The sequence below is a fragment of the Aphelocoma coerulescens genome, chromosome 2 (genome assembly GCF_041296385.1).
Source record: "Aphelocoma coerulescens isolate FSJ_1873_10779 chromosome 2, UR_Acoe_1.0, whole genome shotgun sequence".
NCBI classification, from domain to species: Eukaryota; Metazoa; Chordata; class Aves; order Passeriformes; family Corvidae; genus Aphelocoma; species Aphelocoma coerulescens.
Window position 1 is genome coordinate 150,459,527 of NC_091015.1, and position 72,089 is coordinate 150,531,615.

General features: G+C 40.3%; 1 protein-coding gene across 2 annotated transcripts; it reads right to left on the reverse strand.

Annotated features, from left to right (window-relative positions):
- Positions 1-19,023: 19,023 nt before the first annotated feature.
- On the reverse strand, positions 19,024-31,099 carry KCNV1 (potassium voltage-gated channel modifier subfamily V member 1). Of its 2 annotated transcripts, XM_069005361.1 has the most exons (5): positions 31,038-31,099; positions 30,686-30,768; positions 29,960-30,472; positions 27,665-28,191; positions 19,024-19,873 (listed from the first exon to the last, which is right to left on the reverse strand). In XM_069005361.1, the coding sequence occupies exons 3-5, from the start codon at positions 30,439-30,441 to the stop codon at positions 19,362-19,364; spliced, it is 1,521 nt and encodes a 506-aa protein (XP_068861462.1). In that variant the 5' UTR covers positions 30,442-30,472; positions 30,686-30,768; positions 31,038-31,099; the 3' UTR covers positions 19,024-19,361. The 2 variants fall into 2 exon arrangements, with proteins under 2 accessions (XP_068861462.1, XP_068861461.1); XM_069005360.1 differs by having other exon boundaries at positions 29,960-30,768.
- Positions 31,100-72,089: the final 40,990 nt, after the last annotated feature.

Consider the following 72,089-nt stretch of genomic DNA (forward strand, 5'->3'; position numbering starts at 1 on the left):
TAACGTAAGTCTTTCAAGAGAAGAGGAGCTAGAAACCCAACAGATTTTTATTTTATGGATAAATTTTGCCTCTAAAATCTGTGACATATGATTAAAACCTGAGAGATATTATGCTAATGCTCCAAAGTCTACTTCAGAGAATTTTATTTGAGTCAACTTTTATTTTTGCTCAATGAATTCCTCAACTGCAGCTTTGTGGTGTGATTTCTGAGGCACATACCTCGTGAAAAAACACATTAATAAGAAATCCTCTAGCCTCTTAGTGATATTATTTTTCCTTTGTACCTCAGAATTGTACACTAATGTCAAAAAACCCCTGAAACAGCAGTTCCTCCACTAACAGGTTGCAGAAATACCTCCTTTCAAAAAATTCATCCCTCTGCCAAGTAAGCAACTAAGCCAAAGGCAATTACTGTTACGCCCCAACAACAATATATTAATGGATGCAGTCTTGGATGCATATATTTCAATTTAATCCTTGAAAGTTTAATCTTTTATAATGAGATTTGGGCATCAGAACCCATGAGGCTGAGAATATACACAGACATAAGTCATTCATCACTCTGGAGATATCAAATTGAATATATATTGGACAAAAGGATGTTATCAACAAATTTACACTGATGAAAGCCTTTGCACAGGAGTTATTTACTTCGGAGACAATGCTATCTCACTCATTTGGATGAGTAATTGTAAGCAGTTTCTTTGTGAAATGCTGTTATGGTTGATGTACTTCACAGACAGAAAAGTGTATTATATTTTAATATTTCTTCTTTGTATGGTACATTCTCAAATAACTTTTCTTCATTTTCCTGTGGCTCTCATTAGCATTTCTATCTATTGTGTTTAATTTAATACTCTAATCTCTGAAGTCCTGTTAAAAACAGTCAACATCACAAGTCTGTATTGACATAAAAAAAAGAGGGTTCTTGTTAGGTTATGCTGCTGGTATTACTAGGACAACTTTGGCTGTCAGAAGGAGACATTTCTTTGGCTAACTGTTGCCTCAGATTATATGGTGAAACGACGTTGTGGCAATATTTAGCAGCTTTTAATAATCCACTGTTTTATGAATGGAGGAAGAAAACAGACAAACACAAAGTGATGAAAGCTATCATCAAAAGGCTTTTCTTTCAGTCAGCTCTTAATTTAGGAATTTTTCAGAGCAACTAGCTGTAATACTATGTTTAAAAGAACACCCTTATGTAATGACTATGAATGAAATGATGTAATGCATAATTTCAATTGCTTCTTAATAAATTAAGTTAAATGTATTTGAAGAAAGTCAAATTTGTTTCAGTGTGTTGAAGATCAAGCCCATTCAGCATTTAGAGAAGTGAAACTTGCTTGAAATTTCCCAGCTCAGAAGAGATGCTCCACAAGTCTGTGTCTGCATTCTTATTTAAGAGTGGTCACTGAACCCCCTTGAAGGCGAATTCTTCAACTATCCAGACTGTTTCAATCCTGTGAAATGTCGATGACCTCTTATGTGTGGGATAGGAGAGCTGGAAGCCCTGAGAAAGCTGCACAGAGAGTCACGGTTCCTCATTGTGCCCCCTTGAATTGTGTAAATCAAAACGCCAGGCTTGTCAGGGTCCTCATCACCTGTGGGGGTTGGTGCATGGGCTAACACATCTCTTCATCAGCTACATCCTGGTAAACTTCCTAAAGCCTTTTTAATTTGTCAAAGGACCATCTCTTTTCCCAGTGAGTTGTAAGCCAGAAAGATTGCTCTCCTGAATCTAAAATGAATCCCACTGAAAGGATTTAACAAGGAAGGAACACATGCACAACTATAGCTTCAGCCAGAAACTGCCTTCCTGTACAATGACTAGGGGACAGCCACTTGGGTGATAGGCAGCATCACTGCAACACTCACACTTTTCAAAACCTTTGATTTATAGAGACAATTTACTCTGCCAAGGGTTTCTGCTCTGCCACTGCTAACCAAATGACAAAATCAATATTGTCAGAAGACCAAATTTTACGTAACAAACTCCCACACCATAAGAATATTAGAGTGACCATTCTAGGCTAGACCTGAGGTCTTGAATCTCAGAATAACCTAGTGGATGTCTCGTGAATAATATATTACATAACAAGGCAGCGTACGTAGTGTTTTCTCTACTTCCCCAGCCTCTGTTTTGCAGTCTATATTACATATATATGTATACATATATATATATAGCAATGTTTAATAGTTTCCTCTTTGAATCATTTGTCGAGACTTCTCAAATCCATCCTGCTAGAAGAAGCTTAAATGGTATTGGCTAGTGACAGACCATGGATGAGTAATGTAGATGAGCTGTGCAGCAGCTGCTGGCCTTAGCTACAACCCCAAGAGGGTCCCCAGTGCAGGGACTTGCAGACAGCTCTGGGAATGTGGTGGGACTGTGCTCTGGACAGTGGCAAGTTTCTGTGAATAGGGGCAACTGTCACAAACATTTCGGTTATTCTGAACTCAGAATACAATATTATTCCAAAATACAACAGTATTGTGGAATTAAACTTGTATGAAACTTTCATCTCCCATGGACTTCAACAAATTTCCTTTTTGCTTATGCAAAGAATGATAGCAGTCCATGACTTCAGTCAGAAGGCAGCCCATACTCACCCTTTATATAAATATCACCTGCTTCCCTCTGTAAAGGATTCTCTCATAGATCTGTTTGGAGAAGATATCTGTGGATTTGGAGAAAATTCCCAACAGCAGGAAAACACAGACTCCAGAAAGTGCTTTTTTTCTGGACCAGGAATATTTAACTCAGTTTTTGTTGGATGTGATAACAAAAGAAACCTGAAACCCAACAAAGAATTTATAGTTCTTTAGAGCCCTTAAATCCTTCATGTATTGAGCATGTGCAATACTACTTAAAGTGTGACAACTTTTAATGTTAAGTTTTAAATTACATTTTCTTATTGCTACTTCACAGTTTCTAATTTATGAAAATAGATCCTCAACACTGCTTAATCACTGCTAGTAATTTAGTGCCATTTCCCACTGCTTTCCACTAGCAAAAAGTGTAATAGCAAGATTTTTCCATAGCCTCTAAGTATACATGTTTCTAATCTTCACTGTTTGCCACTGATTGCAGTTGCCTGCCTGTGATGTGAGGATGAGATCTGCGTTCTTGATTAAAGAAAACAAGGTAAGAGTTCAGCAGTGTAGGCAAGTAAAAGAGAATTTTTCTTTTCCCATAAAACTGTTCTCATTTTAAGAATGTCTTGCTGAGAAACATGTTAATTAGATAAATCCTCTTCTCCATTTTAAACAACATTGAACATCATTTGAAGCCACTGCCAAGAAATTCCAACTCACTTTACATGCATGTTTAAAATAACATTATATAGTAAAGCAGAAAGTGAAATCCATCTACTCATAATGTCTGCAGTATGAGTTAATCAAAGTCATCTCTAATACCCTAATATCAGCAAGAAATGATGTTGTAACAATACCAACGGCTACTCCCTGGCTCATTATTGAGTGTGGTTCAGTTTAATGTCCCTGGAGAGGCAAATGGTTCCCTTCATGCAGCATGCATCAGTGTTCTATAACATCTCTGGTTTCTTTCTACCAATATATTTAGTTCTGAAAGAATTTTTTCTCTTCATAATTACCATTTTCCGGGATCCTATCTGATCACAACATAAGCACATTCATCCCTGAGATACATTTCTGCAGTGTTAAAAAACCCAGAGGAAGGACACTACATTTATATTTTTGAATGTATACTGAGAACATTTTTCTCCACAGTGAAATTTGTTCTTTTCAAATTAGTGTTTAAGAAGTAATTATTTTAGTATAATTACTAAAAACAAGCAAACAAACCCTTGAAAAAACTAAATTGGGGTGTACTTGTGTTGTTAATTAGCCACTTGGCAGCCATCAGAAAACATCATTTTTATTTCTGTAAACAATGACTGGTATTTTAGGAGGCAACTGAGTATCCTAGTGATGAAATGGATGAACAGATACTAAAGCACAAATGTTTTCTGAAGTGTAACAAAATAAAAAGTTTCAGAGAAGCAGAATAATCAGTTGGTTAGTTACAACACATTGCCCTCCAATTTCCATTACATATTATTTCTTTTATTTATTGTATACATATCTCAGGTCTCTTTGCAATTAAATATTTTAGAAATTTCAACAAGAATTTGAGAGAAACATCCCTACTTTTCTTTCCATTTACTTTGTATAGTCCTATTTTCTAAATCAATGTCATATACTTCATCATCTGTGTAGTCAGATTTACTACCTGAATTCAGCTTTATAAGGGAACAAATAACACTCAAATCAATATCTGAATCAGGAACAGAATTCCAGGTACAGACATATGCACATGAGAATATTCAGTGTGTAAGCAACTGCTATGTCATAGACATGTCCTTAACATTACTTAAAAGATTTAATTCACTTTAAGTCAAATGAGAAAATCCATTAAAGGAAGAAGAAATAAATCCTTAATAGTATGACATAAACTATGTGGGATATGTACATTTGCAGTACAATCTACTCACTTTCAGTGGTCTTTTTTGATTTTAATAAAAAGACACTCATTAAATTTGCTTGAAGTTTTATAGTGAAAATTGCCAAAATAGTTATACAGTCATAAAAGTGAAGTTGGGGATTGTACTTTTGTGCTTTCCTTCTTTCAACTTATTTAAAAGGAGAACAAAGATTCCTCACTGGTTTGACCACTCCAAGCTTCAGTATAGTGAGAACATTATGCTTTAATACTTTAATATTCTGGTCATTATGGGCAGCTTAATTTTTGAGTAAAAATCTGTACATGCTTAAGAAATATTGCAAATTTGAAAAAGTCATGAAAAATGAAAATTAACAAAATAAGCCCAAATATAATTATATCACAGTTACCTCTTAATTGTTACTGAGCAGGTCCAGAGAATGAAAGCTCAGTCTTCTACTCTCAGCTTTTCTGTTTTTTACACATACAATGATTGCAAGTTGCATTGCTTATTGAACCATTTATTAATCTCTTAGTATCAATATTGACCTTGTATCAGAACAAATGTTGCCTTAAAGCAAACTAGTTTTATTTTGCTTTTAGTTTATATAGGTATGCTAATCAATATGTTAATTCAATGTGATTGGTCTTCTGTCAAACATTAGCAGGCTGGAATGAAATAGCTAAACTAGTTTTCTTGGAGACTCTTCAGGTTACCTTACAGTGCCGTAAAGAATGATGTCTCTCTAATGTGACATTCAAAAGCAGAACAGAGACCCATGCAGGCTGCAGTTCTTCTTTCCATATCAGAGAAGTCCTTTGAAGGCAATTCTAAAGCATGTGTTGGACAGCTGGTTTGTAACACAAATAAAAACCCTCAATAAAGCAAAGAAAAGCAGGACAGAAAATACAGAAGGCATTTTGAAACTGCAGCCATTGTTTTTGAGTGGTAAGGTGCAGCTAACTGGAAGGAGTGAAACTGGTTTTCATTTCTTTGTCTCTTGACACATCTACAAGATATTTGTCAGATTCTTGGCTCTCACCATGAAGCAGGTAGTCCAGAGACTTAATCAAATGTATTCCATTGTGTGATGATTTATTAAGCTCCTGATGCAAGCAAAACCATGTTCTGTATTGAAAGCAGTTTTCCTGAGAGTGCCATCATTTAGAAGAGGGGATACATAGGGAGGTTTGAGAGAAAACTCCTTACTAGTGGGGCCTCAGAAAGCAGAACAATGCTGGGTAGTGAGGGATAGGTCTGGGACTGTGCAGCTGTAGATAGATAGTGCAGAGTACAGGGGCCTGTACAGTGAATTCAGTATCCCTCTTAAATTTAAAATATCAAGGTTTCACAACTTTTATTTTTGTTTTGCATTGAAACATCAGTAAACTGGCTGAAAAGGAATGAAGGACACTAATCTACTCCATGCTAATAGCCTCATGTTTTCTCTAGGACTTTGATACTCAGGGATGAAATGAAGACCAGCATTCTTGTTGTAAAGCTACAAAGATCCTACCAGCCATGGAGACTGAGGAGCATCACAGAGGGAAGGAGAAGTAATCTACAAGCTTTCTTGCTTTGAGAAGTGTGAATACACTGGAATCCTCATACAGGAAAAAGCCCTTTGAAGGTGGAACATCAGTGAAGAAGTCAGAGGAGGGAAAAGGCTGTGCAAAGCAAGAGAGTCTGTTTTCTAACTTGTCTGGCTTTAAGAGAAGATCCTACATGGAACAGAATAATAAATTTATCAGCTTCTAAGAGGAAGTGCCCCTGGAAAGGAATCATCTCCATGGTATGGCATTTTGTGAAGAGTAGTGACACACGGTATCTTATATGAGTACTTCATACTGAGCATACAAAACAAAATAGCAGTTGTCTGAAATGGTTAAAGTGTTCTGTGGAAAAAAACATTGAAAAATAAATCTGATCCATTGGAGCCTATTATAACACCCATATCCTCACAGAACAGAACAGATTTGCACTCTCACCGCCATCTGGAATGAAATTATGTTAGCAGTCTCTAAAAAATACAAATTAACTATTTCCTGCATTTCTATAGTGCGATGCTTTCTTTTTCTGTTCATGCCTCCTGTTTGGTTAATCATGACAACTTTAAAGTCATTGTGTGAATGTCACATTTGCTTACTGTTCAGATCAGAAAGAGCAGTAATGTCTGTAGAAGAGATACATGAAACATGAAAGATAATTTAAAATGAGTCTCTCTGCCATTAAGTCGATGGCCTTTACTAAGACACAACTGTAGCAGATGCTGCTTAAACTAGCTAGATTATATAGTCTTACAATTAAAATGAACATCAGGTATGCATGATCAGTCTTTTACAGGTGTTTAAAATAACATACTTGACATGCCAATTAGGAAAAAACCAGTTAAAATTTAAGAATATCCTTTTTACTGGAGGAAGAGAGCCCACAGTAGATAATGTATTTGCTCAAATTGGTTATTACAATTACTATTCTGTTTTAAAGCAGACCTGCATTTGATTTGCAAATAAAAAACCTGAGTTTTTCTCTTTCTTGACTATTTGCTATTTACAAGAAATTGTAGGGTAGTTTTGCATAAATAAACTTCAGACTGAAGGCTGTTTTTGAAATGTTCACTTCAATGATTCAGTAATTGTGATTCATGTTTTGTAGCTAATCACTCAAAGCACCTGGCATTATTCCCCTTCTGTAGAGGAAGACATAAAATGGGAAATGTATAACTTGCATTCTGAATTGATGGAAGAAATGGAACTAAAATTTATGAAAACATCAAGTTTTGTAAACTTTTTAAGATTATCTGATGTCTGATATAGTCATAAGAAACCAGTGAGGCTGAAGAAATAAGATCATAAATATTTAACCCCATAAATATTTGTCCCCAAAAAATCCAGAGACGTGTTTTGCTCTGGACGGTCTTAAAATCTGCATTAGTGAATTCTTCTCATTCCTTAAGCCTTGCAGATTTTTATCTGGTGTATCCCATGAATGTTTCCATCTGGAAGACACGAGCTACATGGAACTGGAGTTAGAGAGATCCTGTAAGATATCCAAAATAATTATGTCCAGATTAATTCCACCAAAGTTCATGCATTTAATTCTTGGAATTACTTCTACCGAGGAAGGACTCAGAGAGCTGAAGAAGGATTTTTAATTCAGTGAGCAAAACCAGAAAAAAAATTAATTATCATTCCCAATTCAATAAATCTTCCCAGAAAGGACAATCATTGTCTTCCCAGAAAGGACCCTAGCTCTCCAGCTGCAGCCTGAATAGATTGATTCAAAGCAGTTCTGACTGGCTTCAGAGTGAAGAGCTTTTCTTAAATCTGTGTGTTGAATGATTAGACAATAAACTTGTTGGTGCCAAAAACGGCTGCAGAGGAATGATTCGTCTCTCCATGACTTTGAGTTCTAAGATGTGAGTGTTTAAACCAGAGCTAGTCACTCAAAAGGTCTCTTCAGCCAGTGGAGAATAACAGACAACTCAAATGTAGACATCCTATTTTAGATGAAATCACTACAAGTAGTCATTAAGATGAGCTGTGTCAGTGTAAGGTTTTCTACACTGTGCTTATCTAGAGTTAGGTTAGATGATTCTCATTCCTGGCTATGATATTGTTCACCCATATTGGGAGTTCTGATGTAAGTTTTAAGGCAGCAGATTAGACCCTCACCTTTTTCAGGCATTTTCATCAGTACTATATAACTACCTCAGGCATATCAACGCCCTGCAGGAGTCAATGCCAAAATAACACTTTGTTTTAAGTTATTAAGAACAGATTCAGGATATTATTCCCAAGTAAGATTTAGTCATCCTACTCTACAAAGATCGTCTCTTCAGATTTATATAGTTTTCAGGTTGCAGGTGAATGAATTGTTTATGTAGAGCATTATATACTATGGGTTTTGCAGAATTCCCTAGATGTCTTTCATGAGGAACTCAAAAGACTGATCCCACTCTGTAGATACCATAATTAAATGTTACTTTTGTCTTACTTCAGAAGGAAAAGCACTCGTGTGTGTTAATAAATGTGTTGCCATTGCGCTGGCAGGTATGCATTGCTAATGCAGAAATAACATCTCAAATTCTAACCAGATGACCTGGTGGAGCACTGCAGTTTAACCTCTTTCTCACATCTTATGTTAGTGAAAGACTAATGTACTTACACTCCCGAGCAAAACATCCAAACGACGTTTCAATCAGGGAGTCTGCAATGGCAGGAAAGAAATACAGTCTGGCAAAGCTTTTGTTTCTAATCATGAAACTGAGTACTGGTGTGCTATCCATGACCACCAGCATTGTTTACAGGCTTGGTTGCTGTGGTGATAGCATCATATGAGTACTGTGATGGGGACTGAATCCTTCCGGCAGCAGAAGTGGTTTTCAAGCAGCCTTTAATTGCTGTTTACAAAATACTCCATAGTCTTCTGAGCACACAGCCCAACAAAATAGGAATAGACTTACAGAAAGTCTCCAGCGTTGCCTTTCTGTGTAGAGGAGAGAAATTGATTCCAAATCAGACAAAAGAAGAAGGGGAGGGGAGGGGAGGGGAGGGGAGGGGAGGGGAGGGGAGGGGAGGGGAGGGGAGGGGAGGGGAGGGGAGGGGAGGGGAGGGGAGGGGAGGGGAGGGGAGGGGAGGGGAGGAGTCAGCTCAATCAGATGGCCACTGGCATGTCTGCAACTCACCCACCGCTGCACAAGTGGGAGCTGGACTTGTCTCTCCACTGCCAGGGCCCAGAGCAGGCCTGAGATGCTGTATGAGAGGGCCCTCTACAAATCACAGACCGGCAGCCCCTTTTCCAGAGCCATGGTTTGGTGTGACTTCAAAAACGTCAAGAAGCATGAACACACTTTTTGAGTCAGAAACTGAGGTCCAGCAGCAAGGGTACCTTCTCCAGTATCCTATCATTGTCTCTGTCTCAGATGTGGGTGGTAGCTCTGAAACCTCTCTGCAGCATCTGGAAGGGATATAAACCTTCCTGCTAGGCATCCTGCTAGTCAGCCTAATCTATGGATTGAGGCCACTTGCAGCAGTTCAGTACTGCTGCTCCTCCAAAGACATTTTGAGCACTAGTGGTGGCCACTGCTAGCCTCCTCCTTGGAAAGACAGGATTATGCCTGTCATTTTTACATAGCTTGAATAAGCATAGGAGATGTATTTTGTATGCTATGATCCCCGCCCTTAAATTGGTTTCTGGAGTTGAGGAATGGAACCAATAAATAAAGCTAATTGCCACTCTTTTGTGGTGACCCTGTCCTTTCTGTCTGGATTGCACTGCATTAAACTCACGTCAGAAACAACCAGCTGGTTCAGTAATATAATAATTTGTTTCCTTTTACTCTCATTCCCTTATCATAATGCTGGGACTGTGTGGCAGATACCAGCACTTCTCAGGTATCTAAAGCAAACCTACCACTTAGCTTTTGCCCTGGTGTAAAATTTGCCCCAAGTGTGCAGTAACAAAATATTCCTTCTACAATGTTTTTCAGGAGCCTTTCAGTGCCTGTTCTATGTGAACGGGAGTGGGAATGGAGGGAATGGAGGGGGTAAACCTGGCAGAGATTTAACATGTTTCTGCAGTGCTATGAGCGTTCAGCTGTTTTGTGTTTTAAACAAATGCTTCAGATCTTATTCCAGAAAGGGAAAAAAAAGACTTTTTAAAGTGTGAAGGATTAATAACTATTCAGTTTCCAAAAGGAAATCATGCACCCAGCTATAGTGCGATTTCTCTCACTCAAAACCACATCTTGTCCAGATGTATCAAAATTTTCAGGTGTTTGAGTTTACACACCTAACATGGTAAACCAGAATCTGACATGATTAAATGTCTAAGGCTTGACCAGGGTACAGGATGAAGTGAAATTCAAAACTATTAGTAGCCTGCATGGGAGTTGTTGCATGCTGGATAATTGGAAACATTTAGTACCTGAACCTGGATTTCATATTCTGGACTTGTCTTATCTCTTCTGTATTTTCTAACTTTTTTGTCTCCTTTAGCCTAGTCTTAAACTACTCGTGAGTCTTTTAAGATTTTATTTTTTCTTACAATTACTATTACCATTAGCCAACTATAATGTATTTTCATCTTGCCTGCCTTACTGAGATTCTTAAATGTCTTTGCTAAAATCTTCCCTTTAATGAGCAGATTATATTTTACCTTGCTAATTGGACACCTCTACGTGGGAAAGTTATTAAAGTGTCCAGAAAAAGAAAGCACATTGCACTGTCTAGAATTGAATTTGCAAATAATTATCACTCAACACATTCAAATTCTAGAATATTTGTTCCCTGTACTGGTTCAGTGGAATTGAATACATCCTCCCAGCTACAGGTAGCCTAGTGGGGCGTCTTCCACAGTTTTGAGGGGCTGGCTGGGAAAAATGAGGAATTGGCAAGCTGGAGATGGAGCTCTGATGTGCAGAGCAGCTGCTTCTGCCTGCATGACTTGTGGGGCTGCATTTCACTGGGCTTATTTAATGACCACTTGATTTTATCTCACAGACTGGGCTTTGATTGCAGGATGCCATGTCAAAAGCTGTGGCTTTCTGCTTTCCATAGAACCTCTTCTCCTTCTGAAACAGGCATTTTTGCAACTTGACTGTTAGAAAACACCTGCACTGTGTTTTCTTGCTTATTACTCATATTACTGTACCACAGGCAACATAATTCTAGCATGAATTCTCTGAAGGAACATGTCTCCCTGGCAAATGTAGCTCTGATCTGAGATGTGAAAATGCAGGTGAGAAAAGCACATTTGATCTTCAGAAACTGAAAAGAAAATGTGAATGGAAGACTACCATGAATAAGGGAAATTGTCTCTACCCACCAGCTGGAAACAGGCCTGCAGTTTGTGATGATGGTTGTGATAGGAAATGTAAGCAATGGTTACTGAAATACTGAAATGTCATTGGAAAGTGACATTCTTAATACAGAAAGGTACTGTATAAATTACACCTATCAATTTTGCATTGAATAATTGCTTACTCTAGTTTTGAATTCTAAGTACATTAAATAATTGATAGTGAAATGCACTAGCTCTGAACCAGACTGAAATCCTGGATATAGGTGAGCACAAGAGCTTTTCCTTTCCCTTTTTTTAAATTTTGGCTTGTGTATTGTCACATCTGCTGGACAGCTGATGGGAGCATTTGCAGCATAATGCAGCCTCTGTGTTGTAGTGCTGGCCAGTGGCATTTTGTTAGCTCAGTCTGCCAGTAATTCCATTGTGATGCTTGGCACAAGCAAACTGGATTAATCTCCATATTGAAGGAGGGAGTCTGCATAACAGAGGCCATAATTTGGATGTCGGTTTTGGTTGCTTTTGTGACCAAACCACACATCCAATTTTCACACAACAAAGCCTCTTACAAGAGAGTGTTGGCTGGGAAGTGGGCCAAATTCATCTTCTTGTAATTCCATGACATCAGGAGACTTGCTATGGGGAACATGTCACATTATTCCTACAATCAGTCCCTATGAAGGCCTTTTTGGACAAGCTTTTCTCCTTTACACTCTCAATTTGAATACAGGGTTTGTCTTTGTGCTGCACATTTGGGTGGAAGCGTGTTTAGGAAAAGGCTGTGTTTTTGACTTAGTGCAGTGCTTGCACAGTGGCATCAGGCCTCTTGGGTGGGTTTGCAGTACCAGTTCTATGAACTGTCTAAACTCAGGGTACAGGTATTTTCTCAGAATGTATTCCTTCTTTATTTGTTACTGAAGTCTAGTTTCCAAGTGATATAAATAGCTGTGTTAATGACAAGTCAGTTTTGACCAACTGTAAGCACACAGCTTCTAGTAATTTGGAAAACTGTGGTTGTCTTGGTTCCTACTCAAGGCTATCCTTTTATCTGGGGAAGAAACACCATGCACACTGCTTTTGACTTGGATTTTGTTTCTAGTACAGGAAAACAGAACACAGGTTTGTGGGTAGGTTTGTCTACATTTTGACAGTGAAAGGCTGTGATTGGCAATTCTTCACCTGTTTTTTGGCAGTTCCTGCCAGGAAGAGAAGATGGGAGAATTAAATGAGGACTCACAGCAGAAATAAAAAACAGTGGCATCTGTAAATAGATTAAATCTGATCTTATTCTTTTAACTTGGCGTTTACTCCTTACAAAGAGGTGGAGTTTTTTACATGTTGATCTACAGAAGAACAGTGCAGATATGAAGGCATGTGCTTACACATGGTTCAAGGCAGAGGTGTGTATGATACACAGGGCTGAATGGTAGGATGAGGTATGAATTATTAGTATGTGATCTAATTTGTGGTATGGACATATGATGCCTGCCAGTTAATGAGCTGAGAAGAATTTCTTCCTCTGCAGTAAGCCATACGTACTTCACTTCTTATGAGAAGGTATGAGGACTAAAACACACAAGGTCAGTCACAAAAAGACACTGGTAAATCTCAGCTAAGAATGTCAACTTCTTATTTTAAAATAAAATTAATTTAAATTTAAATTAATTTAATCTTTCCTGTTCTACCTTCATTATTTTTCTTCTCATATATTCAGCATTAATATTGGCTTAATCTGTCTGTTCAGGGTTTCAGTAGTAATAACTTTTATCACTGCAGCATCTAACACACACTGCAAAAGCTATGGAGTGATCCCATGGAGCCTTAACTCTGGCAGTTTCCAAAGGCTGTAACGATGTTGCTAGTTTAGGACAAAAAAACTAAGAGTTTATGAATGTTGCTTCACTGGACAGCAGTTCATAAGCAGACATGTTAATCTTGGAATGCTTTTCTATAATTCGACATCTGAATTGCATAATATATTTCATACCTCAGGCTGAGAGTTACAATTCAGAAACCTGTAACACAGGGCCAGCTATAAAGACTGAATTAATTTTAACTTTATTCACTTTATCTTTTAACTATTTCCAAGCCAGTTGCCTTTTTCTGTTGTGTTGAAAAATGTGTTAAGGACAAGTTAATTTACTGTGCTTGTTTTAATGGCTATTGCAAGAGGCTGTTCTGAACTGCTTTTCAAGTTTTACTGAGAAACTTGTTCCTGCATTAGGTAGTGAAGAGTCATACACATTTCAGACATTTTCCAGGATCTATCTCTGCTGCAGAGAGTTGCAAATAGAACTGCCTTTGTGAGTGAGCCATAGGAAATGAAATGTCTGTCACAGCTTGCAGGACCACACAGTAATACTACGTGACTTACAAGCACTTTTCATTTTATTGAAAGCTGTGCAGAATTTGGGATAATTAGAAAAAATCTTACATCTGCATGGTCTTTCTTTGCTTGACTAGGAAGAGGATTTAATTTGCAGAAGCTATTACATAGTTTTTTTCACATCACAATAGGCATTTCACATAATTTTAGTTAGATGAGCACAACTCTAGACTTCTTATAAGACCCAGCCTAACTTCAGGCTGTTCTAGGTTCTTTTGTGTGTTGTAAATCCATCTTACCAGCTGTTTCTTGAGGGTCTGAGAAAGACTGGGGACAACTGAGGTTTACATGGACTAGTGTTGGGCCTGTTTTTATGACATTAGGTGGGATCCCTTCCTTATCCTCACCCCAGCTAAAGGGGGTCCTGGTGTCTGCAAAGCAGAAACTTAACATAAATAAAACATGTAATAGTGTCCCAAATACCTTTAAATACGCTTTCTCGTAAGTCTAGATTTTTTTTGTGGCACATAGGAATTCTATAATAGGGCAGCATGCAAAACCCACCTGCACAAAATTTCCCTCCTGTTTTTCCGTGGGAAGGCATGTGTCTGCTCAGGCTTTTCAACATGCAAATGAGAGGCACAGGCAAAATGGACTGTACTCCTCCTGGTGACAGTGCCATCCCCTAGCAGAAGTACCAGCCCTATACACTGGGGTCATGTTTTTTCAGAAAATATTCTATTTCATATATAACAAACAACAACAAAGTTAATTATAACTTAATTGTTCAGATTAGTATTTAATTAAAATCCCTTTTATAAAGGAATGACCTCAGTTACTACTGATTATTAGGTCAAGCTCGCTATTTACCAAATTTAAATGCATCCAAACTGCTACAGAGAGTCTGTGGCACCTGTGCTTTTGTCTGGAGATGTATGTGACTTCTAGTATTTGTGTTTATATAAAAGGAAAAAATGTAATAATTACAGGACTCATTAAAACTCTCTCAAAAAAAACCCTGATTGACAAGAGATTGTAATTAAATTAGGCATTTCAGTCTTAGAGACATAATTAACTCCAGCCCTACTCTTTGGTAAATGACCTTTTCAAGCACCCAGAGCCCAGAAGAACCCTGTCTGCAATCAGAGGTGTGACTACAGCCTGCACTACTCTACTCTTTTTGCAGTGAGGCTGTGTGGGGAGAGCACAGACAGCTGTGTACTGGAGACATCAGCAACAGCTGCTCCAGTGCAGTTTGGATGGTGAGCATCTCAACAGAATGTGTCCTGCTAAAGCTGTGTTTATGCATGGATACTTCAATGGAGCTTTGAGAGGACAATACTGTAGTAAATGAGAAAAACATGTCACTGATCATAAAAATAATCATAACAAGATGAAAATACTTTGCTATGTCAGAAAACATAAATTACCTTACAAAAGACCTCTTAGCTTTCTTGTTTTCTTTTTTCTTCTTTTTTTTCTCAACCATATTTGCCATGTGCAATCCCACAAGCTCAGATTTCACCAGCAAAATTTGTCTGAAGGAAAAATTGCTCGATTTACACAGTTAATATAAATCAAGTTTGGTTTATTAACTTACTAACAACACATAATTAAAGTGATCATTGAAGAATGCATTCAAGATCAAAATCACTATAATACAATACTAGCAAACATGAATTTCTAAATACCTAAAACACCCCAAGAACTGATAAATCCCCCCTGCCCCAGCTACCAGCATACCTGCCTCTCCTAGAGACAGGGGTTTCCCAATGTGGTGGTCTCTGCAATCTGGCCCTCCACTATTTTGCTGGTCTAACCCCAGCAGCCTGTCCCTGTTTTCTTGTGCTGGAGTGCCCAGCACTGGACAGCTCACCCAGATCTGTCTCATCAGGCTGAGGAGCAGGACCATCTCCCTTGACCTCCTGGCAATGCTCTGCCTAATGTGACCCAGGAGGCTGCTGCCTTTCTTCAAAGTAAAAATGACAACAATTTTAGTGATGTTTGAAAAATTTTGGTGGGTTTGGTTCACACTGGCCCAAAGGAAAAGCTGTCCCTAAGTATCTATAAACAAACATGAAAGATTTTTCAGACTGTTTGTCTACATTGTAGTTTGTGCCACTACAAGAAGGTTGGAGAGGAACTTTTTACAAGACAATGTAGTGACAGGACTAGGGGGAATGGCTTTAAAATGAAAGAGGTTGGTTTAGATTAAATTTTAGGAAGAAATTCTTCACTATGAGGGTGGTAAGGTTGCCCAATGTTGGAAGGTATGGGTTAAACTGTCAAGGAGGACTGTAAATCAATCAAGTGACCTTGCAGCCTGAGTGAGCAGCAGGCCAGTGATTCTCTAGCATGGACCAAGTTTAAAGGTGCCTGCACCTCTGCTTATGTACCTTTGCCCAGGTGCTGCTTTCAGGATCCCCCTGATAGCAAGGGAACAGCAATACACTGTCTCTTTGCATTCTAACTGTGACTTCATGGTTGTCCCAGCTGCCTTCTTGTGTCTACACACACGCCTAGAGAAGTTGTGGATGTCCCCTCCCTGGAAGAGTCTAGGGCCAGGCTGGATGAGACTTTGGTAGTCTCATCCAAAGTCTGGATGTCCCTGCCACAGCAGGGGGTGATCTTTAAGGTCCCTTCCAACTCAAACTATGCTATAGTTCTATATTTCTATAATTTTCACTATTACTGCCTCTTGTACTAAGGAACCAAGGTTAGTGCAGGGCTTCTTTCTATGTGCTGCAGCTACACCCTTTGATGTCAGTTTGTGAAAATACTTGGTGTTTTGAGCTAAAATACTGAATTTTCAGCCAATGTTACCCATCACGTCTGCCAAGTCTGCTGCGAGATGGCAGAACAGAAGTGAGGACAAAAGGTAGCTTCTTGTTTTCAGTGTGATATTCTAAAGATAGCAAAGTAACTTTCTTAATTTGGTGCCTTAGTGGTGGCTGAGCTATTTCCTGTTACAGTACAGATACTGCAACACAATGCATCAAACAATGAAGCCCGTGGAAAAGAGATATATATGGACCAATTCTTGCTAGATGTTTCAGAGATGTTTATTTCTCCAGCCACATGGCCGGAGCTCTGCCGAGGAACTGCGGCAATCACGGGACCCGAGGGTCCTTGCCCGCGCAGGGGAACACAAAACAACCAATGGGGAATGAGGCTGACCAAGGGCAGGGAAACCCCGTGTCCCCCCCCAGGGCCCCTCTGTCAGGACCACATGGCAGGGGGGAAGGGACCCCTACAATTTCCCAAATCTGTGGGAGCACGTACATGGTGTAGCTTCATTTTTTTAGAGTTGTGATGTCCTGTAGTGTTTCTCAGTATGAATGCTCTGGTCCTTCTGTCTGTAAGAGCTGAAAGCGGAACTGGCCTTCCTCTGTAAAATGATTTGCTAGTTTCAGCCCATAATGTGATAGATAACCATTCTGCATAAACAACATGATTGACAAAAACTGCTTGGGAGACTGAATTTAAAATGAAGAGGTCTGAAAACAGAGGCCAAAGCAACTACTTGATAAAGTCTGAGCCATGTTTCCCCATGGGCATTTCTAGGAAACTATCTCCAGAGATGGTAAAAGGAGTGAATCAACTAATACATCCCAAAACATTTCTCTCATTCTTTTGAGTCTTTCATAAAAAGCACAGGATGCAATAAAGCAGCCTTTCCCTAAAGAGAATCAATCAGCTATCAGCATTTCCTTTCTCAAACACAGATCAGATGCTGTACAAGAGAGCACAAAAGACATTACAAAACGGCCTTCCCACAATGAAAGCCTCTTCCTAATTCTCTATAATTAGAATGACTTTTGAATGAGAAACAGCCTGTACAATTTGTGCAGCCTGAGAGACTTCCTGCTCCAAAGAGCTATGAAATAATAACCTAGAGTGGGCTGCACCAGACTTTCCCCTGCAGAATTAATTTTGTCTCCTGGACATCACTGGGAGTTTTGTGATGGATTCATACAGTATCTGGGGAGAGGGGAACACTGTGATAATGCAGTTGCTCTTGTTTACCAAAGACAGTGAGGATAACCTACAAATTTTCACACCTAGGCAATTTCTGGTGGTGTCCAGCGTTTCTGTCTTCCTTCTGACCCTGGTGACAGCTGCGTGTGCTGCACTGGTCCCAAATCAAAACGCTGACTGATGCCAGCTGACAAATGAGAAGTTTCATGCTAAAATGCTGTGCAGTTCGCATCAAGGTGCCTTGAAAATCTTGGTGGCTGTATTACGTTTACACCATTATTTACAGGGAATGACAGAAAAACACACTCTTGTTTCAAAACAAGTATTATTCAATGTTTATTAAAAGCAGGTTATTTTCCCCATTCATGTATTCTCAAATGCATTTTAAGCCTTCTATGTACATAAATACATAAAGCTAAATAATCCACAGTTAATAGATTTATCTTTTTAGTGTTTACATTGCCCAAAAGAAATGTGAAATGTGAGAGGTTTGTGACTTTTTAAATTTAACCTACTAGCTGAGTTATATGCATTCTATGCATATAACAATGCATAGTCTAGATCGGTGAAATTATTTTAAAGAGAAGCTTTGTTTGCTAAGAATAATATTGGGCCACTGGAGAGGTGGGTGGTGGGAAATTGAACCGAAAATACCTTTGATTATTTTAGGTTTTTACTTTGATGACTACATAAAGTAAGCATTCAGTCTGAGTGCTCATTTTTCCTTTGAAACAAAATATTTTAATGAAGCATTTTTCTAATAAAGAATCTGAATATAATTAACTTTTTAAAAATCTGGTCCACCTGGAACATCTACAATTTTAATGGGAGACAGAGAAATCACTAGCTTCTTATCTTTTACAATTTCTGTTTCTTCTGCTATCCAGTGGTGACTTTACTTGAGCAAAAAAGCTGCTTAACTACACAAATAAGTCATGGGAATCAAAACACATAGAGAAGGGATAGTTCAAACTAAGTTTGTAAATTACTTCTGTATTGCAAAGGCTGTATTAGCTCCTGCAATTTCTGAAGCAACTACAGAGGATGCTCTATATTATGGCACTTATTTTATGACTGTTTTATACTTTGCTACAGATCTTGCATCTCCTTGATACTTCCACCTACGTCCTAATACCCACTATACATATGGTAGCCCTTTGCTTCTCTGCAAATGAGGAAATTCCAAACCCACCCCCACCTCCCTCCCCTCAACCCTCACACTGCCCCAGAATAATAACCTTTTCTTCAGGCAAAAGGGGTTGCAGATGGGGATAAGAAAGGGGATCAAGATTAAACTTGGTACAGGATTGTCATCCTACATTTATTCAATATTTCACTTTCTTAGGCTTCCCTTTTCAGTTTTCCTTAATGACTTTGACTTTTGTTCCCCAAGTGCAAATACAAACCCCAGATGTTTAAAATTCAAAACACTGTGGCAATTTTCACCAAGACTTTATTATTATACATTAGTAGAGATTTAGATAAGACAAATGCTTGCATCATTGTTTTACTTTCATGGATCCATTTTTTCCCATCTCACCCACCACAATCCAGTTCTGAAAGCAGGTTTTAGAGTTCCTTGAGAGATTCCACGTTATGAATTCTACCTTTTGTATACAATAGGTATTTCAGTCTGTCCAAGTAAGTAAAACTCCACCTGGAAAAGCAAATACACTATATGGCAAATAATAAAAAAAGAGATGCTTAATACTAAATTTCTGAAGTAGTCTATGTGCTATACAAGGTTAAATAACTTTAAAGTCAAAACCAAAAGTCATTGGACCCAAAGTCAAAACCAAAACTCATCTGCACCACTGCTCCTTGTACTTGCTCTCTCTCTGCTCTTTAACCGCAACATGTCCATGACACTGCGGGCGTATATGTCTCGCAAATTAACATTGATATTTGAATCGCTGGATGAGTTCTTCATGAGCTTCTTTAAAGCTTCACGCTGCCGAAGAGCGGCTTCTTTTATCTTCAGTGTAAAGTAACAGGCAGAAAACCGGTCATTTATTATAGCTATTGGCAAAGCCAAAACCAGTATTCCTGATAGTATACACATAAAGGCTACTACCTTACCAATGGTAGTGTCTGGTCTAATGTCACCATAACCAACTGTTGTCATGGAAGTTGTTGCCCACCACCAAGCACCAGGTACGCTTGTGAAAGTTGTGCCTGGCACACCTTGCTCAACAAAGTATTCCACAGTAGAAAATATAGAGATTCCTACAGAGAGGAAAAGAAGCAGAAGGCCAACCTCCTCATAGCACTGAGCAATAGTCATCCCAAGAGACCGCAAGCCTGAAAGACAAGAAATGCTGTCAGTAGGTTGATTCATGTAGCTGTCATCACAACTTTGCAAAACATCTCTTACTTAAAGGCTGACTGCTTTATGCTTTCTTTAAATGCTGGTGAACATGTCTTGAGAATCACAGACTCAGTAAGATTGGAAAACACCTCCAAGATCATCGAGTCCAACCTTTAACTGAACACCAGCTTGTCAACTAAACCATAGCACCAAGTGACACATCCAGCTGTTTCATGAACAGTTCCAGGATTGTGACTCCACCACCTCCCTGGGCAGCCCATTTCAATGCTTAACCACCCTTTCCATGAAGAAATTCTTGATGTCCAACCAGAACATCCCCTGGCACAGCCTGAGGCTGTTTGCTCTTTTCCTGTTGCTTGATGCCTGGGAGGAGAGGCTGATCCCACCTGGCTACACCCTCCTTTCAGATATTTGTAGAGAGCAGTAAGGCTCTCCCTGACCCTCCTTTTCTCCAGGCTAAACAACCCCAGCTCCCTCAGCCACTCCTCATATGATTTACCCTCTCAATCCTTCACCAGTTTCATTGCCCTTCTCTGGACAGGCTCCAGCACCTCAATGTCTTTCTTGTCATGAGGGGCCCAGAACTGGACACAGGATTTGAGGTGCGGCCTCCCAGTGCTGAGTACAGGGTGATAAATAGGTTCTCTAGTCCATGTGGCCACACTGTCCAGGCCACAATGGCATTGGCCTTTGTTGATACTTGGGCACAGCTAGCTCAGCAGCACACCCAGATCCTTTTCCACTGGGCAGCTTTCCAGCCACTCTGCCCCCAGCCTGTAGCACTGCATGGGGTTGTTGTGACCCAAGTGCAGAACCCAGCACTTTCCTTTAAAGAACCTCATACTGTTGGTCTTGGCCCATCTATCCATCCTGTCCAGATCCCTTTGCAGAACCCTCCTATCCTCCAGCAGATCAACTCTTCCACCCAACTTGGTGTCATCTACAAACTGACTGAAGGTACAACTCAATTCCCTCATCCAGATCATCAATAAAGATATTAAACAGGACTGGCTCCAATACTGAGCCTTGGGGACCCCACTAGTGACTGGTTACCAACTGGATGTGGCACCATTCACTAACACTCCCTGGGGCCAGTCCTCCAGCCAGTTTTATCCCCAGCAAACAGTGCATCTGTTCAGGCCACAGGCTGCCAGTTTCTCCAGGAGAATGCTGTGGGAGACCATGTCAGAGACTTTACCGAAGTCCAGGTAGACAACATTCATAACCTTTCCCTCATCCACCAGCCTGGCCATGCGGTCATAAAAGATCAGGATGCTCAAGCCTTGGCTGAATTGTCCATTGCTAAACCCACAGTGGCTGGGCCTGATCCCCTGGTTGTCCTGTACAGGCTGTGTGATCACACTGAAAATGATCTGTCCCATAATCTTCCCCAGCACCAAGGTGAAGGCTGTAGCTCCCTGGATTCTCCTTCTGATCCTCCTTGTAGATGGGCATTACATTTTCCAACTTCCAGTTACCTGAGACAACCTGGTTAATGAAGGCTGATAATAAATGATGGTGAGCAGCTTGACAAGCTTTTCTGCCAGCTCCCTAATCACCCCAGGGGGAGTCCCATGTGGCCCCATAGACCTGTGAATGTCTAAGTGGCACAGCAGGTGACTAACTACATCCTCTTGGATGGCAGGGGGGCTATTCTGCTTCCTGTTCCTGTCTACCAGCTCAGGGGGCTGGCTACCATGAGGATACCGTCTCTCTGTTAAACAATGAGGAAAGGAAGGTATTAAGTACCCCAGCCGCCTTCTCATCCTTGATGATAATGTTCCCCTCCACATCCAATAATGGACAGAGATTTTCCTTGGCCCTCCTTTTGTTGGTATTTATAAAGCCACTTTTTATTACCTTTCACAGTGGTGGCCAGATTGAGTTCTAGCTGAGCTTTTGCTTTTCTGATTTTCTCTCTACATGACCTAATGGAATCCTTTCCCTCTTCCCGAATTCCTCTTCTTCTTCCAAAGGTCATAAACTCTCTTTTCTTCTCTGAGTTCTGGCAGAAGCTCCCTGTTCATCCAGGCTGCCCTTCTTCCTCCCTGGCTTGTCTTTAGGCACATAGGGACAGCCTGCTTCTAAGACTTTGAAATTTCTTTCTAAAAGTATCCTGCCATTTTGGATCCCTCTGGTTTTAAGGGCTGCTTCCAAAGGGACTCTCTGAACCAGTGTCCTGAACAGGCTAAATCTTGCCCTCTGGAAATCCAAGTGAGAGGTTTTGTTGACCTCTTTCCTCATTTCACCATGAATTGACAACTCTCTCATTTCATGGTTACCATGCCCATGATGGCCTCTGGCCACCACATCTCCCACCAGCACTTCTGCTGATTTAATGAGGCACCGACCCTGGTAGGCTAAAAAGAGGTGCTGCTCTAAACACTACTGGGAAAAAGTGATTTAAAGAAATAAATCATCATGTCAGACTGAACCTCTGACATCATCTCTTATTTTCTTAATACAGAGCACAGAAATCCTCCTCATTACTTATGATTTGAACTATGTACACATATAACTTAGACAAACTAAACTATCTTGATTAATTAATGAAGAGAAGATCTAGTACTATTCTAAACTACTTAAAAACACAGTAAAAGCACCTGCTTTATACTTGGAGCCTGAATGCACTAAGCCTCTGTTTTCCAGCCACTGTCCTATTTTTCTCTTGGACCAAGGAGCCCTTAGTTACCAAATCTGTGTTGCCATGTGAATACTTAGACCCCAGTACAGTTTACTCAATAACTTTTTCTTTAAGGACTGTTTTCAATCCTTTTATAGTTGTCACAAACTCTCTTCAACCCTTCTTTCCTCCCCAAAACCCTATCATTATCTTGTATCTGTAGATATCAAAACAAATACAGTTTTCCAGTAACAGCTGCACTTGTGCCAAACTCAAGATAGCAGAGCCTTTCAATGCAAGCATGGAATCCTGTTAATTGTACTGCATCAGTCCTTTTGCCCATGAGCTGCACAGGGAGTTCAGGACCACTCTCTGTAACCCCCTATATTCCTGTTAGAGCTGCTGCTTCAAGGCTAGACTGCCCCACAAAGCAAGCAGGAAAGTATTCCAAAAATAGTGCAATGGATAAATGTTGCACGCATAAACAAAGAAGGAAGATAACAGGGTATCAATTCAGCTGAGACACATAGGAGACTGAAATTATCTTTTGAATCACTTTGTATTAGCTTTTAACACTGTTCTTTAAAAATGTGAGATGCTTTCTCTAATAAATGAGAAAAACATAATGCTTATGAGTTACCCTTCATGGGTATACTTCTCACTAAACTTGTGTTTGCAAAACAGCTTACTGAGGCTCTGCCCCTGCTTGCAGACTTCATATGCTCATAAGTGTTATAAGCAATTTGATTTTTCCACAGTCTCAAACTACAAGATGTTAAAATTTCTTGCTTTTGGCTCGTTCTATTTCCCTGCAGGTCTAATGGCTTTTAAAGGTTTATGTACAGCAAACAATGGAAGTACACAGCAGAATTTGAAGGCAATGTTGGGGTTTTCTTCCAATGCTATCTACTACCAACTCCAGCAAAGAACTTACCCATACTGAGGTCTTACTACAACTATGATCTGAAGAATGTTTATTACAATGATATAGATTAAATCTTTAACACAAGGGGAGTAAGATGTATCAGTGCAATCTTTTCTCTGTCAATATGACTGCCTCCATATTTTGGAAACACTACTATCAGCAGCGCAAAAGCTCCGTGAGATAATTGCAGATTAAATTCTCATCTTCCAAGGAAGATACTGTGATCCCTTGCCCCATAAAACTTCCTACTGAATGAGGCAGAAGAGTAAATCCATTCAGGTGAGCTAGGAAGAAGGTACAGTTTATTATTAACCCTGTAGCACTTTTTTTTCAAAGCATAAATGAATACTATACAAGCCAGGGTTTGCACCTTATGATGCATCTTGAGAGTATTATAGCTAAAAAAAAAGCAACTTTCACATAAAACAGATAAAGTAAGGAGGAACAGAACAGTAACTGTTGACTCTTTGTATCACAATGATGATATTCTCATTTTTCCTATGGTCAGTTATTCTAACTGTTCAGGGTCTGATTTTTTCTTTTTATTATTCTTAGTTCTAGTATACTCATCTAAAATTAAGATATAATTCTCCACATCTTTATATGAAGTCAGGAGACATTTTTAAGCAAACTATGAATCAGAGGAATTACTGGACTCCACAGCTCATTCCAAGCGGAGTTAGTTGGTGTAATGACATGTATAAAGTATACTACTGTATTACTTTCTACCTTTTAAAAATGTCTCTGAGCCCTGGCACATGGCCAAACTAGGGCTGCTCCAGCACAGACACCTCAGCAAGTCTTACAGCTTCTCATGAGAATTCCTTGCCAGGAGTTGTGACAGCTTGGTTACTCATGCTTGGAAGGTGCTAAGGTGCTGTAACAGAGTTGGTGTGAGGCTGGCAAGGAGCCCCAGGCCCTGGAAGGAGGAAGGGGAAACACTTCTGCCGTGCAGGTCAAGTTCTATCTCTCTTTTGTCCAAAGTGACTTGGCAATACAAGCTGATATTCAGGAGCTTCGATTTACACAGCATTTAAATAACCCTAAAGTTTTGACACAAAAAGTGCTGAAGTTTCAACTTTTCATGACTCCAGAGGCATGACAGCCTGAAATATGCTATGGTCTTCTCTCAAATAAACGCTCATTGCCATCACAAGTAAGACGCTCACACCCTACTTCTCCTTAAGAAGTCCCTCTGTGCATGCTTCCCAGAGGGGACCAGCAAAGCTTCACAGAAAACATGGCCCCAGGAGGAAGGCAACAGCTGAGGAGCATCTGAGAACATGAAAAATGCAGCTCCAGTTCTCATCTATTCTTGAAGCTACTAAATCCATACTTTAGCTATATCGGAAGAGTAGTCTTTCCCTCTAGCTACATATTTTATGGATCAAGGTACTACTGATTTCTCAGTGGTTCCTCAATGAAGTACAGTACTTTGTGTAAGTAACTACACACATCCATCTAGCCTGAGTGTTTCTAGGCATCACATCCCTCCAGTGAGCTGGCTTCAGCATCCAAAGGGACAGAAATTAATTTTTTAATTTCTTTTTTCCATTCTTGTCCTTGTCCCACAGGAAGGGTTAAGTTGCTACTTCTTGAAAGTGAAGAAAAGAACTGATGTTTTTTCACCTCACTCATTTCTGCCTCTGACAGCAGGGCCAGGCTGCTTCTGTGATCCCAGCTTTGCTACAGCTCTGCACAGTACCGCAGAGATGTTTTCCTTGTGGCTGTGAACACCCCTGCTTGGTGAAAGAGAAGCTGCTGCCTGCAGACACAAATCTTCTGCTCTTGCATTCATCTTGCCACACGAAACAACTGCACAGTGCCTGAAGCTTTGTCTGGTCTGAGAGTGTAGGAATTGGAGAGAAACTTCACTGGAAGGCAGCTGTCAGATCCCAGGCAAGAGAGCAGAGGAGTTTGAAGAGCCACCCCTGAACAGTGAGGTTTATCAGGACTGCCTAGGTATGTGCAAGGAGGATGGTCTCTATGTATGATACATATGGCACTCATCTTGCATTAGGATTTGTGGTAAAGGATGTATCAAGAAGCACATTAACAAACTTCTTCAGCCAGAAGATCAGAACAGGGAGTTTCTACACTTTAATTAAACAAATTTGATTTACCATTCTGGACCTAAGTGGGCACCAACTGACCTACCAAAGAAACAACACAATGATGGTAACACTGCTCCGAGTGGTTTAAATTGATACATATATTGCTTCTTGTACGTTGAAACCGGCATTTTGATTCCAGTAAAAACAAGACAGCACACCTCCAGATCAGGATACTACACTTTTATATAATTAATTCACTTCTACCTAACATGGTATTATTAAATTCCATGTCACTCAATATTGTGACATAAACTGTGGCAAATACTGAATAATTAACTTAAGAATAAATGGAGCTAAGTGTTTAGACCATCCTTGAAGTACGCATACCTGAAGTTAGCAGTTATACAAATATCTGAAACATCTGATTTCAAGCAGATAGAAAGAGCCACAAAACTGAGTGGCAGAATGAACATGTTCATTCTGTAACAGTAAAACGCAATAAACTGGAAACCTTTTAACTAGAAACAATATACTTTTGGATGACCATTATATTAGTCAGCACAAAAGTGCCCTGATGAGATCAATTCTTTTTCTTATTTTTAAAACACAATTAGAGAGGATTGCATTCACATTACAGCTACCATCAAAACTGGGTAAAAGCCTTTCTTGCAAAAAAACTCTACCAAACCCTGCAAAACTAACACATTGCCAGACTGAATCATTCTAAGTTTCCTCTCAACTGCTTTCTAAGGGACTGTTACACATCAGTAGAGGCATAATCTAGGGTAGAGAGTAAGATTAACATACTTCCCAAACCACTCTGATTATGCTTATGATTATGAGTAGCATCAAAGCTACTCCCTGCCACTGGCAGGCAGGTTTGCTACCCTTCAGTGGGAACAAAAGTAAGACACATTCTGCTGCTGTGAGCACACTATAGCTCCTGCTGAATTAGGGCCAGTTCACAGAGAGGGCTCTCCAAAAATATGGACAGGCATCAAACCATTCCTGCTTCATGTCTGGAAATCCTGGAAGGGCACATTGGATGCATTTTAAGAACAATTACTACTGTCTTCAGAACAGGCTAATATTGCAGGACAGAGACTATGACTTACTATGACGATCTAATCTTTCAAAGCTCTGAGTGTTGGCTGAACACTTCTGTCAAATTCAGCACCATATTCTGCACTAATTTAAGTGGGAACATAATCAAATAATTTTGAAAATGCCAAGACAGCTTTTATTCTTTCATATAGCCAGGCATGCACATGCCATGAAGTAGTAATAAAATCAGGGGAAACACAAGCGGAAATTCAAGACTTTTCGATCATTTCCAGCTTCCTCTGATAAATTCCCACTAGAAAATGTTAACTTTTATGCCTTCCTTTCACCAAAGAGAGTGAACAAGATGGTTCACAGAAATGCATTTCACCTTCTACCCTACCCCTGCTTGCTGTTCCTGCATCTGTCGGGAGTGCCTGGACACTCAGGGCCTCACACCAATTGGTAAACGCTGGCTGAACCTGGCACTGATGATCTGTGTTGCACCTAGGTCCCACTGCCTAAGCAGCCCCAAGATGGGTTCCACATACCACGGGAATACTGGTGGGTTCAATGGGGCCAGAGAGAGCCCCTCAACCCATCAGCTGCAAAGATTCAGCTTTAAACAGTTTCCTTGACACATTCTCCACTGTGGTTGTTTTCAGGATCTATGACATGGACAAAATCATCATATATTTCTTTGCATATACTTTTAAACAAGCCAAATTGTGACAGCTGTCATTAGTGGGCCTTGGATAATACAAAAAGTGTGGGCTGATGATCTTTGCTTCTTCCCTAATAAAATCAACTCAAATATGTTTTAAAATTCATTGCACTGTGAATGACTGGAGGATGATTTACGAAATGCAACTTTGAGGTCTGTTTTTGTAAATGTTCAATGCACACAATATAAAAGGCTTTATGAAGAGCGAAAATTTTTCTGAGAAGGCCCTTGTCACTCAATTATAATGTTCAAAAGTAAGATTTTCACAAGGCATTACTTCTAACAGATTGTGTAAAAAAGCTTTGGCAGAAATGCACACAAAATGAAGGACTGTGCCCAGGGACAACTGTTGCAGGCAGTGAAACTAAGAAGTACCATAGCCATGGCCAAATGTACCTGTTGAATGTCTTCCCAGCTTCAGCATCCGCAGGGCTCTGAGCAGTCTCAGCACTTGGACAATGCGCCCCACATTCTCCAGTTCCTGCGAGCTCTCACCACCACACAGGCTCTCCACCAGCAGGGTGATATAGAAAGGCAAAATAGCAAGGAGGTCTATGATGTTTGCCACACTCCTTAGGAAGCGACACCGATCTCGTGCACACAGGAGCCTCAGGACAAACTCCGCCGTGAACCACGCAATGCACAGGTACTCTAGAGCATCCAGCAGTGGTGGGGCCAGCCAGCTGAGCTCTACCGAAATCAAGGCCATGTTGGCAATGGACACAACAACAAAAACCATGGACAATGTGCCAAAAGTCCTGGCTGCCGCAGAGGAGCCAGGCTTTTCCAAAACTTCCCAAAGTTTCTGTCTGACATTGGGACAGAGGCTACCAGAAAAATCCTCTTCTTCATCTTGGGCATCCAGTTCTTCTGCATCCTTCTTGATGTCTAAGGCTTCACTCAGCTCCTTTCTCCTGAAGTACCTGCCCAGGAACACCCCCCAAGAGATTTTTAACACCCATATGCAAATGCTTGTCTTATCATTTACTATGCAAGTCATATGATTACACATTAAAATTTATCTTATGTGAGTTCAGAAAACCCTAATATCAAGCATGTGGCTTTTATTAATTCAGCCCCTGCAGCACGTTTCCACTGACCTGATATACTTCTATTCCTCCATTTCCCATCAGTGACACATTCTATACACAGAGTAATTTTACTGATAGCAATTTATTTATATGGATCATGTTGACCACAGTAGGATCTGCTGCACGACTAACATGAATTCTTGGAAACAATCCTGGCACAACCAGATGCGCTGTTTTTAAACAGTTCTCAATTTGATTAATTATATTGCATTTTTATTACACTGAACCATATTTGCAATAGTAAAACTGAAGGCATAATAAAAGCCATACAGTTCACGGGTGAACTTCTGATCAACACACACTAAGATGACAAGGTATCTTTCTTTGTTTAAATATATGGGCTCTCACACAAAGTGGACAAGCATTTGTACTGAGTAAAACTTAGACTGTAAATATATAGAGTGTTTTGTCAGAGCAAGAGTATATTTACAGTGGAATTTTGTGAAACACAAGCATACTCAAAAGTACACACAGAAAAAAAACTTTCTTTCCCATCTTTCTTTTTGACTGCTGCAAAGCTCAAGCCTTAGAGAAAGGGTTTATGCAATTTTGCCTCCAATACAGTTAGTCCTGCATATGTCAAAGAGCTCTGTAGCTCCGTGTATCACCAAAGTAGTAGGAGCTTTCAGTTACACCTATCAGAGAAGGAAGAAAGAGATGAAAGCTAGGCTCCAACTTTCTCAGCTGAAGAACTGAACCATACTAGGGTAGGATAACTCCTATCCTCCATCCTTTTGGGATGGGATTACTTCTTTGTTTCTTTCTAATACTTTTGACATAACTGCTATAAATAAATACTCTTTAGAAACACTCTTTAGAAAATTAATTTCTTCAATACTAAAAACCCAAACCAGTAACATTAAATATGGTGGAAAAAATTAACTGCAAATAGAATTAACAGAAACATCCTGGGGGTGGTTCAGTCAAAACCCACCTCATTCCTAAAGTGCCTGCTATAATTTGTCTCCAGCGAGCCATGTTCCCGCTGCTCCTGCCCCCTCCCTGTAAGCTGCTACATCCACGTGCGATGCTTCCTTTCATGGCTCCTCCTAGAGCCATGCCACCCACACTCAGCCTGGCAGGTGACCAACCCCCCGTTCTGCCTCTCCAGCTTGGATTTGGAAATCCTTCAAAATTGAAGTGCAGGTGGGCAGGATCCTAACACTCCCAGCATCGTGCCTGACTCCACATCTAATCCCTCTATGATAACCTCAAACTGAATGATTGAAGAGGCATCTCTCCTTTCACAACCTTTTTCATCTCTGACATTGTCCTTCTAAACATTTTGAGCTTCCAGGGACAGCCTGAAGCCACTGTAGGACATCCCAGACCCTGTTCCTGTCTCACTATCTTGCCCTCACCAACAACCTTTCCCACAGCAAATGTTAACCGTGACCTCACTCAACATATCTTCTCCCATTCCTGACACCTATCCACTGCTAGAGCAGCACTTGGGGCTCAACTCACACAACTTTTCCAAATGCCCTGGTACCTCACCTATCCCCACTGCTGCACCTCTCACCTGAGTGTTCCTGAATGCAAGTCATTGCTGAACTCACCTAGCCCACAATCCCGGAAGCCTCATCTTCCCACAACTCACCGGTCTCTGCAGCAGGAATCAATGCTGAGCTCATCCAAACCCCAGTACTGGATCTCTTGCAGGAAAGAGAGTGCACAAAGCTGCTCCATGACATGTAGCCTCCCTGTCTGGTAGTAATTCAGGATGTAGTGAAATGCCTGTGAGCTCCGGTCAAAGAAATACTCATTCTCCACAAGGTTGGCATCATCACAAAGCTCCAGGAGGCCAGAAGCCACATCCCGGGCAGCAGAGACCACTACTGCCAGTTTGCCAAGACGGGTGTCAGGGTAGCAAGACAAAGTTTGCTGGGACATCACAAAGCGGCTGCCTCCGACATTGATAGTAAAGCAGTCCAGAGAGGGGATGACCCTCTGGATCAGGGGTCCCTGATCTTCCTCACTGGAGAAAACACTGGAGTCCAACGAGCCCAGGGATGTGCTACTCCCTGGTTCCTCCAAGGATGCTTGGGAAGAAAGAGACATGCAGCAGGGAGGCGACTTCATCCTGTAGCTGCCAGCAGCAGCCCACACTCTCCTGGATCAAAACCACAACACGGCTGCAGAGAAGCCTGCCCCGCCTGTGGGGCGGCCGGGCCAGGCTGGGAATGCTGACTCCGGCTGCTGCCCCAGGGACCCCGCAGCGTCCCCGCTGCCTCCGGGCGGTGCCTCCAGCTGGGCGGAGGTCAGGCGGGCGTAGCACAGCCCAGCGCCGCCCGCACCCGCGAGGATGCTGAAGCAGCCACGGTACCTGAGGCGGCGTCACCTCGTGCTGTCCGCACCGGCACCATCCGCCCGCGACAGCCCCTCCGCTTCAGCGCTCATTTCCAGCCGCTGGGTCGGGGTAGGGGAAACCAACCGGGACGACACAACACGGAACACCGGCTTCAGCGGCGACTCCGGGAGCGCCCCGACAGCAGCCCGAGGGGCCGCGCCGCTGGCCAGTCCGTCCCCTCCCGCCCTGCGCTCGAACTTCGGCCGGGGCTGCTGCAGCCGGAGCCGAGCCCCGCGCCGCCCGCTCCCCGCCGGGGCAGCCGCCGCGAACCGGGCGCCTGGGCAGGGCTGCCGCCCCCGGCCCGCTCCCCGCCCCCGGCCCGCCTCACCTGCCCGCCGCCCGGCTGCGCCGCCCCCGCCCGGCTGCCTCCGCTCGCTCTCCCGGTTCCACACCTCTGGGCAGCGCCAGCGCCTTTCCATGGCGGGTCATGTGCTGCGGGGGGCAGGCGGGACCGGGGTGCGCGGGCTGGGCCGGGCGGAGCCGCGCCCTCCCTGCCGCGGGGCCGAGCCGCCCCTCGCCCCGCCCCGGAGCCGCAGGTGGGGTGGGGGTGCCGTGCGCCTCCGCCGGGGGTGCCTCTGGGACAAAGCGGCGCCTGCAAACTTCGCCGAGCCAGTTCGCAGGGCGGTTCGGAAGCCGCCCCTCCGCAATGTATGTAACCCCAAACGTGTCGCTAAGCAGATAATGTGTCCTCACTTTGACTGCTCCCGCGGCTCAAGGCTCAAGTCACTCACGTAAAGAAGTCACTGTAAAGGCCAATCTATGGGCGTGAGCGAGCCTGTTTTAACCGATCTTATTTCAAAAATACTCTGGAGTATCTTTGTTACCTGTGCTGACTTTTTAGGTCCTCAGTTCAATAGTGCAAAAATTTAGTTCACCCTCCTCATTATAGTTCCTTTTCTCCTATGAAACAGTTATTTCTGACAAATACTTGCTTTGTAAATTTGCATTTTCTGTTGCCTCTGACTCCTTGCCAGGGTGGGCAGCTGCCGACATTGCAGTGGAGCCTCCCAGGAGGGGAAATTGTGGAGCATGCAAAATGTGGCATTGTGTGTCATGCCACCAGCATCATGTGGTGTCTCACCAGCTTTTCATCCCACATCACTTGTTGCATACAGCTGTGTCCAGTCATGTACATTGCTAACATTTACTTCAGAGAGGTCTCATAGACTTTCGTCTTTTGGGTGCTGGTAATCCATATTTTAAATGAAGCTGAGCTGAACATTTACCATATTGCAGAGTTGCAACACCCACAGCAACCTCTCTACGCAGCACTCGCACAGAAATCTGCTTGAGTGACTGTTGGCAAAAACATACACTGATGAGAGAGAATCCAATGGAGAACAGCAAGGGTGAGATTTGGAAGTCATGGCCCAGCAAGAAAACACAGAGTGGGATAGCTACAGTGGAAGGGAATGAGCACTGTGATAGTCTTCAGACATTTAAAAGGCTGCTCACAAAGATAAAGATGATATCTGTTCTCCTTGGATGAAATGGACATGTGTAGAAGTAATGGAGTTGAACAACAGGAAGGATATTTAGGATAGCCGTTAGGAAGGCTCTGGTGAAGCAGTGGAAGAGGTACATTGGTGTCTGTTGCAGGTCATCAATGAGCTGGCTGGACAAGGATCCATCAGGAATAGCAGAGGTGTGGTGCTGCTTTTCCTGAGGTAGTCTGGAACGGTTAGATGAACTTGTGATATCCCTTCCAGCTCTGTAATGCTGAATTTCAAGTATGTCATAAAGAAAAATACTTATTTGCATAGACATTTCCCTTTTTATTGCTAAAACAATGAAATTTAAATATAATTTAGATGAATAAACACAAAACTATGAATTCATTTTCCTTTGAAACTACCAACAGCTGCTGTTATGCAGCAGGCTTTCAGGAATTGCTCATTTTTAATCCAGGATTGCCACTCAGGAGTGCAGTCCTGATGGATAGCACTTAAGCCAGCACTTAATTAAAAGCAATAATTAAAAAATAATTAAAACCATCAGTAAGACCAATTTAAAAGCATCAATGAGAAGCACCTCAGAACAGCAAGGTGCCTTACTGGCTGTAATAGACCCCTAATTGTTCAGTCTCTCAAGTCAGGAATAATGACTGTATACAGGTATATTTATTTCACTTCAAACTTAAATTTTTGTCTGATTATCAACTGTTCAGACCAGAGTGTTTTCTTCAAAACACTAGAGGAAAGCCATATGTTAAGGATATTCTTTCCCTTAGTTTTGTGCATTCTTCTATGCGCTTCTCATTGCAGGAAAGTGACATCACCAGCAAAATTCCATAGTGTCCACAACTTCCATACTGTGAACTCACATTAGACAGGAGATATGTGTATGATATAGCTTCTTACTTCTGAGTGCTGTTTCTCTGCTAGTTGTAAATTTAGATTTTTATTAAAAAAAGAACTTTTAGAAAGCTGTTCTGAAAATTATTTTCAAATGTAACAATAAAATAAAGCTGGAGTATTTCAAAGAAATGAGAAAAATTTTTTATGAGTAGAAAGGCTCAAAAATAGAGGATTTATTTTTCTACTACTAGAGACAGAAGAAACAGGCAGTATTGGTGCATATTTCATTTTCGGGGGAACTCTTAAAGAATTTGCTATTTGTCATTCCTGCTCACTTGTACATGAGAAACTAAAGTAACAACTTCCATAATTTTATCATTCCCTTGGCAAACCCACTCAAGCAACCATATTCATATACCCCTGGAGTAGTGGCAAAAACTGCTATAAGAGGACAAGGAGTCATTAGGTCTTCATCACTCTGCCAGTGAAATGCTGCAGCTGAAGTGAACCACGGACATTTCCAAGGTGGTTTGGCTCATGGAATTAGTAGTGTTGGATAGAACCATGTCTGCCTGGTTCAGACCTGTGGTTCAGACCAAAGGGGCTATACTGCTTTGTTGTGTCAGAATACCTGAAACAACTGAATACTAATGACATCTGTCTGAACTATTGTCTTTATCGATGCTCCTGCTGATATTCCTCTGATGTGATACCACTGACTGAAAAAACAGATTTCATTATTTCAAGACATAGTAAAAAAAAAAAAAAAAAGTTTGATGGAATGCTGAAATATGAGTTGCAACCCAGTATGTCTGTTGTGGGAGTTGAAAAATTTACTTCAGCAGAAGAGCCAGCTGTTACAAAAACTTCTTTTATAATATGTTTTCCTGATTTTCTACACTTATGTTGAAAGATATGATTTTATGGCAATTGTGTGGTCACTTTTTTCAGCTGGTGTATTGTGATATACATGAAAAAGCCAGGATATGCAGGTCCCAACATTTGTCATTATCTTTTCAAATAGGCTCAATTCTCTTCCTTCAGAAGTAGTGCTTCACAATAAACTGTTAGTTACTGTCATTTCTGACACATTATAGTTCCAAATTTTTAAAATTTTGATCTCATGTATTAGTCTATTTTGGAACTTAAAATCTAAATGGCTCCCCTGGACCTTATGTGGTAGAGCAGAGGAAAAGCATTAGGAAAAAATATGATACGTAGGGCATTTCTAGGCAAACTTCCTCCAGGAACACCTTCATAGTTTTCAGTGGCACAGGAATTTGATAAGCAAGAGGCTGTGTGGAGCCTAACCTGTTTAATAACTTTTCGTGGCGCTGTAAATTCTTGTTTGAATTAATTTCTGTTTCAGTGTTGATAATGCTTTTTTCAAGGTGTTCTACAATTTAACGGTGCACAGGGTGAAAGATACCACTGATTTGCATTTAACCGTCCTCTGTTCTGTGGTGTGATTGCTGAATAATGGTGTCCTGCTTATGTTGCCAGCACCATTCATGATTTTGCTGACATCTGCCATACAATAGTCTCTATGGAAGTGGTTAGTTACAATAATATATCTTTCGTTTTTATGTAGTTCCAAGCTTTGTAATAAATCATAACTAGGGCTAAAATTAATGAATGTTGCCAGTATCATTATTTGTCTCTTGGAAATTTTGTACAAGATGCAAGTTTTGAACCCCGAGTTCGACTGCATTTAGCACAAGAGAAAATCTGTATCATAAACTCTGTTTCCTTCATGGAGATAAAGTCACTCCTGCAAATGACAGTGGTACTGGCTGGATCCTCTGTTGAATATTTCCCTTTGGGCAGTGTGAAGCAGTGCACTTCAGGAGCAGCAGTGGTTCCTTTACAACCTAGTTGAAGCCTGCCTTTCTTTCATATATTCTGAGAGCTGCTGTAATGTCACTCTTGCAATAACAGGTGAGAAAAGATTAAACCTAGAAATTCTCTAGACAACTCTCTGCTGTTTCCTTTGGCAAGTGAAATAAGAGTGTATTGACACAGCTTTATTCCCTCCAGGGATATTCTGCTTTTCTTGTGGAAATGGTCCAGCTGAAACCAGCCAGATCTCACTTCCTTTGAGCTTGATGCACGGAACAGACAGATCAGAAGAAGACACACAGTTTGGTTCACATTGTGTGAAAACAGTTTAAGAGAGTATGGAATCAGGGCTATGTTAAGAAAGCTGTTTTTGGTATCTCTGAACACTACCCACTTTCAGACCCTATTTATTTTCTTGCCTTTTACAATGTGGTAGGAAGTAAAAAAAGCGTAGCTGGGAGGTAGTTCTGTAGAGCAACTTACACATATGAGCAGTTCTTTTTTCAGAGTAAGGGCTAGTTTTACATACACCAACTGCATAGGAAAGCAAGTTGCTGATATTTTCTGCTGAAACTGTTATAGAAATGGGTATTAATTACTCATCAGTAACAAAAACTGAGTTTGGTAAACAGTATAATGCTGGGCTGGATGTTACTTTCACTGTCACTAGATTAGTGAAGGAAATTAATAAGAATTGTCAAATTTTAATTTTAGCTGCATTATTCCAAATCTCCAAAGTCCTCTGAGATGAATAAAAGATACGCAATTAGAACTGACTGTTGACCTACCCAATGCATTTTTGGGAGCTATTACTCCATCCTCTTATCACTGAACAGGCATGTCCCAGCAATGCCAAGGAAGATTACATATAAGTATCAAGAGGAAAAATTCTTCTCTTTAAACAGGGCCATGCTTTTACTCTGAAGAAAACCTCCAATGATTTACTATTCAAAGAAATGCCTTATTCAAAATAAATTTTAAAATAGATCAAGGAGGGTGAAGTCATTCAACACAGGATGAAATTTATATCAATCAGATTTAAATTGATATTATCAGAAACAGAATAAACATTAAATGCATGCAACAATCTGTGTATTGTTCTTGATACTGTCCCTGCCCAGAATTACTTCTTTTATTCAGCAGCTAAACTCACTGCTCCATTAGCCAACTAGCAAAGCTTTTGGTCTTCTCCTTAAATAAACTTGAAATTACTTAACCTTACAGCTGAAATCTTTTAATTTAGAAAATGCCAGTTCCTTTCTGCTAGCAGTTCAGGTAAACTCTGCAGCTCTTAAATCAATTTGTATTCATTCTTTCCTGTGGTCTGTTCCAATGATTACATTTTACTGTTTGTGGTACTTCATTAGTTTCTCCTGTGCTAATTTACTGCACAGACTTTCTTTCCTTCAAGACCACTCACACCTTATTACCTGAGTTATTTTTAAACTGAGTTGCAGTGTTTACCTCAGTGCACTTTAGACTGCTAGCTTTCATCATCAGTGCAAGAACCTGGCTGGGCCATCTTCTGGGAATTTCACACCAACATCAATTCTCATTGCTCTTCTTCATAGACACTTGCTACATTCCCATGTATAGATTGGCATTGTTAATGTTAACAAAACATCCACACATCCGTTTTTAAGTGGAATTCTTTTGAGGATTCTCAAAAGTGAAGGCTTTTGGAGGAATTTCTGATATTAGTTACTTTCTCATTATCACTTTAGCAGAGATGGAAGACAAGGATCTCTTAAAATTTAAACTTCTCTCAGGCAATAAAGTCTCTACCCTTCAAAGAAACTGGCTCCTCAATCTGTGAATGGTCATTGTGTTATGTAACACATCATGATCTTCCGGTAGCACACTGGATAACAACTTCATTTTTCCCACTTACAAATTTTAAGAAAGTGTAACAGCCAATAGCAAGGATATCTTCTTTAAGAGTGATATGGTCAATTCCAGCCTATAAAAATATTACGTATTGTAGCAGGATGCTCTGCCCTAGAATGTGGGCAAGCCACTTGTACAATGCCCTATTTACAAGACTGTCAGTAGTAGATTGAGAGGGGCTGTCATGTGCTGGTTCTGGTGTTGAATTATGCTAAAACCAGTCTGCTCACCAACCCCAAATTAACATCCTGATAGTGACACAGCTGGAGACATGTGGCTGGCAGTCAACTACTTTATGCTCTAAAAGTCCAGTCCACTCTCATATGGTTAGATAACATATTCCTCCTTGGAGTGGGTAGGGGTTGTCTCACAAGGATACTTGAGGCTGAGTGAAAGAGATGTGCCCATGAGCACTGGTATGATGAGTTACATCAGTCTCTACTTAATAATTGTTTCTTTTTGCTAGCTTTAACATAATTGCTTTAATATAATTGCTCTGATACAGTGCACTATCATATCCGATACCATACACAACTAGTAGTTTTAGCTTTTATACTGTACAGCAAGTAATTCTGATTAAGATTTTTGCTGTGTCATATGGCATAATAAAGAACTAATTTTATCAAAATAAATCTAGTTTGCCATCATTAGTCCTGTGGGACAAAGTTACTTAAAGTAATAAAAGTTGATAAAGACTGAGAAGGAGTTTAGAAAGCCAGGGGTCGTTTTCTGCACCTCGTGACTCAGCAGAAGGGCTTCTCTAATAAACTTTGTCTGAAGCTCCCACTCCCACCTGTGACAGTTATGAATTAGTAGCAATTGGTTTTAGGCAAAACTAATCGTTATTCAAGAATTTGTGTAACATAAGCAAGTTATCAACCTCTGGCAACTTTCAAATATTGAGTCATTCATACAACTTTTTTATTGTAATAACTTATATATCTGTACTAATTGAAAAATATTCAACCCATCTGTCTATGTAATTAATAATTTAATTTGCACCACTGAACAGGCAGAATAGCTGAGCATCTGAAAACAAACTGGAAAACCAGAAAAGGCATGTCTTCATACAGAGAGAAACATTGTCCTGGAAATAAGATAATTTCATTCAGTGCAAAAGAGAAATGTGTTCAGGCAACTTCATCTCTGCTGACTTTGGCTGGTGTTCCTTTGCCCCACAATTCTTCAGTTTGCATTTTACGTATTGAATAATTTCCTTCAACTAATAATGCAAACCCCCATACTTGGCATAGAGTGTAAGATGATTGTTTACCATCTTTTCAGTCATCCAAATTAGCTTAAGAGCCTTTAAATTTACAAAATTAGTTTTGGTATATTGGCTAACCTCACAGATATCCTTTAGCTAGATTAATTAATTTTGTAAGAGGAATTGTGGTTCTTAAGTGGTGATTATGTGTAAATTGACTTCCTGTGTGACTGACTGCATAATTGACCAACTTCATCTGCCTATGAGAAGCAGAGATTTCTTTGCCCTGCCAGTCTCTTTTAGTCTCTTCAGTCAAAGAAGAGAAATAGAAGCTTCAAAGAAGAAGTCATCATTTGTTGTACACATATTTGCTTTAGGATGGGATGAATCACACCTCACAAAGGTCCATTTGTCTCCCCTGATGGAAAGGGAAGGCTGGACAACAGTTCAGGTAAAGTATTAACACTGTAGGTGTCTATGGTTTGTCAGATGAATCTGACCCTAGAGTTTTTAACTAATTTTATTATTTTTTTTGTAAAAAAAAATCCTCTACTACTTATATAAGTCTAGCTATTAGTTCTTACCAACACAAGCATTTATTATATATTATTATTTATAATTATCTATTTATTAACAAGTATTAACACACCTGTTTATATAGCTATGAAAATGCTTTGTACTTTTGAAATAACATCATTTGTTCTGCACATCATAAATAATTTTAGAAATACAGTATTTGGTTAGTCCTCACAACATTACAGTGAAATAGGTAAGTACTGTTATGGTTAAATTATGACACTTAATTGCTGCCATGTGCAGTTAAGCTGTACTTCCCCAGAACACTTCATGGTTTCAGGTGACCGAACATTTAGCGGAATCTGGGTCCTACAGTGTTACAGCGGGGATTACTGTAACAAGCATATATCAAACCAGGAGTCCCGTGGAAAGGAAATATATATGGACGGATTCTTGATAGATGTTTCAGAGAGATGTTTATTTCTCCAGCCGCATGGCTGGGGCTCTGCTCAGGAATTCTCACAGTCACGGGACCTGAGGGTCCTTCCCACACCAGGGACACAAACCAACCAATCGGGAATGAGGCTGACCAGGGGCAGGGAAACCCCGTGTCTCCCCCCAGGGCCCCTCCCCCAGGTCTCCATGGCAGGGGGAGGGACCCCAACACTACAGGACTGCATGAAAAAGTGCTGAACTTCTTGGGGCAGATGTTCCTTACTGCTTCTGGGTGCATAGAAGGGAAAGCGTGTTCGTTGACTTCTCAGCTCATGCACTGGAGTTTATTTGTGCTGGACAAGGACTCTGTGTCCTCTGGAGAGCTTTTGGAATGCAATTCTGAGAAAACTTTCCTGGATAGAAACAGTGCTTATTCCTCAATTTCAGCCTGTCACATTTGCATAAATAGTACCTCATTGATTAGTCAGAGTAAATTTCCCAGGCTTTTCAACTACATCAACAATGTGATCTGAACACTCCCTGGAACAATTCTCGTTTCATGAACTGTGACATGCACACCTGACTGTGAATGTAGGAACTAATGATGTTTTGTAACTATCATGGTGTAACCCCAGACAGCAGCCAAGCCCCACAGAGCTGCTTGGTCACTCCGCCACCAGCAGGATCAGGGAGAGAATTGGAGCAGCAAAAGCTGGAAAACTCATGGATTGAAATACAGACAGTTTAATGGGGGAAGCAAAAGGCACTCATACAAGCAAAGCAAAAGAAGGAATTCATTCACTGCTTCCCATGGGCAGGCAGGTGTTCAACTATCTCCAGGAAAGCAGGACTCCATCACAGTAATGATGACTTGAGAAGACAAACACCATCGTCCCAAACATTCCCCCCCTCACTCATTCTTCTCCCAAGTTTATATACTGACCATGATGTCACATGGTCTGGAATATCCCTTTGGTCAGTCTGGATCACCTGTCCTGGCTGTGTCTCCTCCCAACCTCCCATGCACCCACAACTTCCTTGCCAATTTGTCAGTATGAAAAGCAGAAAAGGCCTTGTCTCTGTGTAAGCCCTGCTGAGCAATAACAAAAACATCTCTATATTATCACCCTGTGTTCAACACAAATCCAAAACATAGCCCCACACCAGTGACAGTGAAGAAAGTTAACTCCACCCCAGCCACAGCCAGCACAACAAAATTATTTTTGAAGAGAAGACTGGATTCTAAATAATCCAGTCACTTCTTATTACATCTGCACAGTAATAAGTGATCATGGTAATTTCTGTTCAATAGCTAAAACCCACCTTCTTTATTGTAGGCTTCACTGTGAGGATAAATCATCTGACAGGCAATTCCCACACAGCATTCGTAACTTTTTCTTGATTTTGTTGTGTGCGTTTAAGAGAAGCAATGAAGTATAAGCAAACCTGTGAAAGTAATCACCTAAAACCTGTGTAAAACTAGATATGTTAGTGTTGGTTCCCTTCACTCATGGTATTCCAATTACAGTTGTTTAGTGTAAATATCTTTATTCACTTATTGAAACTCCAACAGGCACAGTGTTTTTATAGATGTCAGTAGGTGTATGTTTATGGGTATGAGCCTGTCAAAAAAAATATGTTTAATGTCTCTGAGTTTTGTAAGCCTTCCATTGTTGTCAGACAGATTTTCCTAGTGGTGATGATGGGTGTGCTGATCGATATAACTCTTTTTTTCAGTCTGCATGAGACTTTGATTAGCTTGGATCAAACGTGTTCACAAATAAGAAAGAATTCATAATCTATCAGACTGCAGGAAGTCTCCTTAGGCAGTGGTAGTAATAAATTCACTGACAGTTCTAAGTATCTAAATACTCAGGTTTTGTGTTCCACAGACAGTTTCTGAAGGAATTTTGCAACACTGAGTAATTCTTCTCTACTTTAGAGAGGAAATCCTCTCTACTTCCCTTGATCTGTGCTTCTGTGTCTTGAACTAAGGTTGGTATTTAAAGTATTAAAAGTGCAACCTTGTTCTCAGCTTGCCTGGGAGCAAATACAGTTCAATTCCCCTCTAGACACTACTGTACATCAAACCATTACTAATAATGTATGTTACAGTAGTAATAACCCTAAACATCAATAAAACCACAAGTAACCTTGAGTAAGCATAAAATATTACAGTCATATTGACAAATGAAAGGGATTAGAATCCAGAAGAATGAGCATATTCTATTGTAATATCCAAATCTCCTCTTCTGTAACCCTGTTTGTGTCATACCAAGACTTTGCCTAAACTGAATGGTAGAAAGTCTGAAAGGCCCATGGCTGTGTTTTCCTCTTCTCTTTCCCATACAACTGTTTTGTTATCATAATTTCTTTCCTTTCCACTCTAGTTTGATTTCCATTGGCTTTAATTATGCTGCTGTGCTTGATAGTTCTCAACTTCTGACTCAGTGGGATAATTCCTGAAAAAAGCACTGTCATCTAAGAATGCTGTAAAAGTTGTCATCAAGAAGAAAATGTGTAACTTTAACATGCAAATAAACTGAGTTATTTCAGGAAGAACCCATGAAGTCAAACACACAGCTGCTTTTCTTTAATTAAACATCTATAATCCTAAAAAAAGAGATTGTGTGTTCCATAAATAATTGGGATGTAATTCTGCAAAATAATCCATTTTGATTCATCTTTGACAGCATAGTTATATTTATGTACCTTTGTTAATGTTTTACTGGATCATTTATAGTATGAATAATTTTTGCTTAATGAGTAAAAATGTTTTAAAAGTAAATGGCAGAAATATTGAGCAAAGGGTACTAAGCTATGAATTCTCTGTGAATTCACAGGTACTATGAATTGTCCTTCTCTGTACATTACCATTGCTTGCCACAAAACAACTTCAGTGATCTTGGCTAAATTTTGTTTACTTTAAATTCTACTTATAAAACTAAAAAGTTGTTCTCATCTAATTAATCAGTTTTAACTAGATATCTATGATTTTTGGAACAAGTATTATCTTTCAGGTTTAATTTTTATTTTCACTTGAATTCCAGTCTGCATGAAAAATTTAAAACCAGTCAGTGGCTGCACTTTATGTCAGTTTTGTGTCCCCTTCCCTATGTCAGCTTTCATCTTCTTGCCTTGCCTTGTCTTGCCTTGCCTTACCTTCCTTTCACAAAATCACAGAATTGCTAAGGTTGTAAGAGACCTCTGGAGATCATCCAGTCCCACCTCCATGCCAAGCCAGGGTCACCTAGAACAGGTTACACAGAACACGTCCAAGTGATTTTGGAATGTCTCCACAGAGGGAGACTCCATGACCTCCCTGGACAGCCTGTTCCAGTGCTCTGCCACCTACAATGTAAAGAAGTTCTTGAAGTTCTTGTTGAGCTGAAACTTTTTGTGTTTTAGTTCATGGCCATTACTCCTCATTCTGTCACTGGGCACCACAGAAGAGTCTGGTGCCACTCTCTTGACACCTGCTTTTGAGATATTTACATGTATTAATGTATTAACGTATTAATTACATGTATTAATGAGATCCCCTCAGTCTTCTCTAGACTAAACAGACACTACCCTTCCTAAATTTTTATCCTGAGATCATCAGGTTTAATAACTATATTGACTCCTTCTTGTTGCTATTTTAATGACTTCCAGAGCAATTCCAAAGACTCAGGGTTCAATTCGTTCATCAGAACTGACTGCTTTGAGCTACTTCAGCAACACGATTGCCAGCCCCTTTATGCTTCTCTCTGCGTGAAGGAAATCTCTGCTTCTTATTTGCTTCACAGCAATTCCCTTTTCATGGCTCCAACTAAGTTCTATGGCTAAGTCCTAGCTGCCAGGCTGGAGTGTCTAGATTGGATGTCATTAACTAAATCTAAGACAACTCATTTTTTCTGGAAAGTGGTTTATAGCAAATTTTGTCTCTGGCTGTGGCTAATGATAATTTATATTGCTTTTAAAAGGTGGGTCTCCCTTCCTATTTTCCAAATCAGCTTTCAGATTGTTAAGATGAATGTTTATGGTCTGGATAGATAGGAGAAGGATCATTCTAAAATTATTCTTCCCTGTTGTTTTCCTGCAGTTTACATATTCAGCTCAACTGAATCTTCCCATAATGTTACTTACCTGTGTGCATCTCATACTACCCAACATATACAGACATACTTCTGCTTGGCCTCCACTTTTTTCTTTGAGGAAGCATGGATATTTTATGTGTTTGGCCTCACATCTGCTAGTTCAAAGCAGATCTGTCAGGTACCCTTAGAAATATCAAATGGCAGTAGACACTTGCACTTAAAAAATGAGTTAAGCCAAAAATATCTTTGCTAAAAGAATTGAAATACTTTATAGTAAAGGAGTAAAATTTAATATATAGGAAGTCAAGCCTCAAAAATATCTCATCTAAAGCTAATTATTTTTACCCTACCCAGAGGATTTCCTTGGAATAAAAGCATCACTTTGACTGAAGCAATTCCTTTCCAGCTGTTTTCAGTCTTTTTTTTTGTTTGTTTGTAACTGTCATGGGTCAGCAAGCATAGTCCCGGAAGTGATGTTCTTGCAAAGAGGTGCTTACAGCTCCTCTATGACCTAGCAGGATCTATCATCTGGCTAGTTTGAATATGGTCAGTTTTTTAAGCCACTTACATTTTTGACTGCCTCTGTGGTCCACATTTAAGAATGGACAAAGCCCGGGGGAGGGCTGTCTCGTTTCTGGCGCTGGGACAGGTAGCTGCGGGGCCCCATACGGGGACCCGGTGGGCCCTGGCCAGGACCTGCTCAGGCCGGGCCAGGCTGAGCCACAGCCATCCTGGATCCATGCAGCCCTGTTCCCCTGCGGCCCCCGCACAGCCCTGCTATGAGCAGATGGAGCGGCCTCCCCTCCAGTGCTGCCGAAGATTCAGCTGAAGCTGCCCACTGCCCGGCAAAGATCATGTGACCAACAGCGATAAGCAAAATTCCAGCTGCACCGCCCAGCTGAGATTGACCCTTTAACCCTTGCTGTGAAGAGCTGAAAACCTGAGGGAGGAGAAAGAGATGCTTAAAGCTGAAAATCTGTTGTAAAGCTATGGTGGTGATAGACTATGATATATCAGAGTACCCATTGTAATTTCATGAAAGCATGGGGGGTGGAGCATTCCAACTGTACTTGTGAGCAAAAACACCTGTGCTGGAATAAGCAAATGCTGAAGCAGCTGTAATTTGATGAGAAGTTTGAACAGGGAGAGATGGAAGTGATAAGGACTCTCGCTCCAAATCGGAAGGAGAAGACCTCAGTTCCGAGAGATGCTCCCAGAGATAGTCCTAGAGATGAAGATATGGAGGACCCTTTGCTCCCAGGGACAGGGGGAGGGCCTCTATTCTTAAAGATGAATATGCTCCCAGAGATGGGTGAAGAGAACTTTTGTTTCTGAACAGCTCAACCTTAAAACTGTACCCCAGTAGCTCAAGATTGGACCCTCGAAAGCAGTGGTGGGAAAAGCTGCAAGTCGTGGAAAGGAACTCCCACATGATGTGAGCAGAGAACCAACCCGGGTGGCTGGCTCGTTGTGATACTTGAAGCCATGAGAGAATTTCTTGTGGAGATGTCTCCATAGTATGAGCAAGAGAGACTCCTCTTCCTAAATGAACTGAACAAGGTTATTATGGAAGTGGTAAACAGACCGAACATCTCAAGGGTTGTCCTTTACATTGTCAGTGGGAGAAGGGAGGAAGGTGGGGGGAGGAGAAGTGTTCTGAAGGTGTGGTATGATTTTATTTTTTTTTTTCCTTCTTTTAGGTCTGTTAATAAACTTCTTTACATTCTTTCAAGTTTAGTGCCTGCTTTGCTTTTCTCCTGATTCTTATCTCACAGAAGGTAAACAGTAATAAGTATTTTGGACCAAACCACTACAGTAAGGTATCAGCTTCACCTAGTGAATGATTAATGAATTCTTAAAATACAATACATCAGAAGACTTAAAAGCAAATGTTCATTTTTTCCTGGCCTATATCTTTTGTTTATCATCCTAAAGATCTCAGTGATTCTTGATTGCACCAAAGAAGTGTGTAAAATATACTGGTGGAAATAAAATCCTGAAGGCTTGCTCTCAAATGTTACAAGATTGGTGGTTTTAGCATTGTGGTGTGATTCAGAATACCAGCACCACAGCAGTACAAGCTTTGGAGCACAGAAGAGTGAAAGAACATTCCTGTGCTTTCCAAACTTGTCAGAGAAAAATGTGCTAACATATTAAATACACCACCTAAGTAGGTAGCTATGCTGTAATCAGCACTGAAGTATAGTTGGGAGACAAAGTTGTATAAGCAAGTTTAAAGGTGCTGGGCCAGATTATTGGTTGGAATAAATTGGAACAAGATGGAATAAAGTAGGATAAGCTTCTTTGGCTTGAGGTATTACTTTTATGCATTTGGGAAGTTGTCTTGCTAATACCTGAAGGAAAGGTCCTGCTGATAGCAAATAATTGTTTCTGCTGTTCCACCCAAACAGTTTATATGCCCTTTGAAGAATTTAAAGCAGCATGGGCTTGAATTTAATTTAGCTTAAATTTAAATTGTACAATTGATTTCTTTTTACTTTGATTCTGTTTGTATGGCACCAGAATAGCTTAGAACATCAAACTCCTGAAACTACATGAACTGGCTTTTAAGGGACCTAGCATTACAGACTGAAGCACTTGGGTTGCTTGTTTTCTTGGGTTTTCTCTGTAGTCCTTAACTTCCCACTTCTGAGAGGAGTTTTGGTACAAAAAACAAATTTTGAAAGCACTAGAAAGAGAGTTGACCCTCACTCACTAAAAGAAGTTGAAGAACAGATCTCAGCAGCAGTGGTGAGATTTGGCTTTCCCCTGGGAGATCCAATGAAGACATGTTCCACTTGTGCACCACTTGCGCAATGGCACATGCACTGCTAACGGCATGTACAGTCCCCATCCTACAAACAGGGAGAGTTTTGCCTGCACTGCTTTTCCACAGGCAGCATGTTCATAGGGCATGCTGAACAGCCCAGAAGTGAAGCAACAGACAAGAATTTCACATCCTCACACCCTCACGGCTGGCTTGAACAGCATCTCTCTAGATTTCTTACAGTAGATGGGGGCAGGGTTAACACATAAGTACAGAGAGAACCTGGGAAATTAATCTAATTGAACCCCTTGAAAACTGCACAAAAATTTACCTGCTGTTATGAGGAGGCCACTAGTATTTGGTAATTTCATTTAGCAAATCTTGATTAGAAAAGATTTGGGATGACAGAATCACAGGGTGATTGAAGTTGGAAGACACCTCTGGAAGTCACGTGGTCCAACCCGCCTGCTCAGCTTCTGTTTGTTGCACTTTATTCCATGTTCTGGATGCCAGCAGAAACAGAATCATGAACACATAGATGCTGCTGAAGAGAGCTAGATCTATTTTGGAGACATCTGGCAATGGTGGAAGAATGTCACACATTTTATTTAAATGAGAGTCCCTACCTTCCCCTCAGTGTTGTGCACTGCTCCCCTACTTTTGCACTGCTCCCCTACTTTGGTCTCCTGAAACATAAAGCCTGTGCTGCTGCACAGGGGCCCAGATCTAGGCTGGAGCTGGATCTGGCCATGTCTTTTGTAATGTTATCCCTGTGATACAACTGTAAGATATTATACTAAAAAGCTAAAATGTCAGAAATTTGGCTTTTCAGTTACAACTCAAATACATTTTTATATTAGCAGATTAAAATATTTCACCAAGACTCTTGCAGTGTTTAAAATTTTGAATTTTATTTTTAATAATCTATATTTTCCAGTGCAGGCCAAATATAATGTTTGTATATCAAATATTCCTCTGGGATGAAATTCCCTCTATTACAGATAATTACCCATTTGTTACAAATCCCTAAGGCAAGTACTGTGTTTCTTTTCAAAATCTGATATTATTTTCCTGTTTTCTGTCTTGGCTCCAGAATTTTCATGATATTAGTTAATAATCTCATTTTTTATTGTAATACAAAACAAAATAAAAGTCTCGAGTTGTGTGTTTGTTAAGAAAGTGTTGAAATTTTGTTCATAGTCCAAACCCAAAATACATTCTTGAGTAAAACTCATTAAGTATTCAAAAATATGCTTCTCCAATGATCTCATGGGATTTGAATGCCTTGCTTTAGCAGTTTATCCCACATCTGGCCTCATTGGAGTCAGGGTTGAGGGATGAGGTGTGTGGGAGATGTCTGCCAGGTTTCCTTCCACAGCTGTTTTGCTGTCACTAAACCAGGTGGCAGTCAGAGCATTGCCTCAGAGGGAAAGGGATGGTTTGCCCAAGGCTTTCTGCTTTGAAAATTTTCAAAGAACCTGTAAGATTTTACAAAATATCCTAATATGTGGAGACGCAGGAGTTTGCATGGTACTCCTCAGCAGTGTTCTGGAGCCTGCTGTGGTGTTTGCATGGTTCCTCCTGGGGGAGAGTGTGGTGTTTGGGTCTCTGCTCTAGGAGGCCTTGAGGTGGAGGGCAGGCTGGAGGAGGCCCTGCCTTGTGGTGAGGGCACAAGGGAGGAGTCACAGTCACACAGTCACAGTCACAGTAAGAGTCACAGTCAGTCACAGATTTACAAACCCATGCTGATGTAACATCCACTGTTTCATGCTTTATGAATATTTGACTCAAGATAAAACTGCGATTTTCTTAGTCTGGTGCAATAAAAGTAGACAAATAAAACTTCCACTCCCGTCCAGCAATGTCCCGATTTGGTGATACACTTTTGATACAAAAACTTTCCCTGGGGCCAGGACGGGCCTGAGGAGGGAGAGCGCTCATCTCTGATAGACTGTTTTTCTCTTCAAGATTATGGTCCAAGTCACCTACCCTGAGAAGACAGGGTCTGCATCTGAAGCCCACCTTGTGATTAAGGGAAAAAGAAAGGTTTACCAGGCAGTTGAATAGACAGTTGCTCCTCTAATAGTTGTCTTAGGTTTCTGAATCATGGCCTGTAGTTAGTTGTCCATCCCAAGGCCCAGTGACTTGTAAAGTGTTTGTAATTCAGAAATTTGTCCTCAATGTGGGAATAAGGGGCTTAAACACATATCAGCATGCTATAAATGCTAAGGACAAAAGTAGTCAAAAATACCTTGTAGATACCAAACACGGAGTGTTACAGTGGGGAAACTGCAACACGTGTATCAGACAATGAGGCCCGTGGAAAGAATATATATATGGACTGATTCTTGATAGATGTTTCAGAGAGAGATTTATTTCTCCAGCCACATGGCCGGAGCTCTGCCGAGGAACTGCGGCAATCATGGGACCCGAGGGTCCTTGCCCACACAGGGGAACACAAAACAACCAATGGGGAACGAGGCTGACCAGGGGCAGGGAAACCCCGTGCCTCCCTCAGGGCCCCTCTGTCAGGACCACATGGCAGGGGGAGGGCCCCAACATTTCACCTGTTTATTTTTAACAAAAAGAGACTTAAAACTTTACATTGAAAACAACTGTATAAACATGAGATAACAAGGACAGTTTCAAAACAAAATAAGCCACCCTCCTGAGTCTTTAAATGTCCAAACAGATTCTCTGGAACATCTTAAGGCTGACAGAAGGGAGACAGGACTCTCCAGGCATGTTTTGTGGGGAAACTGATGCAGGAGAGGGTTTCTTCCATTTGTACCTGTTGGAACTCTAAACAAAAATAGTTAATTTCTTCCCTCCCCCTTTTCATCCCCTCCTCGGCATCGGAGAGGAGTTGTAGGGAAAGGGAATTGTATAGGGAAGCCATGGGGTGAAAAACGGATTAGGAATAAACTGGGGATGGGGTAAACTTAGGAAAGGGTTCATATTGGGTATAGGGTAAAAGGGGAAAGTAGGTTGTGGGTAGGGAAATTGCTGGGATGGATATTGTTTATAATTTTGTGCATAATGGCTGCCTTTGACTGGAATACCCCCAGGCCCAGTAACATTTGCTGCTTGTAAACCGTTCTTTCCTTGCACTGTATCAAATTGTACAACTTCCCCATCTCCTACACTTTGCAGGTAATTTTTAGGGTTATTCTTTTTAATAGCAGTTCTATGAACGAATATGTCTTCCAGGTTGTCACATCTTGTTATAAAACCATAATTTTGTTTAACATTATACCATTTTACTATTCCTAAAACCTTAGCTATGGTGATTTTTTCCTTTTTCCTGGTGGCTGCTGTTTTCTGTCTCGCTGCGTTTTTGCTTTCTCTTTCACTTTCACTTGTTCCCATGTTGGAATTGCCAGGGTTGTCAGTGCTGTCGGGGCTGTCAGAGCTGCTCGTGCCTGCGCGCTCTTCTCAGGGTCGCGGGCCGGGCTGGGCTGTGCCGCTCAGCTCCCCGCATGCCGCTGCCGCCTCTGCTCTCAGCTGTGTTGCCGCTGCCTGGGGCCACGCCCACGTCTCGGCCAGGCCCCCAAGCGACAACCCCCCCGCACTCTGCTCCAGCGTGCGTTTCGGCTGGGCACGGCTCTGCTCCACCACCACCACCACCGCCAGCCACCGCCCGCGCGCCGCCCCTCTCGGTCAGGCATTCATGGGGCTCGCTCCACCACGCTCTGCACAGGGCCGGGCAGGCACCACCGGGTCGCGCTTCTCCCTCCATGCCTTGCTCTGCTGTCGACACTGCAGCTTGTGTTGCTCCACCCGCGTGCAGGAACTGCCTCACTGCTGCTCGCAGAGCGCTCGGTCCATGTGGCCTGGGTTGCACGGTCCCTGAGGCAGGCTTCCCTTTGCCAAGACACAGCTGACATTGCTCAACAGTCTCAGTAATTAAATAATAATCATGAAAATATTCTTCCACCAGCATATATTTTGACTCAGAAATGAACTGTGTCCAAACGGTCTTCCAAAAGTCTTTGGTAAGAATTAAATCCCAAGAAACGTAGAAAAAGTTCTTAAACAACCATAAAAGGAAATGTTTCAGTTCTTTTTGAGCTTGAATTAAGCTAAAATTTACAAATCATTGTTCAAGAATCTTTTCAAGTTTAAGATAAATGTCCATATGCGGCTCGGAGACCCAAGAGTCTTTCCATGGTTCCTCCATAGTTTAGAGATGGAACAAAACAAAGAATAGGAATCCAGAGTTTACTCACAAATCAGTCGCTGTCCTTAGGGATCAGGGATTGTTCTGCTCTCAATTCTCTACCATTTGTTACGGTGGGGAAACTGCAACATGCGTATCAAACAACGAGGCCTGTGGAAAAGAAATAGATATAGACCCGATTCTTGATAGATGTTTCAAAGATGTTGATTTCTCCAGCCACATGGCCGGAGCTCTGCCGAGGAACTGCGGCAATCGCGGGACCTGAGGGTCCTTGCCCACGCAGGGGAACACAAAATAACCAATGGGGAACGAGGCTGAGCAGGGGCAGGGAAACCCCATGCCTCCCCCCCAGAGCCCCCCTCCCAGGACCACATGGCAGGGGGGGAGGGCCCCAACAATGCAGCATGTGTTTTGGGGTCTTTTCCAGAGGTGGTTACAGATGATACTTCTACATAGAATTGTTATGGCTGTAGATACTGGTGTTCAGAATAGCCAGACTGCTCCTGCTCCTCCTTCATGAAGTGTTTCAGTATTTCCAGCCACTTGGTAAATCTTTTGGTGAAAAGCTTTTCCTTTCAAGAAACAGTGAAAGTTGATTTTTCTTTGTCGTTACAGCTTTCCTACATTGTACTGTATGTGAAAGGAGAGGAAATTTCAGTCTTCTGTCTTATTAGCTAAGCAGTTTTGAAAGAAATAGTTATGTATGCTTCAGCTTATTTCTTCTTGGAATGTAGAACTGTCACAATGGCTAAACAGAACAAAGGGGATCATTGCAAGTGTATTGGCAAATGTAATAGCTCAAATCAAAGGATTAAAACATTGCATGACTCAAATGGTTGATCAGAAATGAATAAGGCTATTTAGGAAATTATATTTATTTATAATGTGCAAATTTCCTTGTCACTCACTTTTCCGTGCCATTATCTGGGAGTAAAATCTGATTTAACATGAACAGGAAATGATTGTACAAGTTTTGATGTGACAGTGCCACCTGCTGTTACATTATGCAATTTGAAAATAATTTTTTGATGAGTTTAGAAGCTTATTCCCACCATCAAAAGACACAGGAAAGTTTAGGAGCTGTGGTGCTGAGCTGGTAGCTTTAGGTTGTATTTGGTACTATATTAAAATTATTCTTTTTTTGTATTTAGCTAATTTGAGAGAATGGAGTAACTTCATTGGGAGAGACCCACACATATTTATTCCTCTGAGACATGACTGATGAACATTTGTATCTCTTAATGGCCTGTAGAAGGAGGAGTCCATGGGGAGAATTAATGGTAGTTACACCATCTCCTTCTCCCCTGATTCAGGACCTCAGCCCGGTGCATATGCTCTCTGAGTGCCCACAGCATTTGGCACTTGTCCAAAGTCTGCAGAAGCCTAACTGCAGATCATACGGATCTCAGGAGCTTTCATACCTTGGCTTGCTTCATACAGCAGTTCTGGATGGACCAAGAGCAGATCTGTTGGTATTCAAGGTGCCTGGTTAAAACTTAGGCATATTTAGACCATAGGCATCTCTATTAAACAAAATTCTTTGAAAAGAAAGAGTTTGGATTAAAGCACCTGCAGCAGCAGTCAAATGTCTCATTCTCCATCCTTCATTGTCCTTTTCAACCGTCTCTAATTATGTTCTACCCATTATGAATAGAAGAGTGGGGAGACACCAAGGCAGCACACTATATTCATGCTGTGGATGCACCTTGGATTTATAATGAGCTATTCTATATTATTTTCTATTTTTCTGTTTCTAATTTTGTATTTTTCATTTTGTGCATTAGTTTATTTTATCTAGATTGATTTTCATTTGTTATTGCTCACTATCATGAACTTCTTTTGCTATTTCCTTAACTCCACCCAGTAGACTGTTGCTGTTAGAGCCCTGAATAACTTAGAGGCATTAGAAAAGTAAATCACTTAAGCATTGTTTCATTTTCCAGATCATTCTTGAACATGCTGAAGTACAAAGCTTCACACAGATATCTTGAGGATCCTGTTGTTTTCCTCCTTCTACTGAGGAAAAAAGGTAAACTCAATCTTACTTTTGCCTTACTTTGCTTTTATATGTTTAAAGCAGATCTTTATCCCTGTGGGGACTTCCCTCTTACTTTCCAACAGCTTACTCTCTGTAACTGCCTTTGGTGGACAACCCTGCTGAGTGCTTTCTGGGGATCCTGGAGGATTATACCAGATAGATTTTTCTACCATTTATTTGTGAGGTACAGCTTCTCTTTACAAAGCTATGTTGATTCTTCCACAAGATGCTTTTATCCAAGTATCAACTTTTAAATTATACGGTTTATTATATTTTCTAATAATTTGCTTTGTACAATTTCAGATTTACTTCACTGGGGTTACCAGAGTCCTTTTCAAAATTTTTCATCATGTTTACTACTTTCTATGCTTGATACTGAGACAGTTTTAACTGCATGGTTACATATGGCATGAATTGATTTCCTTTAGAACTTGTGGGGAATGGTATTGCTTGTCTTTGGCTGTCTTCTCAGCCTAACTGCTATATTTACAGTGTCCAAAAATATAGTCTCAGAATTGTCTGCAAAGTGATGTCTCATACACTTGAGCAATCCCACATATCCTACCTACCTCCTAGATTTGCAACTTTTTAGACCTGTCTCAGCATGTCACAACAAGGCAGCTGATGCTGTCTTGGTCAGGCAGTGATACTGTAGTGATATTACTGTGATGCCATGAAGATTTTTTGCCTTTTCTTTTATACCCGTGTTGTGCCTTTTTTACAACTTCTGTATTCCTGGTGCTTTTTCCTTGCATTCTAGGACTTGTTTGTCAGGCTGGGAGACTGGACATTTTGGAGGCTTTGTAGCTAGGGATCAGTGTGCCCCAGACCCTGGGGTCCTCTCCAGAACACATTCTGTGAACTGGGATGGAGCCATTCAGGGGAGGGCTCCTTGGGGAGGGGGGCTCACTTGAGCCTCTCATTGGGGAATCTTTGATGGGTATGCTAATTGGTGGAACCTATAATGTTATACCAGATCTTTTGGAGTAAGCATTTTGGCGGGGTGCATTTCGATGCATATGACCCAGACATGTGCACCTAAGGATCCTTAAAATAAATACCAAGGTAAAATCCCTTTTCCCCTTCTAACTGTATATGACTCTTGATTTTAAGAGCAGGAAAAGGCATCAGCTGCCTGTAACCGATATTTTGTGTTAAGAGCTGATATGGCAAATTAATTTGTCTGCTTTGACTCTAAGTATTCTTTTATAAACTACTTCTCTGTTACTAGAACAACAGCATCTCTCTGTCCTCTATACATCTTGGAATGGAAAAACCTCTGCAATAAGAACATGTGCCAATAAAGAGATTTTTGGAATTAGTGGATATTAGTGATGAGTATTTCTGAATATGCTATTAAGCCCTTGCTGCATTTTCAGACACCTGTCTAGATTAATTTAAAATTACAAATGTTAGAAAGTAATTTTCTTTCATTACCTAATAAAATTTTTGTAGTCACAACCAAATCTACTGTTTTTAAAACCATACTTATGGACCATAGCATATTTTCTTAACACACGACCAGTCAAATAGCTCTAGCAATAATTAAGAGATCAATTATACACATTGAGGAAACTTCAGAGAACTTCATGTTTTAAGTTTCCCTGAGATTTTTTCCTCAGTTGTGGACTTCTCCATTCACAAATTTTCTGATTTCCTTCCTTTGCACTGTCTGTACTTTCAAACTAAGGTAGATGTTGTCTTACCTTTTAATGTCTACATTCTTCTATTTCTAGGATTTTGTTGACAAAATTTTTGGTCGACAGTCATTTTTTTATCAGTATGAAAAGTCTTCTAAATTCCTCATGCTTATCACTGGCATGCCTAGGTCATTGATGGTGCTAAACAATGAAAGACTAAAGGAGTTTATGTGTACCTACCTTAACGTTAGTCCTCACAGATTTTGTACTACTGAAGTTTCATTAGCAGCACTTTAATTCACCTTAGCACCTATAGATGACTTTGAGTAAAATTCCTACAGAAGAGTGCACAGAGCACCTGAGATTTCAGTTTAAAGTAACTCTATTTATATGCATTCTGTCTACAGCATATGGCAGGAATTTCTGTATCATAACATGTAATAGGGTCTTGATAGGATTTGCTGGTTTCCTTCTAGGTTTCCAGAATATTTAGGTGTTAAGGACACTGTCAAAAATGGAAATTAATTGTCCAGTTATTTATTCCTTTTGCTCACATGGACCTGTTGGAGTTCATCTGGAGGAGGGCCACAAAGATGGTCAGAGGGCTGGAGCAACTCTCCTATGAAGACAGGATGAGAGAATTGGATGAAGAAGAAAAGGCTCCAGGGACACCTTGAAGCAGCCTTCCAGTGCCGGAAGTGGGCCTATAAGAAAGCTGAAAAGAGACTTTTCCAAGGGCCTGTAGTGACAGCAAAAGGGTAATGGCTTTAAACTGAAAGAAGGTCAATTTTAATGAGATACTAGGAAGAAATTCTTCACTGTGAGGGTGGTGAGGCAATGGAACATGTTGCTCAGGGAAGTTGTGGATGCTCCATCCCTGAAAGTGTTCAAGACCGGGCTGGATGGAGCTTTGAGCAAACTGGTGTAGTGAAAGGTGTCCCAGCCCATGGCTGGGGGTTTGGAACAGGATGATTTTTGAGGTCCCTTTTAACCCAAATCATTTCATGATTCTGTGATTTCAACTCATGCCTGTTTGTAGGAGATTTTCAAATAGTGAATGGAAAAGCTGCATTTGTGTAGATCTCTTCCTCATTCATATGTGTGTAGGTCTAACAGAGATTGCAGTTCCCATGTGAATAAATTGAAAATTCCAGTGATATTCCTTTGTATGGGCACAATGAAGCTGACCTTTTTCAAAACTGGTGAAAAACTCAGAATTCAAGTACATTCAGTTATAAGATTTTTTTTTAATTCCTTCTTTGTTGAAAACACATATGCATTATAAAAAGATTAATTCTAACTGATCTCAATCAAATCATGAAAGAGTGAGCAACTTAAAAATCACATTAGTTAAACCATGCCAGATATTTAATGCATGACATGCATGATGCATTAAAATAAAACCACCAAACCTAGAAAATTAATTCAAATGGCTTTCTACACTACTACAATGGAAGTATATATTCACATCATGCACCCGTTCTGCAGCTTTCTTTGTCAAAACCACATACCACTGAGAATGTGAAATGTGGCCAGAGCTGATAAGACAAACAAATTATATCTTTCAGTAATTTAAGTAACTGATTCTTCACAGACAAGCACTGTTCCAGGAAATTTTACCATTGGTATAACCATATTAATGAGATTAAAATTGGTGGCCTAATAAAATGAAACTTAAGCAAGGTGTTACTTTATCTGTGTCCAGGAGGAAATCTTGCTATATGTCAGTGTAACATATTTACAATAAACATTTGACAGTGGTGGACTGCCAGTGTTCTTAAAAGAGACCAGACATCTTGAGTCACAATCAAGGAAATTGCAGGAACCCCATTAGTGGAGCCACAGCCCAGAGAAGATGATAAAGGAAGCCACATCTAGTGAATTTTTAGTCTTAGGGGAATTCTCCTGTTCCGTGCAGATACACACATGCATCACACACATCTTGGGTAGTAGTATACTAGTTACTAATATATAGTTAATAATTTTATTGCTAATTAAATGGTTGGTTATGCGGGGGCTAAGTTCTGAAGTTGATTGGTCATAGGGCAGAGTTAATTTAAGCAGGCACGCGATGTACAGGTGTAATACTCCTATGTAATCACAAGATGGCGACACTATATGGGGGTGTTGTAAATAAGAAACTCCTAAAACTCTTCCACAGGTGATATGACATCATCATGAATGCGGCTAGGTGGAACAAGCTCATCAGTGAATCAAAGAGTTAAGGAAATGATTGGCTAGGAACACTCCATTGTAATGAGCCAATGAGAGGACCCCTAGATGAACCAGTAAGGGAGCGGATTGGAATTGGACCAATCCTGAATAAGGACAGGCTATAAGAACTGCCTTGGTACTTTGCACCAGGTCCTTCTCTTGTGATGTGCATGTCTGGGGAGTACCCAGCGTCTCGCGAGCGCTGTTCTGTTTTTCTGGCTTGTCATTAGCAGCTTGGGCTTATCTTGGGATCCTGCTTTCAGTTGTTTTGAGTTGTTAATAAAATCCGTTAATCTGCTGAGGTGACTGACACGGTTTTTTCAATCTGGCTGCAGAGATCAGTACAGAAAGCAGTGCTATTCCTGGCAGCCACACAAAGACAACCAGCACTCACACAGACATCACCATCACCTCAGCAAGTGCTCTTCCTTCTCTCGAGACCACCAGGGCAGGGGTTTCCTGGCAGGCAAACTCCCTGCATCACTGCACCATCTTTGTCCACCAGGACACACACATCCGTGGGTTTGTCAAACACCAGAGTAGTCTGCCCCCATCATGTCTGGCCAGAGTGCCTGTTGAGGGCCTGGGCCCCATTTGTCCAGCCTCCAGCCCTGACCCTGGTTCTGTCTGACCTGGCTGGTCTGGGTTGAAGTTCTGTAGCAGTTGTCCCTCAACTCATCACAGGGAAGAGAGAAAAGGCACTACCACAGTTCACTTACCTATAAGTCACTGTTTTTATCCCTGCTCCTCTCCAGTTTCCTATGCTTCCTCCTCAAGTGAGCTTATAGGCACAACCTCTCAGTGTCCATATAGTGTGATGAGGATGGCTTCCAGCTGATTAAGATAGTTGGCACATTTTGAATGGTTACTATTTTGGAAGGTAGTCACTTAGCAAAAGGGGATAAACAAAACTATAGAATAGCATGGATTATATTTTCATCTTTCCCTACAGAAAACAAAAAATCATATTGCTGCTTTTGGTATTTGGATGAATGTGTCAAACAAAACTGGACGTGTACTGTCATGATAGCACAGAGCATTCAACCCCAGGCATCAGTACAGGTTGGGGGATGGAGAGATTGAGAGCAGCCCTGCCAAGAAGCACTTGGCATTGCTGGCAGGTGAAAAGCTGTACATGAGCTGGCAGTATGTGCTTGCAGCTAAGAAAGCCAAATGTGTCCTGGGTTGCATCAAAAGAAGTGTGCCCAGCAGGTCAAGGGAGGTGATTCTGCCCCTCTATTCCTCCTTGTCAGACTCCACCTGGGGTACTGTGTCCAGCTCTGGTGTTCTCAGCACAGGAATGATGTGGACCTATTGGAGTGAGTCTAGAGGAGGGCCATGAAGATGGCCAAGGGCTGGAACACCTCTCCTGTGAGGAAAGGCTGAGAGAGCTGGGGCTGTTCAGCCTGGAGAAGTCTTTGGGGAGACCCTAAAGGAGCCTTTCAGTAATTAAAGGGGACTTAAAGTTGTGAGACAGAGCTTCTGGCAGGCCCTGTTGTGATAGGACAAGGGGTAATAGCTTTGAGCTAAAAGAGGATGGATTTAGATATAAGGAGGAAATTTTTTACATGCAGTTGGTGAAACACTGGAAGAGGTTGCCCAGAGAGGTTGTGGGTGCCCCATCTGTGGAAACACTCCAGGTCAGATTGAACAGGGCTCTGAGCAACCTGATCCAGTTGAAAATGGCCCTGCTAAGTACAGGGGAGTTCGACTAGATGGACTTCAAGGGTTCCTTCCAACCCAAACCAGTCTATGGTGGCATGATTCTCTGATTATCCTAAAGTGCAGATATCTGGAGGAAGGGACTGAAGGGAATATGAAATTAATTTAGGTGTTGGTGTGTTTTTTTATCTCCATTTCTTTATATTCATTGACTACAGAGAAATGTGATTGTCTCCATGAAATTATCTAGTCTACTTAAAACGTGTCTGTTACATCCATTTGAGAGTATAGGGAACCAATACTTAATGCCAAATGCCTCCAACCATTTGGGATACAGCATACTTAATTTTCTCCTTAGAATGGAAAAGGCATGATATGGCTATCTGATTTTTGTAGAATTAGTCTACAAACTAATGAAATTCTCCAGGTCCATGTGTTCAGGCTGCCCAGCTCATATTTTGCGCCTCTGAAAAGTAATAACTAAGTCAGGACTGAACAATGATTTATGGTAAACTCAAGTCAGCTTCCAGCTGACCTGTGTCTTTTGAGTACTTGTCCACTAAAAACTGACTAAATGAACTTTCTTGTGAATAAATTTCCTAACCAAAAAATTATTACATCAAAGGCAAATATCACCACTATGTTAAAAGAAATTATTGGTCGTCCTGACAGATCTAAACTTTTGAGTATTTCCAGGAATGTAAATGAAGCTTCTATGCTTTTTGCCCCAAGCCTGGGTTGTGATGAATGTTCTGTTCTTAGCAGAGAAGGTCTCTCTATGAACACTGGGTGGTGCGTGCAGATAGTCTCAAGGGATTTCCAAGGTAAGAAGAAGCTTTAGTAAGGTAGGTATGTAAAGAAAAAATTGCCCTGGAAAGTTGGTAGACTAGTCTGCTGCTTCAAATAGTAAGTGGATTTTGCATATATAAATCCAAATCTGAACAGAATGTAGGTTGATGAGATCTCATTTTTTATTAACTTCTTAAGAAATTCAATTGTTGTTCTTTCACCAGTGGCACTAATTTTATTTTGCTAGCTCAGTCTGTGACATATATTCCAAGAAGATTATTCTTTCCTGAAGATTTTTGCCTCATTTCAGTTAAAACTAAATTTCATTTCTACCAAATAATTCATTAGCTCTGCCTCTGATATGTCTGGGTTAGAAAATAACAAGTATTATATTAGAGGATGAAGAGGAAAGAAAGGATTATTTTTCTTTGACTTCACTGCTTTTGTGTTCTAAAAGCTTTCTGAAAGTTGCCAGGAATTTTTTTAAAATTGTTGGCTGAAGGGTGTTATTAAAAACACACAAATGCATCATATTTACAGAATGTAAATCCTTCTCCCTACTTCACAGAAAACTACTTTGTGATAGGTTAAATGTTTCATCTTTGGTTCAGCATTTAATCTGTCTCAGCTGTCAGTAGTTCTGAGTGAAATTGAAAGAAATTTTCTTCCTTAATTTAACAAGTTTCTATGTAGTAATTGAAATCACCTGAAAAGGGACATTCTTTAGCCTGACTGAATGTGAGGATACAGTTAATCAGGATGCCCTGTGCATATGGTGTTTCTTAAGGGGCAAGGAAGAACAGCATTAGATAAATACTTTTTAAAGCCAATGTTAGGAAGGGACAGTAACAGTGAAAATTCAGAGACCCATGGTACACTCCTCAAGCATCCAAACCCCAACACATGCCTTCAATTTAAGATCTAGAAAGAATTTCTCGTATGTCTTAAAAGTAGTCTTCAGATATCTTCAGAGATACCTTATAGGTATTCCAAATAGGTTATCACATAAAAGAGTGCAAATAAGTTGCAATCTCTGCAAGGGGTTCTGCTCATAAAATTGCAGCTGCTGAAGAGGTACCTAGTATTAGCTGCCCTCATATTCTGTGGAGATCAATGGTAACCACCTAGCTTAAACAGTCCTCTTAAAACAAGGGAATCTAGAAGCATTTACCTCCCTCTGTTTTCTTTAGAGGGAGTCTGAAAGGTGGTAGTAAGTTGGGTGCCTTACTTTCCACAGCCAAGTGAAAGGGAAGGATTAAGTGCTAAATGTTGATTTAGTTTAAAAGCTTTTGAAAATAATGGTCTTCAAATGTGCCGTGTGAGACAACTTTAGCAATGCTACAAACTCTATCTATTCTTCACATTTGTTACACTCCAGACTTACCATGTGGAGGCTTTTTGTCCCAGTAGACATGTGACTTCCTGAAGGACAATCTTATTTCACTCTTGCTCTTCAAGGAAGTTCAGACTTGTAATCACTGTAAGTGTTTTGTGTCATATAAATAAATGAAAAGTGGGGCTTCAATACGACCTGGAATCACAGTTTCACACCAATACATGTGTCTTTTACTTGTACTTAAAATCCAGCTATAAGAACTATATGTTGTTCTTAAGCAATACATCCAATTGCTTCTTTATCTGTACTAAAAAGCTTTTCCCAAATGCATAACTTAAACCTTCTTGTTATGATAATTTGGTTAATTTCATGTTTAGATGTGTGAACACACTTGTTTCTTTCCTCTTTATGCTGTCTCTTACTTGTCAAAAATAGTATCAAATATGGGGGGAATTACTAATAAAGATATATTATCTGACTTATCATATCCAACCTATAGTGAACATTTTCTTCAGTGCCTTTTTCAGTTAGTTTCCATAGTTGCATCATGGCTACTGTTGTGAAACACAGGCATCTGTCAGGAAAATCAGTTTTATTTTAGGAAGGAAAATTCTGCTCCATGCTTTCCATGTGTCAGTGTGAAATTTCATTCACATGACAGCTAGATTAAATTATTTTAATAATAGTGGCTATTTCAGTTTATTCTGGCTGGTAAGGCATGTCCAAGTACCCTTCATGAAAACTATCATCAACATATTCCCATAGCAAATTAATATCAGCTCTTGAATACTAAATCTAAACTAGAATTAAACTCTTAACATCCCTCTTGTTCAATAGCATTTATTTTTGACTAATATATTTTGTATGTGTCATTTGCTAAATGGCAAACAGCACTAGATACTACATATCCAAGGGTAGCTGAAGCAAACTTACCCCCTTAAAAATGCCCATTTTGCTTCCATGTGTATTTACATGATCGTTTCAGTGCCTAGAAGTGTGTAAACTGTAGTTGGGAGGCAGGAAGATACTAATCTGTTGTAACCAGTAGACTCTGCCTAGCAGGCTGCTGCTCCCTGAAAGCTCAGCGAGGGTTTCCTAGGGCCATGCAATTGATCGCATCCCGGAGTCCATTTCGGACAGCCCTGCGATCAGGCTCTGGCAGCCAGCAGCGTTACAAAGCAGTGGATGGCAAAGAAGGTAGAGAAGGGTCTCTCATGAGGGTTTGAGATGGCTTTAATCACATCTTGTCCCTGTGATGTTCAGAGGTAGAGAGACAGCGTGCTCTGAGTGGGGGGGGGGGGGGGGGGGGGTGTTTGGCAGGGGCCCAGGGGTGGTCCCTGAGCACGGTTGGGGTACAGAAGCAAATAGGGAGAAACCGAGGGAGTGGCCAAGGCTAGGGAGGGAACAAGGGGAACATACAGAATCATGGGATTAACAGGCCAGCACATTCATCCATATTGCAGAACCATTGTTGTATTTGGCATAATTGTTGGCAGCTTCATCCGGAAAAGGCCTGAAGACAATAAGTCTACCCCCAAAGCCCCTTCAAAGCAGTTAACCTCTGTCTGTCATCAGTCCTTCTCCAGAATCTTTTCAGGGGCTGGGGGCTCCATGAGGCACTTTTCTCACCCTGACACTTCCTCTTTCTCCTCTTGCAGGCAGGCACACATGACAATATGTGTATAGTAGTTGTTCCATTCCTGAAAAGAAATTAAATATGAAACATAACAAGAATTTGAGACTTTTCCCTACTCTTACCAGACTTTCTTTTAACTAGGGTGGCTCAAGCATCTTTCATTTGACTTATGGGGGGCTTTCTGCCTATGACAGTTTGATGCTAATGAGTCAAATTCTCTTCCTCTAAGATGTCTGCATTGTCAAAACTTGGCAGAAATCTTCCAGAGGTACCCATGGTCCCAGCCAGGCATTCCAAGTATTGAGTTGGTCTAGACTGTTGGCCAGATATTCAGTCTTTATCTTCAAGATCCCAGCAGTCTCTCTATCCTACTCTCTGTTTTGGTGCCTAGGGATGTGTTTGAAGGCAGTATGTGTAGAAAGACGTTGTGGTAGTGGTAGCACATGCATTGGCTAAACATTACTAATACTTGTATGTATGTACAGATCCCTGACAATTTTGGTGAAGTAAACTGGGTTCTTATGCTTGTATTCACACTGACTCCTGATTTGTCTTTTTTTTTTTAATTAGGCAATGTAACTACAGCCTTCAGTTGTCTGTGATACTTGATATCAGCACACTTAACTTGACATACTCTAATATTGATGTAAGGCTCCCAGAGAAATAAATTACATTTAACATGCAGCAGATATAGAGAAGAGAATAGAAGAAAGAAACTTCTTTCAATGCATCATCTGAGCCCAGACAGAACAGAACGAGCAAATCAAGGACACTTGGGGAAACAACCAAGATAATGCCAGATTACAAAGAATAAAACAAAGCCATCTTATCCAACTAGGCAAAGGGTAGGATCCGAACTACTGTCTCAAGGAAGGCACCAGCTCAAAATAAGAGGATTCAGCATGTGAACTAATTAGCAAAAGTAAGAGAATCATTTAACCAATAGAAGATAAAATACTATTTAATAAAAGAACAATGTGATTTGTAGCCAATGAACATTATTGCCTTTGTTAGCTAAAATGTATAAATAGTGAAAAGTTTTTATAGGCAGTGTTCTGGCTTTGTGTATTTGCCATCCAGAGCCCCTTTCTGCACAGAACTATATAAAAATCAAATGCTTTGACTCTGTGTGTGGATTGGCCCCTTGCACACAGAGTGAGAGAACCTGTTCTGGGACAACAGGATTTTGTTTTCATGGGAACAGCACAAAATTCTTCTAAAGGGTATTGATTCTGACTCCTGATGTTGTCACAAAGCTTCCAAACATTTTTTTACTGTAAGACATGGGAAGTGATAATTTTTTTCCTCCTGCTTCATTTCTGGTGAAGAGAAGCAAAGTGAGAGGCCAGGAATGTGATCAGTCTGCAGCTGCAGCATGGGCGGGCACCTGCTGGTGACTCTGGTGCCCTGGCACCCCATGGGGTGTGCTCCAAGTGTTCCTCACTGAACATCACTGCTGCTCTTCCACTGTTTGTGTCCTATGTTTGGGAGCCAAGTGAATGTGATTTTTGTTCCATTTCTAATAAAAGGCCTTGTGTTGACAGTGCAGGGTCACATAGTGCTCTGTTTCAGTAATTGTCTAGTGGTAAAGTGTTTATTGCCTGAGCTGTTTGAGCTTAACCTCTGGAAATACTGTGTGTGATATGGACCTGACAAGCATACATAGTGTGTAGAAAACAAAAACCTTCATGCCATATGGGGCTGGGGAATGAAATTGTGCAATTTTCAAAGTAGATAGCAAAGAGTAAGAAGGAAGCAGGCTGTGAAAAGAAAACAAAAACTAGCTTTCCATGTGGACTCTCAGAGTCCCATGAATATTATTGCTCTACTAACAAAGAAATCAACATGCTGCTGAAATACTATACTGTAGATACAAAAATGCTGCTAGCAAGGATTTTCTTGTTATTTTCTAAGTCCGTGAGAGACTTTTCTCTCTCACAGAAGAGGTAGCAGGGAATGTAAACAACCCAGACACCTGCAACCTTGAAAAGTCTTGTTTATGGTATAGTAGAAAAATATTTTGACAATGGATGTTTTAGATTTTAGCCAATCACCCCCAAGGGGTGGCTGGCCCTTTGTCCAATTAGGCTATGAAGAAAAAAGTCTATAAAAGAGTTTGTAAAATAATTAAATAAATCAATCTTGCTGCACAACTCCTGCCTGCTGGATCTTCTCCTCCTCCTCCTCCCTATGGCTGCGGGACACGGTGCTATACCGTAGGAACCAGGCCAGCAGTAATACTATACCACTCACATTCCCTGCAGCCCTTCCCCAATCTGCTGGAGGAATGCTGACAATATTAGAGTCCAAGAAGCACTGAAAGGGTAAACATAACACCAGACAAAAGGGGTGGTTAAAAAGAAAAATATTTTTTTTTTACAAAAATCTGGGGTGTCTTAGATGGTTGGGCACAGTCAGCAGAAATTAATGATTTGTAAATCAGCCCTGACTGGCTGCTTTGTATGACAAAATACTTGGATTTTGAGATTACAGGACAGTAGTAGATGTGATTTTCTTTGATTTTGTGACATTTCAACATTATCAGCCACAATACTCTCATAGCCAAGTATTTGGATATTACAGAGTGGATGGGTGGGCAAATAAATTGTAAAAAGACAAGTTAGGTGGTCAGGCTCATAGAGTGGTGGTTAGTGGGATGGACTTTCTCTACCTGATAGGAACAGACAAGTTCTTGCAAGGATACTGTAGGGATCTGTCTGGTACAAATCCCATTTTATATGTAGCAATGACTGGGAGGCAATTATGAAATGTGACCTCATCAAGTTTTCAGAAGATACAAAAAATAAGGATCAACCTGTATGCTCAGTGTCCAGCCTCCCCTTCAGAGCAACCTAGACAGGCTGGAGGATGGGGCCAAAAGGGAACATTTTGAAGGTCAACAGTGAAAAATGCAGAGTCTTGCACCTGGGAGAGAAGAGTTCCTGGCATCAGCAAAGGTTGGGGACTGTGGGAAGCCTGTCCAGGGAGCAGTTCTGCAGAAAAAGAGCTGGGAGGCAGCAAGCTGAACAGGAACTTGTGTGCAACAAAGAAAGGCAACAACACCCTAGGTGGTGTTCCCTTCCAGTCGGCACTGTTTAGATCACATCAAGACCACTGCATCTAGGATTGGGTACCCCAAATGGAAGAAAGATGTTAACGAACTGGAGCAAGTTTATCAGAGGCCCACCAAGCTGTCAGGGTGGGAGCACTTGCCATATGAAGAGGTGCTGAGGGAAATGGGCTTGTTCAGGGAGGGAAGAGGCTGCTGGGGGGAAACCTAAAACCAGCTGGTCAGTACTTAGAGGGAAGCCATGAAGAAGATGCAGTCAAGCTCTTCACAGCATTGCCAGTTGGAGGAAGAGATGTGGTAGACTTGTATTTATGCAGGAGAGACTCCATCTGGGAATAAAAGCATTTTTCCCATGAAGAAAATCAGTGGAACAGGTTACCAGCGAGGTACAACAGTGTTTATCCTTGGTGATTTTTGGGACCTGACTGGATAAAGCCCTGAAAAATCTGTACTGATCTCATTGCTCACTCTGCTTGCAGAGATTTGGATGACTGAGTTTTCTTCCATTCGCAGTTATCTATAATTAGCACAATTTACTGTTATTTGTTGAGGAGTTATTTCTTCCTTTGATAACTTTTCATCAAGTCAAAGGGACCAGTTTTTCCACTCTTAATTCTTTAAGAAACTTACTGAATACCCTCCTGAAATTTCTAAAGCAATTATTGGATAAAACTGATGAAAGTAGTGGAATATAGCATTCTTAGTAGCTTTTAGGGATGATCAGTTTTACCACAATATTTGTGGTTTTGATTTTGTATTTCTAGTTTGCTGTCCTTTCTTGCTGAAAGTCTCTAGATAGACATACAATTGGTTATTAGGTGGTTTCCGTACTTTAATTAACTATTATCTTTAATTGTGTTTACAAAAGCTCAAGACAAACAAACCTTCTCTAATAGGTATGGGGCTGTTGACATAATTTTGCATTAATAATGTTGTTAATTATATTTTGCACAAGAGTAGCATCCGTAGACACCAATCAGGATAAGGAATTATATTTGGTAGGCAGCAAGCAAACAGAATGGTTCTCATGCAGGACTAATTTGGCATTGTGGAAGTTTTGCAGAAGGAGAATGATAGAGGTTTAAACCATGGATTTGTATGTGCCCAGTCCTCACATCCCATAAGGGGATGTCCAAAACTACCAAAGGATGGCTTAAAGGTATTGAAATTTACAAGGTTATTGACATCTGATAAAAACATCATGCCATTTCAGTAGAGGAAGATGGTTTGACATGGATTAATTCTTTTGTTGGTTTTTCTTTTTCCAGTAAGAATTGAAAAATTTCAACAAAATGGGAACTTGTCAAAGCAGGAAATTTGCTACAGAAAAAAAATGTTTTGAAAAGAGTTGTTCACTTCTGTCTTATAACTAAATTCTGGAAGGTGGAATGAGGGAGATGAGCTGTAAGACCTGTACTAATCCTCAATGTAAAGCTCCTGATGTTTGTGTGCACAAGAACAGAGAAACACTGACAAATAAAAAGAAAAACCTTTTAGACTAAGTTTGGAGTTGCAATTAAGTCATGTGTGACTGACATCTTCCCTTTCTACATGGAACTAAGAGACAGATCCTACCTGTGCTGGATGCTAATATACAATTTATTCTGCTAGCAGTGAATTGTGTCTTGTGCAGCCTTAAAAACTCCATGGGAATGCAGCAGGTGTCATACATTGAATAATAGATACATACTTGAAAGTAAACACTGTTTCTTCCAAACAACAAATTCTTCTAGAGGCCAGAAGTCAAGCAGATGTGCCATAAGAGATCCATTCTGCTTACCTTCACTATATTTCACAGCCATATTTTTCCTGCTAATTACATTTTCCACCCTCCTGTAAACATTTGCAAAAAGCTGACAAAGATAAATGCAAAACATACTATGTTCAGTAAGCCTTGTAAAACACTCCTTGAGATGTAAAGATGTACTAGCACAGAGTGAAAAAAAGAGAATTTTCTTATACAGAGACGAAAGAGAAAGTTACTACCTGTAATTAGTTTCTGAGGCTGTACTTTGATATGCTCGTAAATTAGTACAGTCACTGGAAAGAGATGGTTACTCTTACCTCCTTTATGCCTCCAAATATTTACTTTCACTCTCTAACAACATATTTAATACTAATACAACATACTTACTTGCTTTTCAGAAGGCCAGTGCTTGAGCTAGTTTACTGCATGCCTTCATAGATGCAAATGCTGGCCTAGTGTGAGGAGAAGGGAGACTACTAGTACAGGAAGAGGAAGACAACGTAAAGACAGTCTTTTTTTACCAGGCAAAGTGGAAAAATAAATGCACATTCAAACCACAGATCATCAGTAAAAAAGTATTACACAATTCAGGACCAAATAATATGCAGATCAGAGCAAAGAACTGAAGCATAGTTTTATTTCCTTAGAGGAGTTCATTGAAGTGTTGCTGCAGTTATTTTATACATTGTGGTACTGGCCAGTGATATTGGCCTCCAGAACCACTATTTCTTCCCATCCTTTCCTTACACTCTCTCCAGTACCACAGCATAAGGTGCTGCAGTGGGAAACAGGTATGAATTATAGTCATCTGTCAGTAAAAGAAGAATAGCACTTTTTTATTTTTAAAGCCAAATCAGTTCCTCACTCTAGGCTGCAAGGTGGACCCACAGAGGACTGTGTTGGCATAATCAAGGGTCCTGTATTGGACCACAGAATGGATGAGCATAATTTGATAGGCCTAAATCCCAGCTTTTCAAAACTGGACTACAAAAATTTCTTTATTCCCAGTATGTGAATGTCTTGTTTTCTAATCAGAGAAAAAGGGACTGAAAAATAATGTATGAAAAGAAACTGGAAAGTGTTACAAGAAATAAGAAAATATGCTCAGATGACAGGGAATGTGTTAGGTTTTACTAGACTTACAATATCAGCCTTGTAAATTGCAATCTTCCCCACCGGATTTTATATTAGGAATAAAAAGAATAAGAAATGTATTAACACCGATCTTAGTAATAGCCTGAAAAAGTATATTTCAGTTCAAGTAACTCCTATACCAAAATGAATGCCAAAAAGATGAAAAATACATATTTTATTTCACTTTTATTGTATAATTTAGAATATTAACTCCAATTACTCTTAATTTAAAATGTGGAAACAATTAAAATATCAATAATCAGTAAGCTGTTGTAAGGCTCTACTATCTTGAAGTCTCCCACATACTGTGTAGATAAATATTCCACTTATGTGGAATATTTATCTTGGACGAGTCAACAGAAGATCTACAGCTACTCTAGAGGTTACTTGTAAAACAAAATTAATTTGATAGGAATGAATGAATGAATGAATGAATTAATTAATTAACTAATTTGATGGGACTGTAATTAATATGTATTGCTCAATTTTACTCACTTAAAAACACAATTCTTGGTCTTTGTTTTCTGTGGGATGCTGAAGTGTAATCAATTTCTCCATTTGGGCCATCCATATATCTGTAAGAAAACCACAGATCTATACTGTTCCCACATCACACGTAAACCTTTGCTGGATTTTACCATATTGCTCTAAGAGTGGGCTCCATGGTAACAAACAGATTTTCTTACTGCACTTAGGTAGCTTTATGCCTACAATGAAAAAATAAGTGTTGTATGTTACCAAGTTGGGTTTTTCTGAAACCTCATGGATATACTGCAAGACATTTTGCATGTCCAGCCAATCTTTTGCCACAGTATCTAGGTAATGTGGGCCAGGCTGATGTAGTTAGCTAACCAAATGACTATAAATTTATGCATATAATTTAATATATATATACCAAACTGGTGTTGGTGATGGCAGTTAGCATGCCAAGGACTCAGTGCTGGATAACTTGCACACCATAAATTTTCTTGTTAGATCAGCTTTTCTTTTTCTTTCCTTCCTATATTTAATTTTGTGACTCCCCCATCCTCTAATTCCCAGCTTTCACAGCACGTAATATTGTCCCAGTCTCTGTTCAGTCCTGTGGGACTGGGAGTGAGGATGTAGGATCCCATGCAGGGAAAGGAGTGAGAGAAAGATGAGTGAGTGATCTTCACTGCCCCTCCCGCAGCACTGCTCTGCAGCTGTAAGCCAGGTGCCCTGAAAACAGCTGTTCTTACCCTCCCCCTCAGCCCTGGGTTTCAGCATCTCCCCTCTTGCTTTGCTTTTATCCACCTCTTCTTGTGCAGCCCAGGCTCTGGGGAGCATTTTTATTCTTGCTCTTCCCTTCTTGGCAGATTACCAGGAGCAAAGCACATCTGGCATCATCCCTTTCCCCAAAGAAAAGTTCTTCTCACTCTTTGCCCATAACATGTCCTAGGAAGAAAGACATTCTCCAGTAGGAGGAGATCTGGCTGCAAATTACCTTTCCAAAAGATGAGCTTCAAAACTCTTGTGAGAACTGATAATAGCTATAGGAAGCATTTTCTGTGATGTTTGAGATGTTATGGGAGTTAAGGGAAAACACACAGGAAGTGCTGTAGCTCTCTATTCCATTCTCCAAATGCCCTGCAGAGGTTGTGTAGGTGGTACTGAATGCCACAGCAGTGGGTGCGGATGGCAGGAATAATCAGAAATGTCTCACACTAAACAACGTCTTGGGGAGTATGCTTGAACAACAAATGGTCCCTAGGAGTTCATAGTGGTTATTTTCTCACAGTACTGGAATTAGTCAGAATAAAGCATTAGTGCATGCATTACAATGTAATTATGATGTTTCCTAGCTTAATGACTGAGATTTTTTCATGAATTAATGCTTCTTAAAAGAAGAAAACATGATTCCATTAGTTTAATTCTTTATATGTCACCTACCATAGAAATTACTCCTCTTACTGTTTTGTTGAGACCAATGGCAAATTCATGGTTGAAAAATAGCTTTTGGAAAGGATCTTGCCATCAGTTTTCAGGAACCAAAAATAGCAAACCGAACCATTTCTTTTATCTGTAAATGTAAAAGGAAATTTTAACAAGTTTCCTGGTCTTGGTCTTCAGTCATCAAGACTTTTTCTACTGGATCAAAATACTTTTAGAATATATTATTTTCTTTCTAAAATTTTTTTTATTTACTGAACTAAAGCAGAATTAACAAATTAAATCTCATGGCTGTTTAATGCAAGTAATGCATTTTCTCTGTTTTATTATGGCTTCATTTTTATACCTATCTTATATTTTTCCACTCTTTTACTGATGAAATATGGTGAACAGAACTGCCATAGTAGCTTTACCAATGATTACGAGTCTTTCCAAAGATGAAGCATTGTGTCCTTCCCTTTTTCAGTTGTTCTCCTGTGTTCATATTCAGAGATTCAATTAGGTTTTTTTTTACTTCTGCAAGGCACCAGAACATACTGGTTCACTTATTCACTGCAAAGTACACATGATGCTAACACTAGCAACACTTTTCAGTATCTGCTTTTTGGTAAGTCATTGTATAATTTTGAACTTTGTTGCAATTAAAGAAACTGAAAGGGGCAATCCCAACAAATACATTCAGACCACACTGTATGACCTGTCTGTCATCATTGTTAGCTACTCTTAGTTCCTCAGGCATACTTATACCTCATTAGAGTCATAGAACCATAGAATGGTTTGGGTTGGAAGGGACCTCAATGATTGTCTGGTTCCAACTCATCTGCCATGGGCAGGGACACCTTCCACTAGACCAGGTTGCTCACAGTCCCATCCAACCTGGCACTGAACACTGCTAGTGGATGGGGCATACACAGCTTCTCTGGGCAACCTGTTCTGGTGTCTCACCACCCTCACAGCAAAGAAATTCTTCCTAAAATCTAATCTAAACTTACCCTTATTCAGTTTAAAACAATTCCCTCTTTTCCTATCACTTTCTTCCCATGTAAAACATGTTGCAGAGATTTCCCAGCTATCCTCAAATTACTTGCTGCAAAATCAGAAGCTAAACAGCCACTATCATAGTATCCCTATGCCCAAGTCGAAAATCTCTTCAGAGATGCAAGGCATTTAGTTTAGGAACAGTACCAAGAATCCAGATATGTTGCTTATAGGATGTGAGCTGGTAATTCTTGATGACATTTCATTCTGCTGAGTATACATATCTTTATTGTCCTATGAAAATTCTTAAATAAATTTGAATTTTATTCTAGATCATGGATCACTGGGCCTACAACCATCAAACTGAAAATTTATGTAGGAAAATAATATTTGACAATGATTCCCCACTGTATTCTGAGATACACTAGTCAATTCTTAACCCACATAATTTAAGAAGTATTTTTATCTCTCATCTTTTATACCAACAGTGGTGCAATTGACTAGTTCTCCAGCTCATTACCCAGTGAATATTGTTTACTGAAACAGTTTAAGTTAGTTTTAAATCACATGGGGTTAGATTTCACTAATATAATCTCTATTTAAAGATAAAGAGCCTTGAAAGTAAAATGAGTAAAATTAATAATTAAATATAATTAATTGGACATTGTCCAATTGTTTGAAAAATTAATTTGAAGCAAAGATTAAGTGCTTTACAAAGAAATAGAAATTGATATGTGAGTACACATTCATGTGCATTTACTATATTAGTGCAAATTGCTGTGCCGTAACTTTACATATGACCTTGAAATTTGCTGCAATTAATGGAGAAAGGAAAAGAAAAAAGAACCTTTGGAGAACAAACCATTTGTCCTTGTTTTTATAGGAACAGAACTAAATTCTTATGAATAGGTGTAAAATCCCATTGTTTTCAAGTCCATTTTATGTATTCATAAATTAAGTAGTATTTTTGCTCTAAAGGAACATTTACCTTTAATTGTGTCTCATAACAGCAAGATCTAGTACTGTTTCCCTAGGCAGATACTGCTAGATGTTTTTCCATCTCTTGATGTGGATCGAGATCATTATGCTTCTGCCTTTTTCAAAATGTATTGAAAAAGTGGCATGTAACTAAGGCAGATAAGAAAGAGATCATAAGGTCCTGAGAAAATAGTAGAGTTTTTTATTCCTAGATGCACAAAAATGTTTTATTGTGTTTTCAAAAGGTGCACAAAATTGGACCAGATGAACTGCCCTTTTTAGAGTTGAACCAGGTTAGGAAATAATTGCCTCCAGCTTCTTGCTGCTTTCCCACTACAGAGTATTGCTCACTGAGGTGTGCCATCATGACTTGACTTCTCCTTAATCTCCTGTTCATGTCTCAGCAGGTTTATTAACTTGGGAACAGAATCACTCTGGAAGTGTCTGATGAATTTCTGATTTTGAAGCAAGGCATTCATTGCTTGATGATGAATCCTTGCATCATGTTCTGCTATACAGCATAAATATACCTCAAGGTTGAACAGTGGCAGGTTTTGATGAGGATGGAGGAGTCATACAAAGTGATGAACTCCTGATTACTTGATATGCCTTTTCTCAGTACAGTATTTTGAGAGAACCAAGGTACAAACAGCCACATACAGAGATGTACTATGGATTTCAGGAGATAGGAATGTTGGATTGTGTAGTAGCAAGCAGCTGGGGCAGAAATATCTTAACTCGTACCACTTATGATCAGAACAGTATGCCTTTAAGCACTGTCTGTACCATGATCCATTTCCTTCTACCTTCATGCTGGTGTAGTTAACTAGTACACACTGATAATCTGGTTGCAGTTATTTCAGTAAAAACCTATTTTTTATTCTAGTTTCAAAGATCAATATAATTAATAAGAAGAACAGATATATTGATGCAGTTACATATACATTAGAGCATTTATGGACATGGTTAAGTTCTTTAAAATATAGTATCTCTACACATAGAGTCATACAGATAGAAATGTTGGTAACATATATAAAAAT

What these genes read in the sequence shown, in the direction of transcription:
- KCNV1 (XM_069005361.1), bottom strand. Translation starts at nt 30,441, where the DNA reads ATGAAGTCGCCTCCCTGCTGCATGTCTCTTTCTTCCCAAGCATCCTTG. An exon ending in GATTCCTGCTGCAGAGACCG is followed by an intron (nt 28,192 to 29,959) that starts GTGAGTTGTGGG and finishes GTTCCTGGGCAG; the next exon opens with GTACTTCAGGAGAAAGGAGC. An exon ending in GCTGGGAAGACATTCAACAG is followed by an intron (nt 19,874 to 27,664) that starts GTACATTTGGCC and finishes CTTGTCTTTCAG; the next exon opens with GCTTGCGGTCTCTTGGGATG.